The following is a 62,954-nucleotide window of genomic DNA, read 5'->3' as shown; positions in this document are numbered from 1 at the left end:
TTGGGGTATACATTTGATTTCCCCCTGATCTGACTTCCTATGTAGTATTATTTATCAAGTAAAAAGGGCAATGTAAATACTCTAGCTACTTAACTTTTGTTTTTTGTTTTGTTTTTTTTTTCGAGACATGGTTTCTCTGTATAGCCCTGGCTGTCCTGGAACTCACTTTGTAGACCAGGCTGGCCTCGAACTCAGAAATCCGCCTGCCTCTGCCTCTGCCTCCAGAGAGCTGGGATTAAAGGCATGCACCAGCATGCCTGGCTGACCTAACGTTTTTATTTTCATGGTATACACTGGTTTTCTGTTGTCTACCCCACACTGTGCACATTTTGAGCTATTGAGGCAGTTTCTGTCAAAGCACTTAGATGCCAAGACAAGAGTAGCAGACGTTGCACTAAGAGACCTGTGATATATATGATCACATAGGAACAGACATCTTTATTTGGCTTCCCGAAGGCCAAGGCCCCTCCTACATGCTTGTTAGTAGTTGACTGTAGTTCTGGAAATTGAATCCAAGGCCTCATGCACACCAGGTAAGTTATCTACTACTGAAATACCTCCTCAGGCTTTTCATTGTAATTCAGTCTTTGAGTATTCAATATTCTTGCCTCCGATTGTCAAAAATGCTAGGATAATGGTCTTAAGCAGCCAGATCCAGCTGTCCTACAGTATGGAAGGAAATGGTTCTTGTTATTCTACTTTTTTGTTTGTTTGTTTGTTTGTTTTGTTTTGTTTTTTGAGATAGGGTTTCTCTGTGTAGCCCTGGCAGTCCTGGAACTCACTCAGTAGACCACACTGGCCTTAGAAATGCCCCTGCCTCTGCCTCCCAAGTACTGCCCAGCTTGTTTATTCTACTATTAAGCATATGGCTTCTTTTGAAGGTAATATCACCCAGAAGCAAGGTTGAACACCTATGTTAGTCTGCTATTTTTATCTAAATAGTAGTGGAGTCCTGAAAGACAAGCCCACTGGTGTTGGGGTTTGGTCAGTTGCTATGTATTGTAATGCTAAATTCTGTAGGGGGGGGGTCCTGCTATGAAAGAATTCTCAAGGTTACCAGCTTTTGTTGTGCAAACCTTGTTCCTTAGTTTTTAAAACTACTAGTAAAACAAAGTGCTTACAGCCAATTACAGGAGGGATTAGAGTTGGGAGTGGAGAGGCAAGGAGGAAGAGGAGGAGGAGGAAGAAGAGGAGGAGGAGGAAACACTTTGAGAGAAGTACTGTGAGCACATGGCCAGAAGAAACTGCAAATATTGGGGGGGGGGCACCTCTGGGGAGGTAGCCAGGCCAGCAGGTTAGAAAAGTAGATTGAGGATTAGCCCCCAGTAATTGTCAAAGCCAAATAAAATAACTGATGTCTGAATCTCATTTATTTGTAAGCTAGATGGGGATAAGTTTAAATTAGTTGTACTACACATAAGCTTTTATTTTTTATTTATTTTATTTTTTTGGTTTTTTTTCGAGACAGGGTTTCTCTGTATAGCCCTGGCTGTCCTGGAACTCACTTTGTAGACCAGGCTGGCCTCGAACTCAGAAATCCGCCTGCCTCTACCTCCCGAGTGCTGGGATTAAAGGCATGTGCCACCACTGCCCACACCACATAGGCTTTTAAAAATGTATCTTAGCTCCAGGATCAAACTTCAACTGTCTCTGTTGAAGAGGACGAGGACCTACCAAACAGTGCAGCTTCTTTTCTTTGGGGAATCAAATCCTCTGTCTTAGGTAAGAAATCAGACGGAGGTCGTCCTAAAGCTAGGAGTGGTAATCAGGACCACTGCCAGGCAATAGCAACACCTATTTAAGATCAGCCAGGGAAAAGTCTCACTCCTCTAATGGACCCTTTAATGACACGAATTTCAAGTTCAATAAGTCAGACAAGCTGAGCCTTCATACCTCAGCACCCTTAGGGATGAGGAGCAGAAAGAAGAGGCAGTGGAAGGGAGAGCTTCCCTGGCTGCGAGGAAAGGATGCTCACCCTCGGGGTAGAGATGCCTGTTCAGGAGGGTTAGCCAAAACAGACTGCATCTAAGATGAAGACCAGAGCGACCCAGAGGACAGCCTCTATCTTCACCATCAAGACATCTGAATGATTACTGAATGACACCCCCCCTCCTGTGTCCTGACAGCTGACAATCATCAGAATAGCTGGAAGGAACTGGAAAACAAGGGCTGAGAGACGTGGTAACGGGTAAAAGCTTTATTTCTGTATACCTAATGACCTAAGTTTGACCCTTGGAGCGAGTCCAAAAAGAAAGATGTAGTGGCCCAGGCGGTGGTGGCCCTCTTCTTTAATTCTAGCACCCCGAGGGGCGGGGGGGAGTCAGAGGCAGGTGGATATCTGTGACTTTTTTGACCAGCCTGGTCTACAGAACTTAGACAGTCTGGGCCAAGACAGGAAAAATCTGTCTCAAAAAACCAAACCAAACCAAACCAAAAACCTTTAATCCCAGCACTCGGGAGGCAGAGGCAGGTGGATTTCTGAGTTCGAGGCCAGCCTGATCTACAGAGTGAGTTCCAGGACAGCCAGGGCTATACAGAGAAACCCTGTCTCGAAAAACAACAACCAACCAACCAACCAACCAACCAACCAACCAAACAAACAAACAAAAACCAATACCTCCTCACGCCCCAAAAATAGAGAAGCTGGGGTGTTGTGCAGATGTTACCTGGGCTGAGGAGAGGGCGGAGTCAGAGAGAGGGCGGAGTCAGAGAGGGCTGCTAGGAAGCTGCTGGCCACCCAGCCTGGAAGAGCCACAGAAACAAGAGGGACCCTGCTCAACAAGGTCTCGAAGTCTAGAACTCACAACAGGTGACAACTGTCTTCTCACCTCCATATGGGCAGCATGGCACACATTCCTTCAGTCGCACGAATGCACACAAGATGAATAAATAAATAAATAAATACCAGAAAAGACGTGAGAAGATGTCCGTTCAGCTGCTGACAGATGTCATTTTCTAGAAATATGCGCCCCCTCCCAACTAACCCAACCCCCCACCCCCAACTTTCCTCCCCTTTCTCTTTACTATTCATCTAGCACCTTTCTGGCCCTGGAGGATTGAGAAACTAGTTTGCTAGTTTATCTCCTACTTCTACTCTTGGCCCAGAATCCAGGCTCCCTCCCTGCTTAGCTGTCTTGTTCTTTATTGTCTCCACAGTTCTTAGTGGATGGGAGGTTGGGAAAGAGGGCCCAGTTGACAAGACCTGGAAACAGAGCCAATGTAACTGCTGCCATTGTCTGTAGTCGTCAGACTCCAGCTTCCTGGTCCAGCTCTGGGGACTCGTAAGTCTCCCTGGAGTTTCCAGGCATCCAAATGCAGAGTGGAGATGAGTCACTGGCTCCCTTCCTTCTGAAGCGTCCAGCTTCTTGGCTGAGCAACTACGTAAGCTTCTTTACCTCTCCAGAGTACAGACCAGGCCGTTCCAGTCCTCATTAAGTTGTTTGCATATGTCTGCAGTATTAGTTATACAAGACAAAAGAGGTGGTGGTAAGGCCTTTCATCCTAGCACTCGGGAGGCAGAGTCAGGTGGATTTCTGAGTTGGAAGCCAGCCTGGTCTACAGAGTGAGTTCCAGGACAGCCAGGGCTACACAGAGAAACCCTGTCTTGAAAAAACAAAACCAAAACCAAAACACATTATTTTTATCTTATGTGCATTGATGGTTTGCCCAAATGTTTGTGTGAAGGTGATATTGGAGTTACAGACAGTTGTGAGCTACCATGTGCGTGTTGGGTCCTCTGGAAGAATAATCATTGCTCTTAACCACTGAGCCATCTCTCCAGCCCCAACAATACTTTTTAAAAGTCTAACATAGAAAATTTGTACAAGAAGTGGGGTCAGTGCTGTAACAAAGCCTCCCTGTGGGTTTTCTATGCTATTGGTGGGCTGGGCAGAGGGATGCTGTACTTTCTGTACAGGTTTGAATTTGATTCCAGATCCCATATAAAAATCTGGGCATGAGCCAGGCGTGATGATGCATGCCTTTAGTCCCAGCACTTGGGATATAGAGGCAGGTGGATCTGAGGCCAGCCCTGAAGGCAGAATCAGTTCTAGGACAGCCAGGGATACACAGAGAAACCCTGTCTTGAAAACTCATTAAAAAAAAAAAAAGGATGCGTGTGGTGGTACCCATCTGTCACCCCAACATTCCTATGATGAGGTGCAAGGTAGAGACAAGAGAATTGCCATAAAAAGTCGAGAGCCAGCTAGCCTGGAATATTCTGCACAGCACAGAAACAGGAGAGATCCTACCCTACTTCAACAAGGCAAGAGACAAAATCTGATTCCCAGGAGTTGTCACTGATGCCCATGTACATACTGTGGCTTGTGTATGTCTGCATTTACATACACAGACAAGTACATCCACAGAGAGAAATATTTTGGGGGAAAGCAGGAGAGGCAGGAGGAGGAGAAAGAGGAGGAGAAAGAGAAAGAGGAAAGAAGAGGAGGAGGAGAAGGAGGAGGAGGAGGAGGAGGAGGAGGAGGAGGAATCGCCATCCTTTGATCTTTGGAACTATAGATCCATGCCAGAAAGCCAAGCTTCTAGAATCTTTTGCAACTAATATGAGGGAAAAATTAAGAGATTCAGATTAGAGAAATTCTAGACCAGCCGTTCTCAACCTGTGGATCAAGACCCCTCTACCTCTGAGGAATGCACCAGTCCTGTACTAGAGTTTTTATCCACTGCCTCTCCTGATTCTCAGGCCTTCAGACCTGGACTAGACCCACACCATCACATCTCCTGAGTCACTACAGACCCAGAGAGTTCCGAACTTCCATGTTTATATGATCTAATTATTATCTACCCACCAATCCAACCCCATCTGTTTTCTCCTTTTCTTTCTTTCTTTCTTTCTTTCTTTCTTTCTTTCTTTCTTTCTTTCTTTCTTTCTTTCTTTCAACAGGGTTTCTCTGTGTAGCCCTGACTGTCCTGGAACTTGCTCTGTAGACCAGGCTGGCCTCGAACTCAGAAATCTGCCTGCCTTTGCCTTCCAAGTGCTGGGATTAAAGGCATGTGCCACCACTGCCCGGCCTTTTTTTTTTTTTTTTTTTTTAAAGATTTATTTATTTATAATATATGAGTACACCTTAACTGTCTTTAGACAAACCAGAAGAGGGAATCAGATCTCATTACAGATGGTTGTGAGCCACCATGTGGTTGCTGGGATTTGAACTCAAGACCTCTGGAAGAGCAGTCAGTACTCTTAACCGCTGAGCCACCTCTCCAGCCCCTCCCATCTGTTTTCTATTGCTAGCAATGGAACAGCATAGTTTGGGTAACTTTAAAAGAAAAGGGGGGGGCTGGTGAGATGGCTCAGTGGGTAAGAGCACCCGACTGCTCTTCCGAAGGTCCGAAGTTCAAATCCCAGCAACCACATGGTGGCTCACAACTACCCATAATGAGATCTGATGCCCTCTTCTGGAGTGTCTAAAGACAGCTACAGTGTACTTACATATAATAAATAAATAAATCTTAAAAAAAAAAAAAAAAAAAAAAGAAAAGGGGGTTGTCTGGGGTACTAGTTCCCCCTGCCCCACAGTTCTGAAAGCTGAAAATCGAATACTACATCTGTTCATGGCAACTTTGCCATAGTCCTTGAGTAACACAAGATATTAGGTGGGGGGGGGGGTAAGGGGGACTTTTGGGATAGCATTTGAAATGTTAATGGAGAAAATACCTAATTAAATAAAAAAAAGTAAAAAAAAAAAGGATATTAGGTGGTAAGAGACAAAGTGTGTGTGTGCACGCATGCTTGTGGATGTGCGCGTGGGAGCGCGTGGGTTCTTTCTCCCTCTGAAGAATTTTCTAGGATACACTAGGTTGTGCTCAGTAATGCAAAAATCCCAACACTTGGGAAATGGAAGCAGGAGACTTGCCATGAGTTTCAGGACACCCTGGGCTACACAGAGGGCAAACCTCTCTCCAAAATGCAAAAAAAAAGAAAAGAAAAAAGTTTAAGCAATTACAAATATATCATCTCAACACTCGTGATATTGAGGCAGGAGTGTTCAGTGCTAGTGTAGACAAGATCATGAATTCAAAGACAACCTGTGCAAGATGCTGTGTTTAAAAAGAAAAAGGGAGGGAAAAAAGCTGGGCAGTGTTAGCCCACTTCAATCCCAGCACTTGGGAGGCAGAGGCAGGTGGATCAACAGAGTTAGTTCCAGGACAGCCAAGGCTGTACAGAGAAACTTTGTCTGGAAAACCAAACCAAACCACAATTACATCCTAACCAATCTGGCGAAAAGGAAAAGTCTAATAGTATCTAGCATGAAAACCCCAGAGCCCCTGGAAGTCCACACATTCCTGGGGGTAGTGGATACTACGACCATTTTAGAAATCACTTGGTGACTGGGGAGTGGTGGCATAAACTGTAATCTCAGCACCTAGAATGCAGACACTGATGGAGCTTGTGAGTTCAAGGTCAGCCTGGTCTAAGAGAGTTCTAGGACAGCCAGGACTACATAGAGAAACTCTGTCTTGAAAAACCAAAACCGGGGCTAATGAGATGGCTCGGCAGGTAAGGGCACTGACTGCTCTTCCGAAGGTCCTGAGTTCAAATCCCAGCAACCACATAGTGGCTCAGTCTGAAGTCAGCTACAGTGAACTTATGTATAATAATAAATAAATCTTAAAAAAAAAAAGAAAGAAAATCCAAAACCAGGGTGGTGGGGTGGGGTGGAGAATACCTACTATTTAATAGTCAAGGATAATTCTATCCTTGTGTGTGTGTGCATAACATACGTGGTATGTAATATATATATGTGTGTGTGTGTCTCATGTTCACAAGTGCATATGTATGTGTGGAGACCAGAAATCGATATCAGAATGTTTCCCTCTATATCATTCATTTATTTATAGACAGGGTCTCTTGATGAACCCAGAGAGCACTGATTGGCTAGACCCTACTGATTACCCATCTTTGCCAACCTCTTCCCTTACACCCTCAGTACCAGGTGTAGGATCACACCTGGGACCTGGATCCAGGCCCACAGGTTGCACTGTAAACACTTCACTGGCTGAGTCACTTCCCACCCCCCACTACACTTACATCCTCTGGTGCAGGCAGAAATCCCACACACTTCAAAAGGCATTCGTATTCAAAGCTACTTTATTCCCAATGATAAAAACCAGGAGGGGTGGGCAACAAGGTGGCTCAGTCAGGTGAAGACTCTTGTCTCTCAATAATGGAAGTCTGACAACCTGAGTTTGCCCTCTGGAGGTAAAGTGAAAGCAGGGAGTTGACTCCACAAAGTTGTCCTCTGAAGTCCACGTGCACATGGCGGGAGTGCTGTGGTCCTTCCATTCTGTAAGCATACAATCCTAATAAATAAAAACTGTCATATACCCAGACCCTGGATCCAACCTAGACATCCATTAACAGTGGAATATATGCAATCTACCAAGCTGCAGATTGTTCCATCGCTATGGCGATGGAACTCAGAATGCTGAAGAGTCTGGAGGGGTGTATTGGCTGAGTGAGCTTCTGTTGGAGACTGGTTCTACTGCTTTAATTTGAAATTTGCACATACATCGAAGCTCCTTGCCCTCAACCGGTTTTTGATCGATCAATAAAGATGCCAGTGGCCAATAGATGGGATGGGATCATTAGATTTGCTAAGGCTGGGGTGCCGAAGACAAGAGGAGAGATGGAGAAGTGCCATGACTCAGGGGAGAAGGATGGGACGTAGGAGCTTCAGGAGGGAAAGCCAACCAGCCATGTGAGAATTCGGGTGAGTGGCCACTGGCTACCTTCCCAATTGGGCCTGAGGTAGCAGGGGGAAGGTTTAGGAGTGTCCAGCCTTTGAGGTAGGCAAGGCATTTTAAAATTAACTGGCGTATGTGTGTTTCCCATTCTCAAATCTAGATAGCTCCTGCAAGGGCACACGTGCAGTGCATCTGGCTGAGAACCAAAGCGATGTAGCCCAAATTACCAGTACAAGCTTCTGAGATCCTGGAAATATTCGATATTTTTGTCTTTTTGATGGTAAATTATACACACACACACACACACACACACACATATATATATAAAATAATTCCAGTTTCAAGGGACCCAACACCCTCTGATGACATACACTCACACTGATATAGACACATATACAATGGATTTTTTTTTTTGTATAACAGAAATCTTTTTTTTTTTTGAGACAGGGTTTCTCTGTGTAGCCCTGGCTGTCCTGGAACTCACTTTGTAGACCAGGCTGGCCTCCAACTCAGAAATCCACCTGCCCCTGCCTCCCAAGTGCTGGGATTAAAGGCGTGCACCACTACCGCCCGGCATATAACAGAATTCGACTACTACATTTTGCTTAAAGCATTCAAAGAACTCTGGGGATTTCCTAGGAGCCTGGGTCTGGATTGGGCAACTCAGAGAAGGGCTGCAACCAAGTGCAGGGCGCACAGCGAGGGTTGTCGCTGTGCTCTGTCGCTGGCGCTGGCGTAGGCTGGGGTTACAGAGTGTGAAGGCTCTGCTTCAAGGCAGCTGCCAGGAAGCTGGGAAGAGGGGGGACAAAGCTGGATGAAAGGGAAAGGGGCAAAGACTAAGGGCTAAGGGCAGGTTCTCTCACTCTGGGGCTGGTAGCCCACATCTTAAGACTCATGACCTCACCAGAAACCCAACAAAGGCAAAGAAGCCGAAGAGTTTCCAAGTGGGGAAGGTGCCAGCCATGATCTCTGCTGCCCAAGGAATCAATAATAATAATCCTTATGATTCATGTTCATCCTGCTTTCTTCCAAAGCACTTTACCGAAAAGCCCCTTGGCCCAGCCAAGAAGTTCAGGGCTCGGTGCTAGAATACCTGTACTTCAGATCTGACCGTGGAACATTTGCATCTTTCTTGGTTTTAATTGTGAGTTATGTGGAGAATAAAGCTTTATATACATCGTCTCACAATCCCTGATGAGGAAGTGGATTCTATAAGTATACACATATAGAAAATGGGATCTGGTTAGGGTAGAATTTGTCCAAACTCACACCATATTAAGGAGGTGGGGTGGCTTTAATCCCATCACTTGGGAGGCAGAGGCAGGAGGATTTCTGAGTTCGAGCCCAGCTTGGTCTACCGAGTGAGTTCCAGGACAGCCAGGGCTACACAGAGAAAACTTGTCTCTAAAAACAAAACAAAACAAAACAACAACAAAAAGGTGGGGTGTGGGAGCTAGAGAGGTGGTTCAGCAGTTAAGAGCTCTTGCTTTTCCAGGAGGACTGGGATTCAATTCCCAGCACTGCCATGGCAGCTCACAACTGTCTGTAGCTCCATCCTAACACAAATGTATATGCAGGCAGAACACCAATGTACATAAAATTAAAAATCTACTTTACCCTTTTCAAAACACATCAATAGCCCTTTAAAAGCTCTGCTTTTTTAGTGTGGTGGGAGAGGGCTTGATCCAACACCAAATGTTTTGTATTCCAGAGGCAGATCTAGGTATGTGGCGGTGGGGGGAATGGAGAGAAAACGGACAGAGGGAAGAGAGGAAGGGAGTAAAAGCAAGCGAAGGGGATAGACTCTTTAATAAAAAATAAAATATTAAAATCTCAGCAATTGGGAGGCAGAGGCAGGCAGATCTCGGGTTAAGTGCGAGGCTGGCCTGGTAAACAGAGCTAGCTCTAGGAGAGCCAAGGCTACACAGAAAAACCCTGTCTCAAAAATCCAAACGAAACAAACAAAATAATTTAAGAACAGACTCTTCAGTAGGTCATCCAAGGAAGAGGCCTTGAAGGCTACCCTTCTTTATCACGGCCAATCTGCCTCTCCTACACGCGGTGCTTCTAAGCTGAGCACAGCAGATCTGTTCCTGCAACGTGGCAGAGTGGGATGTGGAAATCCTGGGAAAGAAATCTCATTTTCCCCAGGAGACAAGAGGAATTACACCAGCAACGAAACTGTGGATGGAGAAGGCAGTGTGCCAAGAAATGGTCCAAAGAGACTGTGCGACCCAGCTGGCTGAGATGTGAGCAACAGCAGTGTTATTGTGGCAGCCCGAGGAGCCAGGAGCCATGGCGTGTCCCGGGGAGTGATGACACAAACCAAGCGTGGGCCGACCTGGTGGAAACCAGCGTCCTTCACATTGCCTTCTGCCTCCCTACAACTAATCCTGATATCCCTTCAGCCCACTAGCAGGGGAGGTAAAGACCACTAGAACCGATGGCAGTGGGAGGTTAAAAAGCGGCACACGCCCAGGCCTTTTCTCCCCAGACTTGCTGGATGGTGGAATACGGGAGGTTAGATCTGTGGTTGCCGGGCTGCTCAAATCCTGCCTTAAACCGGGGTGCGGAGCTCTCTTGTGGGCTCCCCGTCGTCGCCGGGGTGGGGGGACAGCGCCCGCGGCCTGCTTTCTCAGGGCTGGCCAAGCCTTTTTGACAAGCTGATTGCGAGAAGGGGATTGGCTGATCCAGGCGTGACGCCGGTAACAACAAAGGTGGAGTTGGAAGAAATTAGATTAAAGGAAAGGAGGAGAAAAAAAAAAAATTAAAGGGGGAGCTTGCAGGCAACTGGAAGCAGAGACCGAGGGGGAGACGCACGAAGCTCCGTTCCCGGTTCCGACTTCCCCCTTCCAGCTCTTTCGCACAAACGCGCTGGGATTTTGCTCTAAACCCCTACCCCGGTCGCGGCCTAGTTACTGAAGCCCAGGGTAAAGGGATGGCCGTTCCGCTGCTTCTTGAAAAACCTCCCCAACTCCCACTGACACCCTACTACGACACAGGGGTGAACTTTTTGTTCTTAACTCCTCGGATCATACGGCCGGTGAAGATGGGGGACATCGAGAACAACCCAAGACTGGCTCTGAAATCCGGAAGGCCCTCGCCGGGCACCGAGACCCAAACGAGGCGGGGTACTTCCCGGGTATTTTCATACGTTGCAAACCTAGGAGGCTTTTTTTTTTCCCTTTTTCTTTTTTGTAACATTCCCCTTCGCCCCCATCCCGCTTTAGCTTCAGGGTTGCAAAAGCAAAGCAATAAAAAAAAAAAAAAAAAGAGAGAGAGAGAAAACCTGCGCACACAGACACACACCAGTGGCGACAGGGGAGAGTTGGAAAAACGCAGGAGAGGAGGAGGCAGGAGACAGCAAGGATGGAGCAATGGGAGAGGGAGCAGGCAGGATCCCTCACAGATCCCCCTCCGGCCTCAAGCTGCCTTGCCCGCCCCGACAGGAGAGCGAGGAGTCGGGCAAGCAGATGGAGTGGAGCTCGCTCTAGGCAGCTGGCTTGGCCGGAGACTGGAGGAGCCGCCAAGCGACCGGCTGATTGGAAGAGAAACGCAGAGCGATGGAGGCGGGGGTAGGAGGACGATTTCTCTGCGGGGACTGGCGGCGGCGTACACGCCCGGGTCGGGCGCTGCAGAGCTTGGCTAGCTTTCAACCCGCGCTCGGCGGCTCCAGCCCCGCGCACCCCCGCCCCCAGCCCTGCCGGAGGCCCCGCAGGTGAGTGGGAGCTGGGAGCCAAAAAAGAGCTAAATGTCGAAAAACATCTGCCTTGGAAAAAAAAAAAAAAGCAAAAAACATTTTTTTTTTTTTTTTTTACTATTCCTTTTTTTAAAATTTCGTGCAGCCCCCGAGCGGTGGGAGGGAAGGGGTGAGGCTGAGCCGCCCGGAGGAGGCGGAGGGGCCAGGCGAGGCCGGGGCGGCCCGGGAGGCGGCGGCGCCAAGGCGGCTCTGACGGGCGAGCGCTCGGAGCGGCGCTGCGCTGCGCTGCGCCGAGGCGGGCGGGCGGGCGGGCGGAGCGGGGCGGGCGGAGCGCGGCGCGTGGGGCTCGCCATTAGCCGTCGCTCCGCTTCGCCATCTCGGGCTTTGTCTGGAGACTCGCTGCCCGGGCGCCGGCAGCTGCGGAGCTGCGGCTCGGCTCTTCCGCTTGCCGTGCTGCCTGGCGCCCCCGGCCCTCACTAGCACCCACTTGCTCGGTAAGTAAGCCTCGGTGCCGCGGATTTCGGGGGAAAGGGGTTGCTCTCTGGCGGCGCCAATCTCCGTCCTCCACGCGCCCGGGAAGGCCTGGATAGCCATGCCGGGCTGGATTGAACCGGCTCCCAGAGTGACTCTTCCGCTGGGGTCGGCAGCTCCTGGCCGATTCCCGGGTGTGAGGAGGGACGGGAGAGGTTTTTGTTGTTTAGGGGACTAAGAATATATATTTTAAGTTTCACGGGTGTTCTGCGGAGCATAAGGGAACCGAGAGGTAGGCGCCGAAACCTCGCACCGCGATCCGGGAGCGTGAGTCCCAAGCCGGTAGCCACGCTCCGGGGACCAGGGTGGTCGCTAGCCCGCTCCCGGAGGCGGGAGAGAGGAGCAGATGAGGACTAGGCCGGGAAACCGAGCTTAAGCTGGGAGAGCCTGGAAGAGAGCTCCAGAGCAGGGTTGCCGGCACCCGCGAGGCTCGCCGGCCACCCTCTCCACCGCCGCACCTCGGCCCTCCCTTCCTCCCGCGCCGGCCAAGCCTGCTAGTTCCCCCGCGGGGCTGGCGAGGTCGCTTTAGCCGCCCGCTTGCTCGCCCGCCTCGGCTCGCAGCCCCGCCGCCATCCGGGCGGCTGCGTGTCTTCCCTGTCCCGGCCCCCCCCTTCCCCGGCGGCAGCAACAGCAGCAGCCGCCGCCGCCACTACCACCACCCCCCTCCCCTCCTTCCTTGCCTCCGCCTCGGCCGCCCGGGTCCCCCCAGCGCCCGCCCCTCCTCCCAGCTGCCCCCCGCGGAGCCCGCCCGGGCAGGCTGTGGGAGGGAGCGGAGCCGGCGAGGCGGGCGGGCTGGCGCTCGCTCCCCGGGGGTCGGTGTGCGCTCTACGGGGAAGGACGCGCTCGCTGCCCCGCTTCTCCCGCCCCCCCTCCCGCTCCTCCTCCTCCCTTCTCCCTCCTCCCCGCTCCGGCGGCGGAGGCTGCTGCGGCGGCGGGGGGTGTGCGAGCTGAGGCCGGGGCCGGCGGGCGGGCGGGCGGGCTGCCTGCAGGCGGAGGGCGCTGTGCTTTGTGCTTTTCGCCGCGAGGAGCAGCAGGCAGCAGCCACAGCCGCCGCCGCCACAGCAGCAGCAGCAGCCGCCGCCCCAGCGCCGCCGCCGCGCCCGGAGGAGGAGCCGCTGCCGCCGCGGGAGGGAGTTGCGGCTGTGCCCGGCCGAGCGGGGGAGGGCGCCGCGCTCAGAGCCGAGAAGGGAGCCGCCGGAGCGGGGAGCTCAGAGGCCGCGCTGCGCCGGGTAACCGAGGCGGCGGAGGACGTGCGCCGGGGCCGGGGCTAGGGAGCGAGCCGCGGCTGCGGTAGACGCCGAGTGGCGATACCGGGAGAACTGTAGACAAGATGATCAGGGAACGGGGAAGGGCGCCGTGAGCCGGGGGTAGGAAGGGCAGGAAGCGAGGCCCAAGTGAGGCCCCGGGTGGAGGAGCCCGCGTTTCTCCGGCCGACAGGCGCAGTTCTCGCCGGCCGCCGGAGGGGGCGGCGGGGCCGGTGAGCGAAGCGCCCCCGCCTCGCGGCCGCCGTCCTCCCGCCCTCTGCTTGGCTCGGCTCCCCGGAGGCCGGGGCGGGGGCGCCGGCAGGGCTGGGCCGCAGGCTCGGGGAGGAGGCGGCCGTTCCCGCCGCGGTCGCGCCTCTGCGCCGGGTTTCTTCCGTGCGTGTTGGGGTGGCTGGGTGGTGGCGGCGGCGTCTCCGGCCCCGGGTGGTTCGGGGACGGGGGACAAGCTAGGCCGCTTCTCCGACTGCTCGCCTGCCCGGACAGGCGGGGACCGCGTTGGGAGGTCGGGAGGGGGGTAGCAGCGGGAATCCAGATCTAGTCCCCGGGGGCGGTCCGGCCGCTGCGCTCCCGGGCTGGCGGCGGCTGCGCGGCGTCCGGGTCCCCGCCGGGTTGCGGAGGCGGGGGGAACCGGCCGGGGAAAAGCGGGAGGAGGAGACTGAGGCGCGTGCCCGCTTCCATGCCCGCGCGCGCCCTTTACCCGCCCTTCCTCCCCCGCCCTCCAGCCTGGGGCCTCCCCGGGGCGGGCGCTCACCGAGGAGGAGGAGGAGGAGAATTTTTTTTTTTTTTTTTTGCCCGGGTGGGGGAAGGAGGCCGGAGGGCGGGAGCTAGCTGCACGCGGGAGCTGGGAGCAGTCTCTCGCGTGGGCAGGGGAGGGCGCATGCGGCACCGCCTGGCTCTGGGGGCTGGGGTAGAGAAGAGTGGGGCTCACTCCTGCACCCACTGATGAAGTCTATGAGCCTCCTGTTCGGGTCTCGCTGAGAGTGTGGACCTATGCCCCCTCCCATGTGTGAGGGGGTGGGATAGAAAGCCCCCCTCCTCTCAGCCTCCTTAAGTGGGTTTGGTGTCTCTTCAAAAGGGTGAGGTGGCTTTGACCCCGGGTGGCCCGGCCAGCGCGACCGAGGAGGTGGCTGGACAGCTGGAGAATGAACGGAGAAGCGGACTGTCCCACAGACCTGGAAATGGCCGCCCCCAAAGGCCAAGGTATGGGTCCCCAGCTTCTCTTTTCAAACTTGTCTTTTTTCACACACGAGCTCTCCAGCCTTGTAAAAGGTTCCTCTCAGGCTTCGTTCTGTGCACTGGCAGACAGTCTTAAGTCTTAGAAAGTGAAGCATCTGTCACATGGGGGTTTGGCCAAATCCAAATTACTTGGCCTTGAGCTTAGAACTTGAGTCTTTACGATCTCTTGCTATGAATGAGGGTCACAGGGAAGACTCTTGGAAGCCAGCCTTCTTGGTTTCTTAGCTTGAAGTATCACACCTTAGTGGAGATTTTCACTAGAGGCAGGTGGAAAACAGGGAAGGGGATTGTGGTTTATGGCTCCAAGCCTTAGGAATTATAGATGCCCCGACCCTAGCCACCTCTGTCAGCAGTGTTATGTTTATGACATGGAGGGTAGTAGGAAACTGGGCATCTGCCAATGTTTGTGAGACATCAGGGGAGAGAGGATTATGGGCCATGTGACCCTTTTCTGCGGAAACCGGCCCAGGTTACCAGATGCAAATGAAAGTCAGGAGCTCTTTTGCATCCTGGCCAAGGGTTCCCCCAGCCCAGCCTCCATAGCAGAGAGGCTCAGAGCTGTCTCTGGGCTGCACTTTAGCAGCTGAAAATAATTGGGCTAAGATGTCAACTTGGAGTTCTGGGGTTCTCCAGAGACCAAGGCCCTGAGAACTCTGTCCACCTGCTTGCCTTTTCTCAGAACTACTGTGTATGGTGCTAATGTTTGAATTCCACTTTTCTCAGTTGCCAGAAATGCTGCTTTGGTCTCCCTTAAAGTGACTAGAGTGGTGGAGTACCTGCCTTTAGTTGTTGATCTCCAGCTGTGCTGGACAGACATCTTCACTGGGAGCCTTAGGACTCACACCTCAACCTCAGGCCTTGCATGTTTGACACTCACATAGAGCCTGACCACATTTAGATACGTTCTTTCCCTGATCCCTCCCTTTCTGATGAGCCCTTTGTCCATAGGCCCTAAATCACTAGACTTCCCACTCCATCTCATACTGTAAATAGGGGCCCATGGCAGCCTAGCATGTTAAAAGTGATTGCTTTGAGGTAAGCAAGACAGGATTCCCAGTGTAACTTAAGTATGGTGGTTATTTTATCTGGTCCAGAGTCCCTTCCCTGATTTAATAGGACCACGGTTATTTTTCTTTTTTAGGACTGAGCCATGTACTGGTTCAGATGAGAAGCAACCAGGGGCTTTGGGGAGGAGGGGGTGAACTCAGAGGCTGGGGAACAGATCAAGAGAAGGGCATGAGCCAGGTGTGGTGACTTCTCTTACATGTCACAGACCGCTGGTCCCAGGAAGATATGCTGACTCTGCTGGAATGCATGAAGAACAACCTCCCATCCAACGACAGCTCCAAGTTCAAAACCACAGAGTCGCACATGGATTGGGAAAAAGTTGCGTTTAAGGATTTTTCAGGAGATATGTGCAAGCTCAAATGGGTGGAGATTTCTAACGAGGTAAGTGCTTCCCACTTTTTGACTCCTGTAAATAAATACATATTGTATATGCTATTTTTTTTTCCTTCAGAAACAGGGTTTCTCTGTGTAGCCCTGGCTGTCCTGGAACTCACTCTGTAGACCAGGCTGGCCTTGACCTCAAATCCGCCTGCCCCTGCCTCCTGAGTGCTGGGATTAAAGGCGTGCGCCACCACGCCCGGCTGTGTATATGCTTTTCATCTCAGAGAAAACGGGGAAAGCAAACCAGTCACTTTGGACAGAAGGCCTTCACGTGTTCTTCTGTCAGCTCTAATGTATGCCTTAGGGGAGGAAGTGGCCTGGGCGATAGCAACCGCCTAGTGCTCACAGTTCTACCACAATCTTCTAGGTGACTTTGGATACTCTAGGGGCTGAATGAGATGCAGGCATGGAAGCTACGTTGAAATCAGTCTGTGACTGCTCTTAGGTTGTCCCCAACTACTTGGGCCTCTGTAGCAGATATGAGCGAGTGCCTCTGGGTCAGAAGTTGCCTATAATCTATGTTGTCGCTTTATTTTCTTCATTGAACTCAGTGTGGTGGAGGGCAGTGCTAACACTGTAAAGGGATGCTGGACTATGCAGTGATGTTTCCCAAATTCCTTTCTTCCTGTTTGCTCCCCCAGGTAAGGAAGTTCCGTACATTGACAGAATTGATCCTTGATGCTCAGGAACATGTTAAAAACCCTTACAAAGGCAAAAAGCTCAAGGTGAGTTACCAGGAGGAGAAGCTCGCGTCAGGGAAGAGGGGTTTAAAGGATAGGTGGCATCTAACCCCGCTTTCCTGTGTTCCAGAAACACCCGGATTTTCCAAAGAAACCTCTCACCCCTTACTTCCGCTTCTTCATGGAGAAGCGGGCCAAGTACGCGAAGCTCCACCCGGAGATGAGCAACCTGGACCTGACTAAGATCCTGTCTAAGAAATACAAGGAACTTCCAGAGAAGAAGAAGGTGGGGGGAGGGGGGGCTCAGGTGTGGGGAGGGTAGTTATACTTGCAGGAGGGGGCAGCTGGTGTGGGAAGGTCAGCGGGGTGGGGATAGGCCTTAGAGAGACAAAAGGGACTCCATATTGGGCGTGTGGAGGGGTCAACACAACAGTGTAGTTGTTTTGGAGGTCACCGGGGTACCTATCCCCCTCCTGGCCCACACATGGTCAGACAGGACCCATTGCAGGGGAGGACCCTGAAGGCGTTCAGACTGCTCCTGTACCCCACAGCCAAACAGCCACACTCCCTGTGAATCTGTGCAGCCATTCTCCTACCCACCATGATACTTGAGTAGACAAGAGACCCAGGAAAGGGGAGAGACTGGTTGTCCTGAGCAAGGACTGGGGCATAGGAGTGCTGAGTAGCTTGAGGCTTCCAGCTAAATGATGCTGGAACACACTTGAGTTTGGAACCTCTTCTGCCCTCCAGTGCTCTTCCCCCTGCCGCGTCACATAAGTGACCTTGTTTTCCCGTGTACAAGGGTACACGGTCTCTCCTTGCCTCAGGCTGCTTCCTCCTACAGAAACAGACCCCTGTCCAGATTCTCAGGGGTGTAGGCCTTTAGGTAAACGTTGTCCGAACCTCCTGGGCAGAGATGGATAAAGCCCAAGACAAGCTCAGGGGGGTTCCCTGGAAGACAGGGAAGCAAAATACTGAAGGGAGTTCAACACGTTAAAGATGGGAGAGAGCCAAACGTGAGGAGGAGATGCTGGGTGATGAGGCCAAGGGTGTCAGTGCCGGGCAGTAGGGTCTGAAGGATGCACACTGGTGGGCAAAGAACACAGAGTCAAACGAATTAATCTGGCTGAGCTCATATGCTCTTACTGTTAAATCCAAAATGGGATAGGCTTGGTTGGGTAAAACCAGCTGTCTGTGGCCCATACCCAAGCCCAAGTAGCATTAACTGGCAGGGCTGCCATTGACCCCATGGGTGAGGACTTGGGACTGTGACTACACACACCACCAGACCCCTGAGGGGTGGGAGAGAGAGGCTAAGAAGCAGAAGCAGGGAGGGACAGAGAAACTTGAGTGGAGAAAGCTTAGGCACGGGCACACTAATGTGGGCCTGTCATATTGTTGCCGGTCGGCTGTGTCTGGTCCTTCAGGTAAGTCACTTCAGTACTCCTGATTGAGGCGTGGAGGGTGAACCCTGAGATGCCTTTTAAGTTCCCGTCTGAGGAGGACTGAGGGTGCCCTAGGGAGGCCGTGCTGTTTCTGGTTTCTGTTGGGAAGCATGGTGGAAATGAGCTGCCTCCTTGCTTGCTCCTGGTGCCTCTTACAAGGAGGAGTCTAGTTCAGTTGTGAGCCTCTGGTCCTTTCCAGTGCTATCTTGACCCAGAATTGAGAAAGGAAGGAAGGAGAAATGGATGTTATGCAAGAGGGAAGAGGCATAAGAGGAGGGAGGGGTTTCTAAAAGCCTGGGGCTCCAGGAGCACAGAGGAAGGGACAAGGCAGGAGGGGACAGTGACCAAGAAGACAGGAATGCCGGAGACCCAGAGCTGGTGCTGGATGGGAAAGAAACTGCAGATTTAGGCCATTTATTGGGAGGTGGTTTACGTTGTGAGAACTCATCTCCTGCCCCTTCAACAATATCCTCTGCTGCTTCAGAAGCAGAATTAAGCCTTCCTGGTGCTGTTAGCCACCCCAGAGGGGACAGACCAACATCAGCTGCCACAGAGATGGTGGGAAGAGGGAGCACAGCAGCCAGAGAGCGCCACGAGACTCAAGGGAGTTATGTGGTATTAGAGAAAGTGCTGGGTAGTCCGAACCTGTCACAGTTCACCTACTGGGTGATGTGATGTCTCCTGGCTTCTGGGGCATTCTGTCTTAATATGGAGATGGGTGACTGGGAGTCTCCCTGAAAATCCCACTATCTGGCTGTTAGTCACCAAGCTTAATGTAAGTCCAGCTCACTAGAGGCACAGGAACCAAGCATCTAAAATCATAGCAGGAAGCAAGGCAGTCACAGAGGAGGGTGGCTTTTTCTAGATCTGGGTGAAGTAGGCCTTGGGTCCTGGGTGACTCCATCCCCTCCTCCCCTCAGATGAAATATATTCAGGACTTCCAGAGGGAGAAACAGGAGTTCGAGCGAAACCTGGCCCGATTCAGGTAAGGCAGAGGAGGGCTATGGGGCACTGGGTGCGGTAGGATAAACGTACTGTCTGAGACTAGAACTGACCGTCCATGAAACGTGGAAGTCTTGTGTAGACTGTAGTGTCAGGTTCAGGGGCAGGGACAGGTTGCCAGCCACAAACTTCCACCGAGCTCCTGCAGGAAGGCCTAAAAGGCTTGGCTTGGGCAGCTAGCTGGGGTCTGCCCTAGCGGTGTCCCCTGCTGACCCTTGCTCCGGTCCCCTGGTTAGGGAGGATCACCCTGACCTTATCCAGAATGCCAAGAAGTCGGACATCCCCGAGAAACCCAAAACTCCCCAGCAACTGTGGTACACCCACGAGAAGAAGGTGTATCTCAAAGTGCGGCCGGATGTGAGTGTCTGGCCAAAGGGTAGGGGCGGAGGGCACACGGCGGTGGCAAGGGGGGAGCCGCGCCTGGTGGCTGGGTATGGTGCAGGGGAGCAGGAGAGGAGGCCCCTCCCCAGGGGGGGGGATTGCATGGACAGGGCCTGGGCCAGCTGGCGTGCGAATGAGTGTGTGTGTGAGCCTGTCCCTCGCACCAAGGCGGATCCCTGCCTCTCCACCTTACCCTCCTGGCCTGCGGTGGACACTTGCGTGACCTCCTGTGGCCCGAGGGGGGCGGGGCCCTCTGTGCCCCTCCCCCCCTCCCCTGCCCCTGGCTGCCTGCGTGTGTCTGACGGCTTTTGGTTTGCAGGCCACTACGAAGGAGGTGAAGGACTCCCTGGGGAAGCAGTGGTCTCAGCTCTCGGACAAAAAGAGGCTGAAATGGATTCATAAGGCCCTGGAGCAGCGGAAGGAGTACGAGGTTAGGCTTCCGCTGCGCTCCTCCCCATCCGGCTCTTCACGAGCCTTTGCCCTCTGACTCGTGCCACAGCGTTCTGCACGTGGCAGTCGTTCCCTGACCTTCTACTGAGGGAGGGGCCTTTTGGGCCCCTTTCCTCTGTCCCTACCGTCTTACAAGCCCCGTTCCCACCCGAGAGATCTCAGGCTAGGGCAGAGCAGGACACCATATTGCAGATGACACAGCAGACACACAGACACACGGCCATCCCCAGCTTTGCTCCCTGCCTCCCCTCCCCAGCGGCTCTCCCCCTTATGTTGTCCCCGCTAACCCCACACCCCATTACCCTCCGCTCCCCTACCTCCCTCTGCAGGAGATTATGCGGGACTATATCCAGAAGCACCCTGAGCTGAACATCAGTGAGGAAGGCATCACCAAGTCCACCCTCACCAAGGCCGAGCGCCAGCTCAAGGACAAGTTCGATGGGCGACCTACCAAGCCGCCTCCGTGAGCACCGCCCTGGATGGGTGGGCGAGTGGGCCATCAGGGAGTTGTTCGTGAAGAACTTGAACCCAGTCCCGTTTGCTCATGGGTGTGCCTTCCTCCGGATTCAATAGGAACAGCTACTCCCTGTACTGTGCGGAGCTCATGGCCAACATGAAGGATGTGCCCAGCACAGAGCGCATGGTGCTATGCAGCCAGCAATGGAAGCTGCTCTCTCAGAAGGAGAAGGATGCCTATCACAAGAAATGTGACCAGGTGCGCAGGGCAGGTGCCAGGCCACCCCGAGCTCGGGGTCTTGACTTGGGGTTTAGCGCATGAGCTTTGCCTGGGCTCAGTAACTCACTGATTACAGGTGCCTCAGCCACCTGCCTTCAGCCTGGGCCGGGTTTAGCCTCCCCTGTCTGTCAGGCCTCTTGGCTGCCATCTTCAGGGGGTGAGAAGGTTACATACACCCAGTCCCTAGGGGCCTGCTGAGGCTGGCTGGCCCAGGAGAATGGAGGCTGACCCCAACTCACTGAATCCCCTTACTTTCCTAGAAAAAGAAAGATTATGAGGTAGAGCTGCTGCGGTTCCTTGAGGTAAGTAGGCACCACCTTGAGGTGGGCAGAGGGCGCATTCTGGAGTCCGAGGAGCCGGCCTACCTGCCTGCTGCAGCCCCATACCCTTCTTCCTACCTAGAGCTTGCCGGAGGAAGAGCAGCAGCGGGTTCTGGGGGAGGAGAAGATGCTGAACATCAATAAGAAGCAAACCACCAGTCCGGCCTCCAAGAAGCCTTCACAGGAAGGTGGCAAGGTGAGTGTCCCATGCCCGTGGGGGTGGGGGCCAGGATGGAGCCGCTCACAGGAGGAGGCTAGTGGCAATTGTACCTCCGATACTCCCCGTACTTCCCTTAGGGTGGCTCCGAGAAGCCCAAGCGGCCTGTGTCTGCTATGTTCATCTTCTCTGAGGAGAAGCGAAGGCAGCTACAGGAGGAACGACCTGAGCTCTCCGAAAGCGAACTGACCCGCCTTCTGGCCCGCATGTGGAACGACTTGTCCGAGAAGAAGAAGGTCGGGCCTTGGAGAGACCCCCTACTACTCTTCCCTAAGGGTCTCCTGGGCCACTTCCATGCGCGCGGTTACAGCCGCTCCCCGGCACCAGAAGTGAATCACACGTGTACCGTGTACCCGGGCTCAATTGCTGGGGCGGGAGCCGGAAGAAGGGAAGCTTTCAGCTTCCTTGTTGGCTCCCTTGGAGAGCGGCCCCATGGGTGGGGCGGAGCTTGGTGGACGTCACTGCTGCCCACGGCTTCTGCCGGACCCGCCCTCCTCAACAGGGAGCCGGCAACGAATGCTGGGTGGGCTTAGCGCGCCCCCTAGGGGTGGCCCGAATGTTAACATCCTTGCTTTTTCTATAGGCTAAATACAAGGCCCGGGAGGCTGCGCTGAAGGCGCAGTCTGAGAGGAAGCCGGGCGGGGAGCGTGAAGATAGGGGCAAGCTGCCGGAGTCGCCCAAGAGGGCTGAGGAGATCTGGCAGCAGAGTGTCATCGGAGACTATCTGGCCCGCTTCAAGGTAGCGGAGAGTGGGGAAGGATCGGTTTATGGTCTCTAGCAACAGACCCCCTCCCATAACTGATATCCTGGGTTTGTACCTTAGAATGACCGGGTGAAAGCCTTGAAAGCCATGGAGATGACTTGGAACAACATGGAGAAGAAGGAGAAGCTGATGTGGATTAAGAAGGCAGCAGAAGACCAAAAACGATATGAGGTGGGAAGGGGTTGGGCCACCTGCCTCCATGATGGGCCAGGAGGGCCAGCTTTGTTTAAGACCCTGAGCCAGTCTCTTAACTTCCGGCCTGGCATAGGCTAGGTGGGCGTCAAGGTACTAGCCTCTTGGGTGATTTTGGCGGGGGGGGGGGGGGGGGGCGGGACGGGACTACTTCCATTTCAGGGAACATTTTTGAAACGACCCTCTTGGTGCAGTGACTTGTCCAGCAGTTGTTTTGAGAAGAGTCCTGCTATGGATCCCAGCTAGCTACCACTACCAGCTCTAGCTCCTCCTGCCTTAATCTCTGCCGAGTTGAGATCTCCCCCGCCAGTGGGGTGGGGAGTGCGGGTGTGGGTGTGACCTCTCCGTCTCTCTCCACAGAGAGAGTTAAGTGAGATGCGGGCCCCTCCAGCTGCTACAAACTCTTCCAAGAAGATGAAGTTCCAGGGAGAACCCAAGAAACCTCCTATGTAAGCCTGAGGCTGGGACCTATGGTGTAGACAGGGCTTAGAAGGCGGCTCCCTTAGGACCCTGACTGTCCCTGTCACCCCACGCTGCAGGAACGGTTACCAGAAGTTCTCCCAGGAGCTGCTGTCCAATGGGGAGCTAAATCACCTGCCGCTGAAGGAGCGCATGGTGGAGATTGGCAGCCGCTGGCAGCGCATCTCCCAGAGCCAGAAGGAGCACTATAAGAAGCTGGCGGAGGAGCAACAGAGGCAGTACAAGGTGCACTTGGACCTCTGGGTCAAGGTGAGAGAGAGGACAAAGGCACCTTGGAAGGGAGTGCCTGCAGGGACTGGGAAGTCCTGCGGGGCAGTGGGTACTGACATTTTTTAAAGCTAAGCAAGCCAAGGTATCAAGTCATTTGCCAAGGTTACATAGTAGACAGTTTGTGTAGACTGGGTGCTCTTCGTTCAAGCAAGGACCAGGAGACTTGTAGGGCCTGGCTAGGCTGGCAGTCTCCACTGCTGTGCTTGAATGGTCACATTTGTCCAGGGAGAATTACCTGTCACTCAGATAGGCTAACCAAAGACCCAGAGGGATGGCAGGAATTCAGTGTTCAAGAATTTTGTCAGTCTTCGTCGTCATTTCAAAGACTGGGGTCCAGGTGGGGTTGACCTCGTGAGTCATTGGGGGGGGGCATGCTTTGCAGTTAAAGAAGCCCTAGGTACAGGGCTACCATTTGGAAACGGCAGTTGGGGGTAGGGCATTGCTATGAAAACTGACTTGGTTCAGTGTTCAGAATCAGGAGTTATGTTCTGAGCCCCTAAAAGCTTTCTGCAGGGACCCAAAGTTTAGGAGACTGAGTGTAAAGATAAGGTATGTGGGAGCTCTGCCCAGTGGACGTCGGCGTATGCAGCCAGCTGTAGGATGGGGTTGATCTTATTCCCAGTTCTTTCTCCCCAGAGCCTGTCTCCCCAGGACCGCGCAGCATACAAAGAATACATCTCCAATGTAAGCAGGAGCACAAGGCAGTGGAGGGGGAGGCTGGAGGGACTCTGCAGGGGCTGGGACTCACTTCAGCCCCCTTCCCATCCTTTCTGTCAGAAACGTAAGAACATGACCAAGCTCCGAGGCCCAAACCCCAAGTCTAGCCGGACCACCCTGCAGTCCAAGTCGGTAAGGCACCCCTGCAAGGTGGGTGGGTGGCTGGCAAGGTGGGTGTATCTGGCTGCTGATGCGTCTCCACACCTCCCAGGAGTCCGAGGAGGATGACGATGAGGAGGAGGAGGACGACGAGGAGGAGGAGGAAGAGGAAGATGATGAGAACGGTGACTCTTCTGAGGATGGCGGGGACTCTTCTGAGTCCAGCAGTGAAGATGAAAGCGAGGATGGGGATGAGGTGGGCAGGAGGCGTGGTGGGAGGGAGGGTTGTTGTAGATCACCAGGAGGGCCACACACACGGTGACGGTGGGGTCTTTATTCTCCCAGAATGATGATGACGACGACGATGAAGATGACGAAGATGACGACGATGAGGATGAAGACAACGAGTCTGAGGGCAGTAGCTCCAGCTCTTCATCCTCAGGGGACTCTTCGGATTCTGACTCCAACTGAGGCTCAGCCTCCACCCCAGGCAGGCAGGCAGGCAGGCAGCCAAGGAGAGAGCCCCTGCAGAGCTCATCTCCCCAACTGACAACCTTTGACAACCTTTGTCTCTCCCTGTGTTCTGTCCCGTACCCTCCAGACTTCCCCACTTTCTTTCTTTCTTTCTTTTTTGTTTTTTAAATCAGTGGGGGGTAGGAGGCTGCATGAGCCCAAGCTAGGACTCTGCAGCCTTGGAGCCTCAGCTCCAGGGTTCTCCAGGGACAGCAACCATCAGACTGAGCCAGCGCTGGACGGGCCCACCCTGCCCCTCTTCTGCATTTGCAGTTCCGGCATGGACAATGGACTGGGGAGTTTGGGGGTGGGAGAGAGTCTTAAAGAGTTTGGTGAGACCTCCACACCTGCAGCCTGCAGCAAGGTGGATGTTCGGGGGGCCTTTCCTTCCCAGATGGGCTTGCTACCTGGACCCCCCACATTGAACTGGAGGGAGACAAGGGTGCTGCCTTCAAGAAAGCAGGCAGTGGCCCTGTCCCTCTTCCCTGCCCCTGCAGGAAGGAGCTGCCTGGACCCGTTCGTGGGGGAGGGGCAGAGTGTTTTTTTATATATGTGTGTATATATTTTTTTTTTAAGCTCTGAGCTGTCAACGAGACGTTTCCTACCGATCTCGGCTGCCGTCTCTGTTGTCATTTCTGGGACTGGGAGGGCCTGGGATGGGGTGGATTGAGACTTAAAAAAAAAAAAAAGGTCTAGGTATGCATAGAATGTGTGTGAGGCTGTGTGTGTGTGTGTGTGTGTGTGTGTGTGTGTGTGTGTGAGGCTGTGTGTGTGATGTGCACACACGTGAGCGAGCGATACAGCATGACTGCGCCTGTGGATAGGAGAGAGAGAGAAGAGTGTGTGTGTGTGTGTGTGTGTGTGTGTGTGTGTGTGTGTGTGTGTGTCTAGAGCCTGTCTCTTTGAATCTGGAAAAAGGGTCGGTAGAGGCCTGGGAGATGGTGTCCCTAGCAGGAACAAACCAAGGCTGCCCCTCCCTGCCATCTTCCATTGTGGGGTTCAGGGACACCACCTGATGCTTCCTATACTAGTTTGCCCCTGCCAAGGCCATGTCCCTGAGCTGCTGCAGGTCTGTGCTGTCCAGCAGGAAAGTGGGAGGGGCAAACCATGGCATGAGCCTTAAAGCTTTTCTCTGGTGCCCTGGGCTTCAGGAAGTTCTTCCTGCCTTGCCCCGTGTCCTCTGGCCATCCCCATTTCCTTTGAGTTCTCAGGTCTGCTCCCTCTTTCCTGCCGCCACCCCTGTATGCAGAAGATGCTCTCTGCAACTGCTCCTCTAACTGCTTGCCAGCAGTTTGGGACCTTCTGAAGAGGGTCAGTCCCTTGACGGTGAAATCCTAGTCACCTTTACCTGTGGTGATTATCAGTTTTACTATGTTGGCCAGAATTTTTGTTCGTGCTATTGGGTTTTGCTTCTTAAATGAAAGCCAGAGGTGGGAAGTAGGCTCTCCACAGAAAGTAGGCTGCAGCCCAGCTGCCAGTCCCTCTTGAAAGCAAAGACATTTGCCTGGACTGTGTGATGGAGATTCCTAAAGAGAAGATTCCCTCCCACCCCACCCCCTGCCCTCAGCGCGCGCGCACGCACACACACACACACACACACACACACACACTGTCCTTATTCTAAAATTTAGTACCAGGGTTTTAAGTTCCTGAGAGGGCTTGCAGAGAACTCCATCTCCTTGTTTGAACACCCTGGACTGTTACACTTGAGTGAAATGCGTTTTCACTTAGAAACAACTTTGAACAGGACATGTGTTCCTCCCACTGCAAGTATTGGAAAATTCTTAGAGGTAGGGCTGTGGGGGTGGGACATGTTGGTGCTGTCAGAGGTTGCCCAGGATATATTTCAGCACTGGGACCCTTCTCCTTTTTTCTAATATTTAAGGAGTCTTTTGTAGGTTTCAACAACCACCACACTTGAATTTGTACCACGGGAGCGGCTTAGACGTGACTGTCCCAGATCAAGGCCCACTGTGGAGGTTTTGTTTTCCCCTTTTTTTTTTTTTTTTTGTATAATAAAGTGAAAAACCAAGGTTTGACTTTCGTCTGGTCACTGGAATTAAATAAGTGGGTGGCAGGGGTGACCCAATAACAGGTTTGACATAGAGCCCTTGAAGCCAGCTTGTCCTTTCTCGAGCCAAGTGCAGGTGACTCGCCTTCCCATTGTTCTCAGTTCAGCCCTTTAACTTGGGCTTGGGGAGTTGCAGAGTAGATAACTTTTTCACCCAGAGGGCAGTGCTTTAGGTAATGAGCCACTGGGGTGAAGGGTTCAGCCAGGCTTTGCAAGCCCTTTCAGGTGGCTCAGGGAGAGGCAGGCTTAGCTGTGGCTCCCCTAACTCTACCCAGACTTCTGGTGAGAAGCTGCTGAATCCAGAGGACATGTTCTCTGGATTAAGACCTGCCTTGCCTGTGCAGGCTTTGACTAGGTTCCTGGACAGGTAACTGGGTGAAAGGTCTATGTAAAACGCTCCCCATTGATGCTGCTCCACACTTCAGAAGTCCCCATTCATTCCCCAGAGTCTCTTCTCCAGTCATTAGCATACTTGTCTTTACTCCAGGGGACATCTGCTTCTGTCCCTGATCTCTGACTCTGCTTCCTGGGTATTCCTGTATCGCTCCTGAACCTCTGGTTTTTACCCATAGGGAAGCCATTCAAAAGGCAGTATTCAATCAGGCATGGTAGTGCATACCTGCAAATCTCAGCTTCCGGGAGGCTGAAACTAAAACTAGAGAACACATAAGTTCAAAACTAGCCTGTGCCATGGAATGAGATTGCCTCCCCTAATAAAAGGTGGCATCTGCAGGCACTGCTTGGCTGTGGCTTAAATGTCGCCCCCAAACTCAAGTTGAAACCTATAATGATAACAGTAGGAGTAAAAGGGTGGGACGTTTTAAAAATTGTGTGTGTGTGTGTGTTAGTCCAGAGAATAGCTTGTTGGGTTCAGTTCTTTTTGTACTATATGAGGTCTCTTAGCTCAGAGCATTATGCTTGGTAGCAGTTACCTTTACCTGCTGAGCTGTCTCATCAGCTCTGTGGGATCTCCATAAATAATATGATTACAAGAGTCTGTCCCTCAGAAATGGATTAAAGCATTATGGCGCCGGGCAGTGGTGGCGCATACCTTTAATCCCAGCACTTGGGAGGCAGAGGCAGGTGGATTTCTGAGTTGAAGGCCAGCCTGGTCTACAGGGTGAGTTCCAGGATAGCCAGGGCTACACAAAGAAACCCTGTCTTGGGGGGGGGGGGGGGAGATCCAATTAGGCACTCAACTACCTAGCCTGCTACCTTAGGGTAGCAGTCTCCATGTCTCTGCCTGCTTCTCTTCCATTATTTAATCTATCACCTGGAGTTATTTCCCTATCTAAACCCCTCTCAAACCTATCTCAACCCATATCCCTTCTCCACAGGGACATTTCCATTCCTTCTAAAGCCACTGCCATTGCTCACTTTCTGGAAAGACCTGGAATTGATCTTCTTGCTTAATCTTGTTTCTTACATTAAATATATTCTGCACACAGCAGGCAAAATTGTCTTAAAGCCAAATTTGAAGCTGTGTGTGGTGAGTTATCACTGTAGTCCCAGAACTCAACACTCAGGAAGGGTCAGGAAGACTCTGGGATTTGAGGCCAATCTATCTCAAAAACCTAAACACACGAATCTAAGGTGCCACTTACCTGTGGTATTACTGGGAAGGGTTGCTGGAGTACAAGAGTTCAAGGCCAGCCTGAGTAATATTGACAGACCTATATTGCAAGGTCTGTCTAGTTGCAAGGAAGAGAGAGAGAGAGAGAGATCCCAGTATCTCAGTCCTTGGTCAGCTGAGGTAGGAGAATTACCACAAGGTTGAGGCCATCCTGAACTATATAGTAAGTTTGAGACCAATTAGGGCTACATAGACCCTGTGTCATAAACAAACAAACAAACAAACAAACTAAAACAACAACAAGCAAAAACCACCCCTCCACCCACCCCCAAAAAACTAGGTGTGGTAAGCCAGGTGTGGTGGTGATGCACGCCTTTAATCCCAGCATACAGGAAGCAGTGGCAGGTGGATTTCTGAGTTCAAGGCCAGCCTGGTCTACAGAGTGAGTTCCAAGGACAGCCAGGGCTACACAGAGAAACCCTGTCTCGAAAAACAAAAATCCCCTAGGTGTGGTGCCCTGTATTTGTAATCCCAACACCCAGGGTGTGATTCCTTCCCCTGACCCCTAACACCCAGAAGGTTGCTGCTGAAGCATTACATACTCTAGGGTACACAGAGAGAACTTGTCTCCAAAACAACCAACCAAGAATTGTGATTACTTCTCTATTTAAAACTTATTGTAGCTGTTGGGGATACAGCTCAGTGGCAGAGTGCTTGTCTAATGTGCACTAGTCTATGGGCGCCATCCCCAGCACCACAAACAAATAGCATGTTTTTGAAGACTGGCCTAGTAGCCTCTCCTTGTAATCCCAATATCTCGAGAGGTGGCAATATGGAGATCAGGAATTCAAGGTTATTCTTGGCTACACGGTCAGTTTGAAGCTAGCCTGGACTATATAAAATCCTGTCTCAAAAAAAAATTACATACATATACATCTTTCTCGCTTTTTTTTTTTTTTTTTTTTTTTTTTTTTTTTTTTTTTTGGTTTTTCAAGACAGGGTTTCTCTGTATAGCCCTGGCTGTCCTGGAACTCACTTTGTAGACCAGGCTGGCCTCGAACTCAGAAATCCGCCTGCCTCTGCCTCCCAAGTGCTGGGATTAAAGGCGTGTGCCACCATGCCCAGCCTTTCTCGCTTTTTACCACATTCCTCCTAATCATTCACAGTGGTTCGGCGCTGTCTTCTGTAAATCAAGTATGTGGATCAGAGGTCTTTGGACTTCGTTTTTATTGGGACAGGGTTTCTCTGTGTAGCCCTGGCTGTCCTGGAACTTGCTCTGCAGACCAGGCTGGCCTTAAGCTCAGAGATCTGCCTGGCTCTGCTGGGATTAAAGGCGTGCGCCACCACCGCTGTCTTCTTTGCACTTCTTGCTCTCTGCCTAGAATTCTGTTCTCCCACCAATCCACAAGGCTGATTTTCTCACTTCTCAGGCCTCAGCTCAAATGTCACCTCACAGAAAACCACTGACTCTAGAGGCCTTCATCGCCTTTCTTGCGGATTTACCAGATTTGTGGTCTCTTTCCTCAAGTTGAAGACAGTTAAATTGCTTGTTCATCACAGTCATCCGGCACCTAAATTGCTCTTGAATAATCTGACATGTATGAAAAAAAGCCACAAGTAAGGGCCTGATAAACTATAGACCACAGGCCACAAAGGCAAGGGTGGGCCTAACACTTCTGTTGGCCTGTCCGCCCCAGCTCCAGCCATACCAGTCTTCTATGGCTCAAACACACAACACTCCTGTATTCTACCTGCCTAGAATACGTTGTATGTATGCGGAGCATTGACTTCATAACCAAGTGTAGTTCCTTGGATGTCCCCTACTTTTGAGAGTCTCTCATGTGCAAGTTGCCTGTTTGTCTGACTGGCCACTGACCCACTGACCTATCTATTTTCACCTTCCCAGCTCTGGGATTCCATGGGCCACTAGAGTTCTAAAAAACTGAACTAAGGGCCTCATGCTCATCAGACAAGCATTTTCCCCAGCTTAGCCATTTCCCCAGCCTCTCTGCCTAATCTTCACCTCTTTGCTTAGTGATTCAGGACTCTGTTTATTTTTTTAGTTTATTTATCTTTTTCTATTGATTTTTTTATTTGGTTCATTCTTTCTTTCTTTCTTTTTTTTCCAAGACAGGGTTTCTCTGTGTAGCCCTGGCTGTCCTGGAACTCACTCTGTAGCTGCTGGCCTTGAACTCAGAAATCCACCTGCCTCTGCCTCCCAAGTGCTGGGATTAAAGGTGTGCAGCACAGTCACCTGGCTCAGGACATCATTTAAGAGTCTTTCTAGGGTCTGGAGTGCTGGCTCAGCTGTTAAGAGCACTGACTGGGGGCTGGAGAGATGGCTCAGTGGTTAAGAGCACTGACTGCTCTTCTAAAGGTCCTGAGTTCAATTCCCAGCAACCACATGGTGGCTCACAACCATATGTAATGGGATCCGATGCCCTCTTCTGGTGTGTCTGAAGACAGCTACAGTGTCCTTCCATATAATACATCTTTAAAAAATAAGTCTTTCTAAGACTGAGAGTGGTGTTATTATCCTACAGCAGTGGAGGAGGTAGAGGCATTTACATCTCTGTGTGCTCAAGGCCAGCCGATCTCAAAATACAAAACAAACTGGGCTTGGTGGCGCACGCCTTTAATCCCAGCATTTGTGAGGCAGGGGCAGGCGGATTTCTGAGTTTGAGGCCAGCCTGGTCTACAAAGTGAGTTCCAGGACAGCCAGGGCTACACAGAGAAACCCTGTCTCAAAAAACAAAAAACAAACAAACAAACAAACAAAAAATAAAAGTCTGTTTGGAAGCTAGAGAGATGGCTCTTCCATAGGACCCAGGATCAAGTTCTAGCACACACATGTGTCCTCCTGACTGTAACTCCAGGTCTAGAGGATCTAGTGCCCTCTTGTGGTTTTTGTAGGCACTGCATGCAGGTGGTGCACAGACATTTAAGCAAGCAAAAAAAAAAAAAAAGTCTTTCTCCGGGCAGGGTGGGGGAGGTGCTTCTTTCTGCCCTTTGTTTCCTCAGCAGATTGATTGTCTTCCTCACACTCCTCTATGTCAGGCTTTGCTGGACTGCAAGCTCTACCAGGACAAGGCCTCTGTGTCTCCTTTGCTCCTTACTGTAACTCCAAGACCTCACACACAGCCAGGATCTGCTCAGGCCTTAGTATTTTGTTGACTGGCACAGAACCAGTTCATATGCCCAGAGATCACCACCACACAGCAGCTATGGCTAAGTGCTCAGTGAATGGGATGATCCATCACTTGGAAGTTCTGTGTGAAGATAGCTACTGATGGAGTATGCGGTCACAATCAGAGAATCAGGGAGGACCCAGAGGGTTTGTGCGAATGTGCAAATGCCTGCAGGCAAAGGTTTTAAGGCTTTTTGTTTGTTTGTTTTTTCGAGACAGGGTTTCTCTGTGTAGTCCTGGCTGTCCTGGAACTCACTCTGTAGACCAGGCTGTCCTGGAACTCAGAAATCCACCTGCCTCTGCCTCCCAAGTGCTGGGATTAAAGGTGTGTGCCACTGCTGCTCCTGAGCTAAACTCGACCATCTTTTGAGTCTTCACTATTTGGTCCCATAGTGATTCTAGTTTCTCTGAAACCACATCTATGACCTTGTCATGTCCTCCAGAAAGTTCTTCATCTTCAAGATGTCTTCAGGGGATGTTTTCTTCTTCACTCCACACAGGGAGGTCAGCCAGCTGGACTCCAGAACACAAAGTGATGTTGTATAGACACAAGTCTGGCCAGAGGATGCCTACAGCTCTCCTCAGTGTCTGTATGGTCCAACCCCACAAACTCCACCATATACTTGAACCTGTATGATCTTCTAGCCTGCTCATATCCTGCTGCTGACTGCCCCACATCTCTCTATGTTCTAGCCAGCCCTTAGCCTAACCAATATTGTGTCTATCTGCCTCTGTCTCTCTCTCTCTATCCTGCCACTATGTACTGAGACAGAAAGTGACTCTGACCAGGCTGGCCTCGAACTCAGAAATCCGCCTGCCTCTGCCTCCTGAGTGCTGGGATTAAAGGTATATGCCACCACGCCCGTAGGGATTTTCAATTATTTTCCTTCATGTCTTCCTACCCCGGGAGACAGTGACTCCCCGAGGAAGCACATCTTTGTCTCTCAGCATCTGGATTGTGCCGTTAACTTTCTTTCCTTCTTTCATTCATTTCATTTTTTTTTTTTTTTTTTTTTGGTTTTTCGACACAGGGTTTCTCTGTGTTGCCCTGGCTGTCCTGGAACTCACTCTGTAGACCAGGCTAGCCTCAAACTCAGAAATTCACTTGCTTCTGCTTCCCAAATGCTGGAATTAAAGGCATGCGCCACCACTGCCCAGCAACATTTTTTTCTTAATGTTAAGTTTTTAATGGCAGTGAAGACATTATAAAGAATCATTTAAAAAGAGAAGGAAAACTGAAATAACAGCCAGCGCTGGAAAGATGGCTCAGCCTTAAGAGGCTCACAACTAAAAGGACAAGCGTTTTGTTCCCAACACCCACAGCAGTCTCTCAAGTTAAAAAAAAAAAAAAAAAAAAGACAAAGTAACAATTGGTATGTCATCCAGTACTGTAATCCCCGCACTGGGGAGGCTGAGGCAGGATGGGCTACAAAATAAGACCATGTGTCAATGGAGTGAAAACAAAAGACAATACAAGATTACCAGACACCTAAGAGTCTCTCCTATGCCATGTTAGCTTCGGTTGTTTCTGAGACAGGGTTTCACTATGTAGCCCCGGAAGTATTTATGTAGATTAGGCTGGCCTCAACTCACAGAGATCCTCCTGCCTCTCTCTACCTCTCTCTGTTGTGGTAAAAGGAGTGGCTAGGCATAAACTTAATTGTTAAGTCTTTCCTATGAAATAGGTACTATCATTATGTCCTCTGGTAATGGACAAAAGAGGCGTAAGAAGGTCTTTTGCCTGGTCCACCAAGTTAAATTCAGAACTAACGTGTGGTCTTATCCGCTTCGAAATATCTACCAAGAACCTCCATACATGTTTGCTGAAGAGCGAAGAACCAAAGATGGTCTCAAAGTACGTGATTCCAGAGTTTAATTTTATCTGAAGCTAGAGGCCTGGCACGCAAAAGTCTCGAGGCTGTAGACACGGCCACGTACATGTGAGCGCAGATCTAAACACCTTGGGTGGCTGAGAAAAGGACCTTTCCTCCCGAAGCTAAAGAGGCGAGAGATGGAGGGTAAGGCCACTCCCAGCGGAGCAGCTTTTAGTGTAGGCAGAGTCTGGCCAGTGCTAAGCAGTCTGTCTGAGAGGTGGAGGGTCCAGCGTGGGCTCCGGAAGCAGGAAAGGCGAGCAGGTGTGGGATCTAAATTAGGATAAGGGCGGGAGCGCGCTCGACTCAGAAGGGCGCAGCTTGCACTCCGCAGTGAACCTTCTCCCTTGGGTTCTTTTCGGTTCGGAGGCCTGGGGTGGCTGGTGACCCACTCCGAAACCCAGAGAACGAATGCAGACCAGCCCCTTTTAAGGTTGTTCCTTCCTGAGCGCCTAACTGCACCCCATTTCAAGCCCAGACTCTTCACACAACTGACTGTATGCCTCGCGGTCAAAGTGGGGGAGCGACCGGGGAGCAGAGCAGGGAACCCCGCGGGAAGGGCGGGGATGCCTGGGCCGGAAGGCGTCCCAGGCTCGGCTGGGAGCCGGCGCTCTCTTTCGACGCCACCCCGTTGCCTCCGCCCCCGAGCCGGCCGGGACGGCACCAAGTCTCCGCCCCTGGCGCACCGCGCACCTCACCTTGAACGCTGCCCCACCCACCTCGAGCCTATTGGGCCTCCCGGGCCGAGGACACTCCGCGATTGGCCGGACTCGTCTACGGAGGCCCCACCCATCTCCCCGCCCCAGGTCCCGTCCGCCGGTACTTTGGACGGCGGCGTGGCGCCCCTCCTCCCCTCCCGGTCCCCGCCCCCTGGAGCAAATGCTGCCGAGCTGCGGCCGCGGGGCAGATGCACGCGCTCGGGCCCTTCTAGCAGGCGCGAGCAGTCGCTGGGCGCGCGAAAGCGAAAGGAGGAAGAGGAAGGGAGGGCGAGGGCGGGGTGTTGAGGAGGGGCGGGAGGAGGAAGAGGAGGAGGTTGGAGCGCGCTCGCGCCTGGCCTCGCGCCCGCGCCGAGGGAGGGGGGAGAGGGGCGCGCGCGCGCACGCTCGCGTCCTCGCTCGCTCCATCCATCCATCCTCCGGTCGCGGCACGCGCGCGCGCTCCGGGCTCGCGCCGCACCCCCCGCCCGGGAGAGGCGGGCTGGAGTGGGGGGCGGGGGGAGGGGCGCGCGGACGGCGCGCGGACTGCGCGCGGGCGGGGTGAGGTGAGGAGGAGGAGGCGGCGACGGGACGAGAAGGGAGGGGAAGGGGCCATGGCCGCCCGGTGAGGCGGCGAGGCGGGGGGGCAGCCCGACCCCCCGGCCCCGGGCCCCGGGCCCCGGGGAGAGGCGAGGACGGACCGACGGACATGGGGCTCCGGAGCAGCCGCCGTCGCCGCCGCCGCCGGAGGACGCGGCCCTGAGAGGCCGCCGGGCCCCGGCGCGGCCCCCCGGGCGGGGTGAGTACAGAACAGGGACGGGGGAGGGGCCTGCGGGGGGCGGGGGGCGGGGCCCGAGGCGGGGCTTGGGCCCCCTCCCCCCAGGTCTGGGTCAGCGCCCCTTCCCCTCCCCCAGGGCCGACGCGGAAACGCCCGGCTTTCCCCGGCTTCCCGGCCGGGCCGGGGCCCCCCGGTCTCCCCCTGGCTGGGTCCTCCTTGGGCGGGGCAGGGCCGGCCGGGGAGGGGGCGCGGGGCCTTTGTTAGGGAGCCAGGCCCCAGCCCCCGGGACAATAGAGACACCCTCCCGGAATCCTCTCCCCGGCCCGTCCGGGATCTGGGCAGGCGGCGACCTAGTGGGGTCGGGACGCGTCCCACTCTGCTTACTCTCTGGGGGTCGGTCTGTCCCGGCCCGCCGCCGGCCTATGGGCGGCTCGGCTCTCCTCCCCCCAGTCGGTATGATGCAGCAGCAGTGCCGCAAGGACGGGAGAAGAGCCGCGACACGGCCTGCTCCCCTTCCCAGTGCCCCTGGCTCATTTGTCAGTCCCCACCCCACTCGAGGCCGGCAGCTTCTTAAACTCGTACCCACTCTTCAGTGGGGCCCCGAACTGTGGGCACTGTTTCTGAATCCTACGGTGGGGTTTTTGGACTTTGGGGCTCTTGGAGAGACTTCCGGGCTGGTCCTGAGGGAGGGAGGGTGCGATCTAAAAGAACAGGTAAGGGGAGTGCCCACTCGCGTGCGTACCACGGGGCTCTCCTCTGCTCACGTTCTTGGTGGCTGGAAATGCCCTTTGCCTGTAGGCTTCTCTGGGCTCTGTTCCTCTCGTAGAGTGGCAGGCTTATTTTAAGAGAAGACAGAGTGGGGTGAAGGTTGTAGGGTGTTAGGGCCATTCCTACTTCTGGTAGCAGTACCCCCCCAAGTGGACATCCTGGCTGAAAGCAGAGGTGACTATGACAGCCCTTAGGGAAACGGGGGTTGTCTTGAGGAGTCTGTGCAGTTCTTTGCCACACCCTGTGGGTTTGCTTTGAGGCCTTAGAGTTCCTTCTCCTCCCCCTGCTGCATTGCACCATGGGTATCAAAGAGGGGTTTGAGTTTTGGGTACCTGGGATGAGCTGCTGCCTCCTATAGACCTAGAGTCTGATTGGCAAGGCAGTACAGTTCAGGGCCTGAGCTTAGGCCTGGGAAGGACTAGGCCACCTCTGGTTCTCAGGCCCTGAAGGACCATCTAGACCTAGTGAACGGGGCCTTGGGGAGGGAGACACACTGATGCCAGGATTAAGCCCTGGGCTTGGAGGTGGGGAGGGGAGGTGGCAGTCTCTGGAGGTGTCTTGGACTCACACCAACACCCCCACCTCCATGTGTGCAGCCGTGTTGCCGCCCGCTGTGCTATGAGCAGTCAGAGCGCCGTCTCCACAAGAGTTTACAAATGAAAATGGAGGAAATGTCTTTGTCTGGCCTGGATAACAGCAAACTAGAGGTGAGGGCTCCCCCACGTGTGCCTCCGGTTCTTTCTCTCAATGTCTCTGCGTCCGTCGCTAAATCTGGCATCTGTGCCAAAGGAGGAATTTGGGTAGTCAGCCTTGTTCCTTAGAGGGAATAATAACCAGCTGAAAGGTCCAAGGATCTGGGAGGAAGAAGGAACTCAAAAATCAAGGTCAGGAAAGTGGCAAAGAAAGCAGCATGCTTGGTCAGGGCCAGGAGATTTGGTTGGTGAGAGTTGTTCAGTCAAGGTGGGGTGCTCCCCTTGTGACCATGGATGCTGGTGTTCTCTTCCGGGGCCCAGGCCATCGCTCAGGAGATATATGCTGACCTGGTCGAGGATTCTTGTTTGGGATTCTGCTTTGAAGTACACCGGGCTGTTAAGTGTGGCTACTTCTTCCTGGATGATACGGATCCTGACAGCATGAAGGATTTTGGTGAGCCTCAGGGTGGAAGGGGAGTGGTCTAGCTCTGCCCAGGAAGGGCTTAGAGCAGTCCTTTAGAAACTGTCCTATTTGTAGAGCCTGGAGCTCCTGTGAGCTTAGGCAAGAATGGATTTAAAGAGAGCCTGGGACCATAGGTGAGGACAAGAAGTTAGGGTACCCTGCCCGCTCTGATCGCCACACCTCTCCTGTCCCCAGAGATCGTGGACCAGCCTGGGTTGGACATCTTTGGACAGGTTTTCAACCAGTGGAAGAGCAAGGAGTGTGTTTGCCCCAATTGCAGCCGCAGTATTGCTGCTTCCCGCTTTGCCCCCCACCTGGAGAAGTGCCTGGGAATGGGTCGCAACAGCAGCCGAATCGCCAACCGTCGGTGAGAACCTCATGCTTCCAGCACCAGTGATGCGCAACTTGTGCAATTGGTACCGAGGTGTAGTCTTATGGGGTCACTGGTAGGGTACAGAAGGGGGGGCCACTCTTGGTCCTCACGTGCTTCCCTATAAATTCATGTGCAGATGGGTGATATCCTTTAGCCTTGACATTTTTTCTTCTCAACTTTGGGCAGGATTGCCAATAGCAACAATATGAACAAGTCTGAGAGTGACCAAGAAGACAACGATGACATCAATGACAATGACTGGTCCTATGGCTCAGAGAAGAAAGGTGTTTTGGGGGTCTGGGGAAACCTGGGAGAAGCTGGGGTGAAGGAAATAGTAGTAGAGTATACATTTGCCATAAACTGTCTTGATGGGGGAAGAATGTAGTTTTCAAAAACATATAAATATTCTGAGAACAAGAGCGTAAAAGTAACTGTGTTTTTTGTCCTGTTGTCCCCCAGCCAAGAAGAGAAAATCAGACAAGGTGAGAGCTGGGGCGAGCATGGGGGAAATTTGGGTGAAGGACAGATACCCTTCCTTTGGGGCAGGGATTGATTGCTCAGGTCTTTTGACTCAAGTGTGAGGTCACTGGGGGGGCATCCCTGGGTTTGGGAGTAAGGGTGTGTGGTGGGCAGGGGAGCTGCAGAGGTTTTGTGGGCGGGCGGGCGGGCGGGAACATAGCCGTCTTACCGGGAGGAACAGTAAACGCTTGAGGTTGTTTCTTTGTCAAATCTTTTTTCCTTCCCTGGGTTCTCGGCTCCCCCTTATCATTGCCCTTTCCCCAAAGCTATGGTATCTCCCATTCCAGAACCCTAATTCCCCTCGAAGATCCAAGTCTCTAAAACACAAAAATGGTAAGTGGGGCTAGACCAACAGGGGTGCTGCTAGCTATGTTATTTATTACAGGGCTTGTAGTGGGGGTGAGGGAGGGCCTGTGATCCTTCTGTCACCCCCACTTCCTCTCTGGTTATTTTCAGGGTTCTCTGTCTGTACCTCTGCATCAAACACCCTTCCCCTTCTTTTTTCTTCTTCAGGGGAACTTAGCAACTCCGATCCTTTTAAGGTGAGTAGATGCTGCGCTTCTGCGCTTCTCCCTGTTGTTGTGAGGCGGTTGGGATTTGGACGAGTGAGGCCAGGATGCTGACAACTACAGCGCTTGTAGCTCTTTAGGTCCTGGGTGTTGATGCTCTCTGTGGGCCCCGTCTCTGTGTCTGCGCAGGCTGGAGGGGCTTTTGGAGGACTACTTGGAGGCAGGGGTGAGCGGGCCTGCTGCTCCATCCGCTCCTTTTCTGGCTGCCCTCTCTTTACTTCTCTGACCCGTTTTTCACTCCTGACCTACCTCTACTTCTCTCACAGTATAGCAACTCAACTGGGATCAGCTATGAGACCCTGGGTCCAGAGGAGCTGCGGAGCCTGCTCACCACGGTGCGCAACTGGAGAGGGGAGGGGGTTTGCTTTGGGCTGGGCAACGGGTAGGACTCTGAAGGAGACAGATGACATAGCAGCAGGAGCCATAGTTTTCTGTGAAAGTGGGCTTCCTCTGAGGTTGGTTTCTACGTGGTCAGTCTAGCGTTGGTGCAGAGGGAGTATCTAGTGTTTGGACCAGGTCTCCTGCCCCTCTTTTCAGCTGTGTTCTTTTTCCAGCAATGTGGAGTGATTTCTGAACATACCAAGAAGATGTGCACAAGGTGAGCGTGGAAACCTGAAAGGGGGCTGGGCATGGGTCGGGGTACCGCACCCCTGGATCTGAGCAGTGGGCTCCCGTCCTTACCCTCCCGTCATCTATCTAATAGGCCTGTCTGGGGACCCACCATCTGGGGATTCACCACTGGCTCTTTCCCTGTCCCTCTAGCTTCTGCTTCACCTGAGCTCCTGAAGTCCTTCCCTGCCTTGTCAGGGTCTGATCATTCTGTCCCCACCAGGTCACTACGCTGCCCGCAGCACACGGATGAACAGAGGCGAACCGTACGGATTTATTTCCTTGGGCCCTCGGCGTAAGTGACCTTTCCAAAAGGGGGGTGGGTCAGCTTGCTGATCTCTTTCCCTAACGTGTCTCTTTGACTCCTCTTTCTAGCGTTCTTCCAGAGGTAGAGAGCTCCTTGGATAACGATGGCTTTGACATGACTGATAGCCAGGCCCTCATCAGCCGGCTTCAGTGGGACGGCTCTTCTGATCTCTCACCTTCTGATTCAGGCTCCTCCAAGACTAGTGAAAATCAGGGATGGGGTTTAGGTATGCCATGCACTTGATCTCAGGCTCTTGGCAGTGGGGCACCCTTCTCCTTCCTCAGCTGCACCTTCATCCTCTGTGCCTCTTTCCTCTGCAGGTACCAACAGCTCTGAATCACGGAAAACCAAGAAAAAGAAATCCCATCTGAGCTTGGTAGGGACTGCCTCTGGCCTGGGCTCCAACAAGAAGAAAAAGCCAAAGCCACCGGCTCCCCCAACGCCCAGCATCTATGATGACATCAACTGACTTGGGTGCAAGGGATAGCCTTTGGCTGAGAGAGCCCTCTCTCCCGACCCCCACCCAGGCAGCATAGCCTGGCATATGGACAGCTGCTGGGGGTCTGGGCTTGGGAAGCTTGGTGGGCCAGGCAGGCAGAGGATCCAATTATGTGCCCCTGGGGGGTGTCAGGATCCTCTGCAACGGAGCATGACCCCTCGGCGTGCGGGACTCAGACCTGGACATATTATGCCTTGGACATAAGTTTGGTGGGGAGACGGTTTTCCTATTTATTCTGTGAGTTACTGGATGTCCAGCTAGGCTGGGGGCCTGACCTGGGCACTGTGCCAGGGCACTGCCTGCTCCCCACCCCAGGAACTGGACTAAGCCCTGCCGAGGGGCATCGTGGCTACCCAGGCGGCTTTGGGTTGGAAGCTGAGCCCAGAGGGGGCCTCCCCTGGCTGCCCTCAGCAATGTGAAAGGTTCGGTGCTTGGAGCTGAGGGGCAGGGCTGCTATGTCCTGTTTGTGTGCAGAGTCCTATCAGATGTCCCCATTCCCCGGGGTCAGCAGGCACAGTGCTGTCTGCTACGGTGGGCATCCAGAACTGCCTCACAGGAGGCAGCCCTTTCCCCTCAGTCCCCATGGGCCTCCTTGGCAGCAGGAGCTGTCCTTTTGTTGTTGGGTGCCGGGAAAGGACCTCCAGCCTCTACAGCTTCAAGGAATGGGAAGGGGAGGGTAGGAAGAGGGAGCCTGTATCAGAGTGGCCCCCTGCCCTCCCTGCCCCAGGGCTGTGAGATGGCCCAGGTGAGAGGGACGGTGCTGCTTTATTTGAAATGTTTCTTACCTCATTCCCTGCCCCAGGAAGGGGCCCAGCCTCACCCTCCTGGGGTGGCCCCGTGTTCTCCCTCCCATCCTGCCCCCTGCCCTGCCCTGCTGGGGCAGCCTGAGCTCCCAGCTGCTGCTTGCCCCCCACCCCCTTTCCCTTGACCAGCTTCAGTTCCTCTCAGTGCTCTCGCCTCTAAAGCCTGCCCTCTCTCCCCTCCCTTGCCGCTTTTAAGTTATTTATTCTGTACTTGTGGTTTGGGGCTCTGAGGAAAAACCCTAATCTTGTGCCTCTCTCCCTTTGCTAGGAGTAGGATGGGATGAGAAGGTAGTCTCTGCCCTGGGTTGTCAGTGGAGTTAGGAGGGGTGCTCTTGCCCCTCTGTGGGACTGTCATGCCAGAGCACTCACCTACCTGACCTGTATCCCACCTCCCAGCAGGTAGCATCACACCTTGGAGCTGGAAGATCTGGCTATGGGCTGATTGACAGGGATGGGGTTGATCCTGAGCCTAGTTTTCTGGCTCTTGCTATACATGTCCCCTCTTCCCAGGAGGAGGCACTCCCACATTGGGTAGCTAGTACCCAAGACTGGTTGGACTGATTTGGGTTAGGGACCCAGCGGGCTAAGGGAACAACCGTGCTAGGGCTGCAGCGCCCTGTCTGGAACCCAGTCTCCCTGGGGTGGCGCTCATTGTGGCTGAGGCCTGCTTACAAGTTGATTTTTAACCCAAGTATTGTGATTATTTTTTAAAAAGTCAAGCTAATTTTGGCAGGAGTTAGAATAAATCCTTGGAGCCTGGGCCCCTCTGTCCTTGGCCCTCCATAGCCTTCTCGCTAGAGGGGGAAAGAAGGTTCTCGGGCCGGCCCCACTACCAAGCATAGCTTGGGAACCTGCTGAAGGTCAGGGGAAGCCGGCCCAGGTTCTTATCCCTTTGGAGTAGCTGCAGCTCAGGCCAACTCACTCTGCTCTCCTTCCCACCTCTCCCTTTTCCCTCTGGTTGGAGGGAGTAGTTTGGGAACTGGTTTGTCCACAAAAACTTCCCCATTGTTCCTTGGCTCACCCTCAGGGCAGAACCCCCTGCCCAGGCTGGGTGAGAGATGGGCTTGGTCCAGCAGGGACCCTGAGGGAACAAACCCCTTCTTTGGGGAGTATGCCCTCCCTACTGTGTAGTTGAACAGGGGCTAGGAACTCCCCACTCCCTCCCTCTAACAGCAGGCTGTGTGGGTTTCAATTCCCATCCTCCCCACCCTGGCTAGGTGTCGTCCACCCTGTATCCTATCATGTGTCTGTGTGTGGGGGGGTTCTGTACTAATTTCCATGGCCGGTGGCTTTTCCTTCCATGCATCACTCCCCCCCGCATGCCCAGGGGCCACCCGCCTGGCATTACCGCATGCTGGGGTCATTGGGGGAGGGGGGTGGGGCTCACGCTGTCCTGTGGTCTTGAGATTTTTATTTTTGCATATGTAATCCATCCTGTACAGGTAGCTAACTTTGTAAACGCTGTGTATTCCCCTCTGCCCTCATGGCTGCTGGTGTAAATAAACTGCATTTCCCGTTGGTAGCCCGGCCTGCCCACTCTCATTGCCATGTTGCTGAGGGCAGAGCAGTCACAAAGAGGCTCCATAGCCACAAAATGGATTTTTATTCATTCATACTGACCATCTAAGGGCTTAGGGGAGGGCAGTCTATACCCAGAGCTCATCCTTGGAACTGGGCAGGGCACTGGATTAGGGCCAGTACTCTTGCAGTCTAGAGGCCTAGGATAACAGCAGCTGTGGCCTGGCCTCAATGCTGGGGGCTTGGCCTTCTGCCCCACTCCCCTTCCTGACTGAGCTCTATACAGGACTATTTACAAACAAACAAAAAAAGAGCAAGCAAAGTGCTTTAAAAGAAAGCAAAATATCCTATTCCTGCTACAAGGGGCACAAGGAGGAGGTGGTGGCAGCTGGGTGCTGTAGGGAAGGCTGGCTGGCAGTCTTCATCCCTGTGAATTTAGTTTCAAAAGGTCCACACTCATCTAAGGAGTGGAAGGTACTTGAGGCTTCCTACAGAAGTATGCTAAGGCCATGCTGAGCTGTCCTGGCAGCAACCCTGGGGGTTAGGGAACAGACATGCAAGAGACTGGGCCACAGCCAGGAGGGAAGACCCAGAGCCCAGGCTTCTCACTGATCTTGGCCTGTGAACTTTGGGATTCCAAAAGAGGGAAGATGATATCCTCATTTCTACCTGAGTTGTGCTTGCAGAGATATCTGTACCCTCTGGACATGAAGGGAGGCCACACACCTGCTTCCTGGGTCCTATGGACAGGGTACCCACCATACCCTTCCTATCCCTCCCTCCCAGGTCCTTGGGCCCAGCTCTGGCCAGGAAAGGAGGGAGGCCACGAAGGAGGAAGACCATGCCTTTCTTTGTCTCCTGATGTCCTTATCTTCCATACATCCCAAATACCAGGATGCTGAAGAAGACTGTGACTCCAACCAAGGAGATAGTGGCAGGTCCAGTGAAGAACTGGCGGTAATTGATACGGAAGTACCAGACCACACCCAAGAGCACCACAAACACAGGCACCATGAGGCTGCCCACGTTGACACCAAGGCTAGATTGCTCAGTGGTTGGGGTCAAGGAGGCTGAGGGGCCAGAAACTGCTGCCCCTGGGGGTGAGCGGTGGCAGTGGATCACGCAGTTGTTGGTAATGTTCAGGGAACTCAGTGTGCGTGCTGGGTCCTGCAGCAGCCGACCCTGGTAGATCAACTTCATTTGGCTCTCTTGTCCAGGGAAGTATTTGCTACAAGGATGAAAGGAAAGACTGGATAAAGAATAAGGCTAGAGAGATCAAGGCCTGGACATGAAAGACACTGAAGGTCTGTCTATGGAAGTCTCCATTTCCCCTTAAAATCCCTCCTGTGCTCACATATATGCACAGCTTCTTCAGGAAACCATCATCTGAGGAACAAGTCACGAGCAACTGGCCTCTCTCCGGCCTACTCACCTTTTTAGGGTACCCACAGTGTCCTCTGGCCTGGCCACAGCTAGCTCCTCGGTGTCATTGAGGAACTTGAGGCGAACATTGATGAGGCTGGGGCTGGGAGAGAGGCAGGAGCCATCATCTAACCCCAGCGGGGCTTCTGGGCGACTGCTCCCCAGGCCTGCTTGCCTTTTAGGCAGGCCTTGGATGTCCAGGAGATGCTCCAGGCTGGGCTCCATCTCTCCCCTAGCTCCAGGTTCTCCAGTGGCGTCTCCCCCACTGTCACTGGTCTCTTCAGCCTTGTCATCATTGCCCCCTGATGGATGGGGGTGTTCGGTTGGCTCTGGAGTGCCTTGGTTTACCAGCTGGTCCACATGGCCCAGGTGGAGAACAGACGTGTCACCTGCTGACACAATGGTGCCCAGCAGCTGGTTGTTACCACTGTCTGCTACATAGGTGGAGAGCCAGGCTAGGACCAGGGCTAGAGTCAGCGCCACCACGCCTGCTACCACCATCACCTCGTTACCCACACCCTCAATGAGGGTGACATCAGAGAGCTCCATGGCCTGGCTGCTGACTGGGTCCACGCTGCAGGAACAAAGGGGGATAGCATTAGGAGGGCCTGAGGGCTTATAGTCAGGTTTCTACTTTGTTTAGGTTCTGAGGCAGGCTGGGGTTAAAAAAAAAAGAAAAAAAAAAAAAAGGAAAAAAGGATGGGGGCTTGGTGTTGTGTAGGAAGGGCAGCCAGCCAATTTCCTAACAGTAGTAGACCCTCAATCTCAAGCTAAGGACTGACTTACCCTTGGCCCCTCTGCCTTTACCGTGAAACTCTAGCTTTCAGATTCTGTGCTCATAAGAAGCATGGGTCACCAGAAAAGCCTCATAACCTTGTTACCAGCTGCTGATTGCTCACTTGTTTGTTTTTGTATTTGGAGAATAATGGAGAAGGAACATTTGCTGCTTCTCTTCAAGACAGGGTTTCTCTGTGTAGCCCTAGCTGTCTTGGAACTACCGCTCTATAGACCAGGCTGGCTTCAAAATCACTTGCCCCTATCGGAGTATTGGGCCTAAAGGCCACCACTGCCCGGCTTACATTTTGCTTCTTTAAGCTTGGAGTTTCTCTAGGATTCCTAACACATGACCAAGCACATCTGCATGCACCCAGCAGCCTCAGTGGTAGCTTCAGATTAGAAAGACTCTTTAATGGGCATTGTGCGGCCACCCTTGCCAGATTTCCTTTGGATTACATCTCATTCATGGCCACACACCCATTCATGCCCACACACCCATTCATGCCCAGATGTCAAGAGCCAAATACATAAATATACTCTGATCTATCAAGGATAGGATCAGATCACTTCAAATGGACAAATGTACTGGGACTATCAGCAGACATGTTTGTCTATTAAACTGTTCTGGCAAATTCTGGGGAGCCACATAGGACAGTCACCAGAAACACTACACGCTTTAGTCTCCATAGGCTTGGCTTTATAACTGCAAAACCGCTGTTCTACATGCCCTGGTTATCCCAGAACTTGGGAAATAAAGGAACTAAGGATACAAGGTTCAAGACAAGTCTCCACTACTTAGCAAGTTCAAGGCTGCCTAAGGCTACACGAGACAGCTTCAAGAAAACCATTGCCCAAGTAGAAATTATTTGGAAATACTTCCCAACGGTTCCCACTATCCTTCTTTCAATCTGTCTTGTGCTATGAAGGTTTTCCCTCTCTGCGGCTTCTGAGAAAGCATTGGAGGCTCTCTGCATATTCCTCGGAGTACCGTCTCTTTTCCTTGGAGAATCTACGTTCACAGCTGTCTCTGGGCAAATCCATCTGGTGATTATCATCATCAGACTACTCTCACAGCACCCACAAAACATCATTACACTCATAACCTGTCCATTTCTTCATTGACTCCTGGAAGATAAGAACCGAGGGTAGTTCTCTTTGTTTGAAGCTCTTAATGCAATGTCACAGTAGCTGCTCAAGGAATATTTGTAGAACACACCAACACTCTCAGAAGCGTTTCCACAGCCTTATTTACACAGATTGGCCCTGGAGTCAGGGAAGCGATTCTGGGTCACTGTCTAGCCCCTCTTCTAGCTATGCAATGTCCAGCAACGTTCTCAAAGCCTCAGCTTTCTCAACAGTAAAGTGGGGTTTAAAATGGTTACCTACCTCATAAGGTTGTTTTGAAGAAGACGTGAAATCATCGAAGCAAAAATAATTAACACTGTTCAATAAACAAATGATAGCAATTACGTCTCACTCCCATAACTAACCCCTGTTGGTCAGGTTAGTGTCAGGAACCGTGATGTACACAAAAGGAAACTGTGGCAAAGACAGATGGAAGCGGAGGACACAAGGAACTGCCGCGGGCAGGGGCCAGATAGGGGACCTGCATCTGTCTGACCAAGGCCTCGGCTTTCTCCTCAGCCTGTGGACGATCCTGACCGCACTGTGGGGAGTCGTCCCCGACCGTGCTTTTTTCTGGGGTGAAGGTTCTGCGTCTGAAAGGTCCTATTCCCTTGGCAGTGGAGTCCATCAGCACCCCCCACCCCACCCCCGAGCCGAGGAGCTTCCGGGTTTCGGTCGCAGTGCCCAAGCCCGACTCTCCGGGACAGTGATGGTTTAGGGTCAGGTGAAGAAGCGAGGGTCGGGAGGTAGGGGGGTCACAAACCATCCACACCCCTCAAACTTCGGGGCGGGGCAGAGGAGAGGGGGCGGAGCTTGAGGACGCGAGGAGTCATGGGAGATTAAAGGGGGTTTGGATGGTTACTGTGCCTCGATGGGGAAGGAAAGCCTCACCTGACAAAGCCAGGATAAATGTTTTGACTTCGCCAGGACAGTCTTTGTAGTTCTCTTTCCGTAGGGGTCAGGGGAGGGGCTGGCAACTCAGGATTCTGTCCAGGGTCCGATCTCTTCCGGCTTTTCTCGGAAGCTGTTAACATCCAGGACAGGAAGTCCCGCCTCCCCGCCTTGTACTGATGACGCAAAGCTACGTAAGGCGGACTGACGTAAACGTAATCTTTAAATAAAAGGGCCAGGTTGCGCCGCGGCAGAAGGGGAGGAGTCATTGTTGGCGGGATTTCGGACCTCCGGCAGTAAGACCACGCCCATTAGGCGTGGCCTCGGACCTCCTGGAGGTCGGAGGCGGGGCCAAAAGAGAAGAGGCGGGGGAAGGTGTTTGTGGGGGGCGTGGTTTCATGCTTAGACGATTGCCCTGGCAAGCTCTCCTGGTCCACCCGCCGCTAGGTTTCCTTCTTTCCCGCCTGGTTTTTCCTTCCGGTTTGGTTCTCTAGCTCCAGAGCTAATGAGATTCATTACTGCTTCGCCAATGCACACCAGGCTCCAAGGTTGGGAGCGGTAAAGTCTGCTATTTTTGACTTCTAAGACAGTTGTTCCTCGAGGAGATGGGCAAGAATACAAATTAAAGTCTTAAGTACTTGAAGATTTCTACCTCGTATAGCTTTAATAAATGAAGCGGGAAGGCATTTTAAAGAGATACAAATACAGTGCCCTCAGCCGGGCAGTGGTGGCACACGCATTTAATCCCAGCACTTGGGAGGCAGAGGCAGGCTGATTTCTGAGTTCGAGGCCAGCCGGGTCTACAAGTAGTGAGTTCCAGGACAGCCAGGGCTATACAGAGAAACCCTGTCTCGAAAAACAAACAAACAAACAAAAAACAAATAGAGTGCCTTCTTAAGAAAGGATTTTTTTTCTTTTACTTGTTTCTATGTGTATGCCGCGTGTGTGGGTACTTGCAGAGCCCAGAAGAGGGCATTGGATCTCCATGAGCTAGGGTTACAAGAGGTTGTAAATCGCCAGTCTTGAGTGCTGGGGAGAGAACTCAGGTCTTCTGGCAAGAAGAACAAGTGCTCTTAACCATTGAACCATCTCTCCAAGTCTATCACCCTGGATTAGTTTTTCCTTTTTTTTTTTTTTTTTTTGGTTTTGTTTGATTGTTGATTCACTATGTAGAAGAGCAAGCAGCCTTTCTCAACCTTTGAGTCTAACGACTCATTCAGAGGTCGCATATCGGATTTTATATTAGTATTCATAAGAGTAGCAAAATTACAGTTGTGAAGTAGCACCAAAAATAACTTTACAGAGAACCAGTGTAGTGGATGATCTTTCCCATCTGGGCACCACCATGAGATTAACCCAGTGTTTTGATGGTCTTGGTCACTTTAAGAAATGTATTACATTTTATTTATTGATTGAGTATATGTAGATGTGTGCACTACAGCCCAAACGTGGCGGTCAGAGGACAGCTTGTGGGACTTGATTCTCCTTCTACCCTGGGGGTCCCAGGGGTTGAACTGATGTCACCAGCCTTTGTGGCAACTGCCCCTCCCCATACCATCTCACTGGCCCCTCCTTAATCATTTTTCTTTCTTTCTTTCTTTTTCTTTTCTTTTCTTTTCTTTTTTTTTTTTTGGTTTTTTTCGAGACAGGGTTTCTCTGTGTAGCCCTGGTTATCCTGGAACTCACTCTGTATACCAGGCTGGCCTCCAACTCAGAAATCTGCCTGCCTCTGCCTCCCGAGTGCTGGGATTAAAGGCGTGTGCCACCACGCCCGGACATTTTTCATGACACTGTAGATGTTCTCCTTATCTTTCCTAAACTATATATCTTTAAAAGATTTATTTATTTATTTTATATGAGTACACCGTAGCTGTCTTCAGACACCCCAGAAGAGGGCACCAGATTCATATTGCAGATGGTTGTGGGCCACCACGTGGTTGCTGGGATTTGAACTCAGGACTTCTGGAAGAGCAGTCAGTGCTCATAACCACTGAGCCATCTCTCTAGCCCCCTTTCCTAAACTATTGAACTTTGAAACTTAGGTGTTCGTTTGTTTGTTTGTGAGGCAGTTCTCCAAGTAGCCCAGGCTGACTTTGAACTCCTGACCCTCCTGTCTGCCTCTGCTCTGCCTTTTCTGTTTTTGTTTTTTGTTTTTTGAATCAGAAACTCATGAAGTTGGCCAGGTTAGCTTTGAACTCTCAGACTTAGGAAGACAGACCTTAATCTGAGTCTGTATTGGGACTGACTCAGCCTCTGGAGTTAAATGACTCTGTCAAGCTACCTGGCAGCCTCTGCGTGCGTGCATGCCTTTCTCTCTCTCTCTCTCTCTGTGTGTGTGTGTGTGTGTGTGTGTATACCTGTGTATGTAGGTACATATGTATGCAGGCCTAGGGAGTCTTCCTCAATCACTCTCTCCATCATACTTTCTGAGACAATGGCTTTTACTGACCCTGGAGTTGTGTTACACCAGCTGGCCAGGGATCCACCTGCCTTCACCACTTAGCAGTGGCATTCCTCAGACATACAGCTGTACCTGGCCTTTTTTTTTTTTTTTTTTTTTTAATTTTGTTTCATTTATTTACTTTGAGACAATGTTTCTCTATGTAGTCCTGGCTGTCCTAAAACTTGCTATGTAGATCAGGCTGGCCTAGAACTCAGAGAGATAACGATACACCTGCCCCTTCCTCCCAAGTGCTAGGATCAAGGATGTGTACCACCATGGCCTGATTATTATTGTTATTATTATTATTTAATGTGGGTGCTGAGGATCAAATGAAGGCCTTCGTACCTCCCCAGCCCTTAGAATGACATCTGATTTTTTTTTTTTTTTTTTTTTTTTTTTTTTTTTTTTTTGGTTTTCGAGACAGGGTTTCTCTGTATAGCCCTGGCTATCCTGTAACTCACTCTGTAGACCAGGCTGGCCTCCAACTCAGAAATCCACCTGCCTCTGCCTCCCAAGTGCTGGGATTAAAGGTGTGTGCCACTACCGCCTGGCTCATGTTTTGCTTTTTTTTTTTTTTTAAGATTTATTTATTTATTTATTACATGTAAGTACACTGTAGCTGTCTTCAGACCCTCCAGAAGAGGGAGTCAGATCTCATTACAGATGGTTGTGAGCCACCATGTGGTTGCTGGGATTTGAACTTCGGACGAGCAGTCGGGTGCTCTTACCCACTGAGCCATCTCACCAGCCCATGTTTTGCTTTTTTGAGACAGGGTTTCTCTGTGTAGCCCTGTCCTGTAACTCTCTTTGTAGACCAGGATGTCTCCAACTAACAGAGACCTGCCTCCCGAGTACTGGAATTAAAGGCATGCACTGACATGCCCAGCTTAAGAATGACATCTTTAACTGAAAATAACTTCCTACTTGTTTATGGTGTAGTATTTATCAAAGAAACCTGGGATTTGGGAGGTTGGCTCAGTAGTTGCTGCTCTTCCAGGTTTTGATGACCACCTGTAATTCTGGTTCCTGGGTTCCTATGCCATCTTCTGCCATGTCTCTGCAGGCATCCCCACACACAAATAGGATGTAAAACAAAGCAAAGCCACCCAGAGCCTCTATTTCTTTTAATATGCCTTTGCAACTGGAAAATCTTTTCCTATTACAAAGTTAACACTTATAATCCAGTATATCTTTTCTTTAAGAGAACAAAACTCTTAGAGGCTCCCAGAGACAGAACCATGACCCAAAGAATGAGTATTGGCTGGACCTAGGGCCCCCTACACCTATGTAGCAGATGTGTAGCTTGGTCTTCATGTAGGTCCCCCAACAAGTGGAGCAGGGGCTGTCCCTGAATCTGTTGGCTGCCTGTGGATCCTGTTCCCCTAACTGGACTGCTTTGTCTGGTCTCAGTAGGAAAGGATGCACCTCATCAGTCCTACAGTGACCGGGGGGGGGGGGGGGGGGGGGGGGGGGGGGGAGAACCTCCCACTTCTCAGAGGAGAGGGAGAGGGGCAGAAGCCATGTGAGGGGGGGACTCTAGGGGGCTGATATTGGGATGTAAAGTGAATAAATAATGAAAATAAAAAGCAACATCAGGCCAGGTGGTGGTGGAGCACGCCTTTAATCCCAGCACTCAGGAGGCAGAAGCAGGCAGATTTCTGAGTTCGAGGCCAGCCTGGTCTACAGAGTGAGTTCCAGGACAGCCAGGGCTACACAGAGAAACCCTGTCTCTAAGGAGAAAAAAAAAAAAGCAACATCAGTAAAGGGCTCTGTATCCCTATAGAAGGAACAACAATAGGAATTAACCAGTACACCCCACCTCCACCCCCCACCCCCGAGCTCGTGTCTCTAGCTGCATATGTAGCAGAGGATGGCCTAGTAGGCCATCAATAGGAGGAGAGGCCCTTGGTCTTGCAAAAATTATATGCCCCAGTACAGGGGAATGCCAGGCCCAGGAAGTGGGAGTGGGTGGGTTGGGGAGTAGGGTGGGGGGAGGGTATAGGGGGACGTTCAGGATAGCATTTGAAATGTAAATGAAGGGACTGGAGAGATGGCTCAGCGGTTAAGAGCACTGACTGCTCTTCTGAAGTTCCTGAGTTCAAATCCCAGCAACCACATGGTGGCTTACAACCACCTATAATGAGATCTGCTGCCCTCTTCTGGGGTGTCTGAAGACAGCTACAGTGTACTTACATATAATAAATAAATCTTTAAAAAAAAAAAACAAAAAAAGCCGGGCATGGTGGCACACGTTTAATCCCAGCATTCGGGAGGCAGAGGCAGGCAGATTTCTGAGTTCGAGGCCAGCCTGATCTACAAAGTGAGTTCCAGGACAGCCAGGGCTACACAGAGAAACCCTGTCTCAAAAAAAACCAAAAAAACAAACAAAAAATAAAATGTAAATGAAGAAAATATCTAATAAAAAGAAAAGAAAAAGCAACATCTTCAAAGCAAAGCTCCAACTCAGGACTGCGGGGTGGGGCCTTCTTTCCCTTCTTAGAGCAGTGACCTTCTAACACTGTGACCTTTTAACATAGCTCCTCATGTTGTGGTGACCTCCAACCATAAGAATATTTTCATTGCTACTTTGTAATTGTATTTTTGCTACTGTTATGAACTGTAATATAAATGTCTGCATTTTCTGATAATCTTGGGTGACCCCTATGAAAGGGTTCTTTGGGTCCCCAAAGGGTCACAACCCAACCCACTGGTTGAGAGCCACTGTCTTGAACCTTTTGGCTCTGTGGAACTAAAGCGAACCTTCTATCCCGAAACAGGTGGTTCCTGCTGAAGCAGGGCGGAGGCTGTCTTGTGCCAATGAAAGGGAATCTGCACAGAGAGAACTCCCTGGAGGAGCAAACTGGACAGAGGCCCCAGGAAGCAGTCCCAGGCCTTCTGATGTGGCTCTGCTGTCTGCTTGGTAATGCCAACTGGTGACTGAGAGCCTAGATCCCCAGCAAAAGGTCAAACAAGTCCCTCTATTTTCCCTAAAGCTACTTTAGGCTTGAGATCTGGAGGTGGCACTGGGGGGTCTGGAGGAAGGCTGGTGGTCTATAATGCTTTTCATGACACCAGTAACACCTGTTCAAGGCAGAAAACTCAGAAACCCCAAAGGACACAAAGGAGAATGAAAGTGGAGCAGTGGGCTCTCCAGTCACATTTAAACCCTACAATGTCCACACGTTTGTTCTGTGCACAAATTATTTATTTGTATTCATAGAACTGGCTTGCCTTGAAATGTTTCCTCCTAAGGATGAGTGGTCTTACTTTTGTCTCTGGGTCCAAAAGTAAGAGAGGACAGCTTTCTAGCTTTCTGGGCCCCCGAAGCCACTCTAGAGTGACTGCCAATTAAGATTCCATGTGACATTTGGGCAGAAGGGAAAACACATTATAAAAGCCTCTTCAAAGACTACAGCCTCAAGCTCAGGATCACCAACAGAGTGTCGTCCAGGCCAAAAAGTGGGGAAGACTGTGCCAAGCAGTTTCCAAGAAGGGTTCAGTTCTGGAAGTGGTAACCAGTTTACTGAGCCCACGTTGCTGGGCCTGTATACGGAGGAGGTCGGAGGACAGACCCAACAGAATCTTGCCTACATCTTGTTGAGGTTTTTCTTCTCGTTTCGTTTTTTGAGACAGGGTCTTATGTAGCCCAGGCTGGTTTTGAACTCCGGCTTCCACCTCCCAAATGATGTCACTCACTGTGGAAGGTTGGCTTCGCTGTTTTCCGGTTCCGTTCCGGATCCAGCCTAGGCCTCACACACACCGGGCAGGGGCTCAACATTGAGCTCCATCCCAGGCCCCTGCTGAGTTTTCACTTTAGCCAGAAGGTTGGGAAGAGCTAAAAGGAGCTGTCACAATTGTGGCTTTAACAGAGAAGAGGATGGGGGAGAGGGACTCTGACAGGGGAGGGGCAGCGATCAGGATATTTAAAATGAATAAATTAGTGGAGAGAGAAAAAAAAAAAAGATCATGCCAGCCTCCAGGACATGGGTTTCATTAAGAGCTAGAAGTGTGGCTTTGTAACTGGACACTTGTTCAGCGTGGTATGTCAAGCCTGGGGTTCCATACCTAGTGCTGAGAAGAAAACCAAGCAAAACTACCATTCTTTGAAGTTCTACCCAGTGTCTGGATAGAACACACAGGCCAGGAGGCAGGGTCCCCTCATCCCTCCCCCAAAATCTTGCTAGCTTTGAACCTACAATTCTACTGCCTCAGCCTCCTGAGTTAGAGGTCTGAGCCATCAAGTCCAACTAAGGGCCTGTCCCTATGAAACCGGCAGAGCAGGCATATAGGCGGTGAGGAGAAACTGCATGGGATCAGTTGCTTGTCGCTTGGGTGGCTACAGAGGCCATCTATTGATGGCAGGTGGGTGAAAGGTTTCTTTGGGGACAGGCTGAGAAGGCCTGAAGATCAGCAGGTGGCTTAAGATGTCAGTGGAGGGACAAGCTACTCCTGGAGGACATGCAAAGTGCAGAGAAAGCTGGGCAGCGGGGCAGCGGGGGGGGGGGGGGGGGGGGGCAGCGGGGGCAGCGGGGGCAGCGGTTGGTTTTCCGGGGCTGGGTGTAGGAGCAGCTGAAAGTTCAGCGCTCACTGGATTCGTCCCTCCACACCCAGCAGCAGGTAGTCTCTGAGCAGTGGAGGCAGGGGAAGCTGGGCCGCAGCCTGACGACAGTGGCTACCCAGCTGAGCTCGAACAGCCAAGCGTGCCAGGTGCTGCAGCTGTCTTGGCTGGTTTTCCATGCTTAGAGCTGAGCTGTAGAAGGCTTCATGTTCCTAGGCCAGAAGTAAGGAAGAATTGGGTAATCTAATACCCCTGATTTTCCCTTCCATAAGATAATTCTGTGGTAGAAGGGCATTTTCTCATTTTTTTGGGGGGGGGGATGGGGTGGGTTCGAGATAGGGTTTCTCTATGTAACAACCCTGGCTGTCCTGGAACTCTCTTTGTAGATCAGGCTGGCCTTGAACTCACAGAGGTCTGCCTGCTTCTGCCTCCCAAGTGCTGAGATTAAAGGCATGCACCACCACTTCTGGCTTGGAAATTTTCAGCACATAGCACCCTGCCATAGACTGGATTTTAGTCATGGGCCACTCCTACCCCCCCCCCCAGACATGCTGGTGGAATTCCCACCAAGTCATAGCTGACTGATTTATGAATGTCTGTCAGCAAGAGGCTCCGCAGTATAGAAGATCAAAGTTCTGTCTGCACTGCTCCAGACAGGCCAGGAACCCAGGGCTTTCACCCTCTTTTGTCTGAGGTCCATCTTCCTCCTCTGAACCTGGTCTTGGAGCTTGAAGGGAGAGGCCTCTGGCCTCTCTAGCCTCCCTAGTAAAGAACTTGGCCCTTGGCGTGGACATACCTGCCACAGCTCCGGGAGCACGGCCTCCACCCAGGGGTCACAGGATGGAACACATGGGTAGGCATTAAGGAGGACTTCCAGGGCCCGAGGAAAGTTGGCACAGTGTTTCAGCATCTGGAAATCAAAATAGGAGTTTAGGAGTTCCGTGTTGCCCCAACTGAGGCAAGCCCGAGGCTGGCTAATATAAATTGCCGCAGACAACCTGGTCTTTCTCGAGCCTCAGCTTGCCCTGTGTACAAGTTCCAAGTTCCTGGTCCCAGTCCCCAGTTCTCTGCCCTCTGCCAAAATGGATATGGATCTCTAGTCAGGGAGGAAGCTTTTGAACTTCTAGACCTTTTCAGTCAGGACATTTCTAGTCTAGGATTCCCGTTCCGGTTGGCTCCTCCTTCCTCAGCCCCCCACCCCCACCCCCCAACACACCTCAGGGTGAACCGGCTGAGCCCCGTAGTCCAGCAGTGCTGCAAAGAGGACCTCTGGCTCCCAGTTGGGGGCGTCCTGTACCGCTTGCAGCGCGCAGTCCATTGGTGTGTGGCCTGCCCCATTGGTGACTCCAGGGCTTGCCCCGTGGCGCAGCAGCAGCTCGGCCAGACCTCCGCAGCCATTAGCACAGGCGTTGTGCAGTGGCGTGTGACGCTTGCGACCGGCAGCCTGGGGATCAGCCCCAGCTTCCAGGAGCTGTCGCGCTGCGGCCTCGTGCTGCCGGCTGCTGCCTGGTCCCTCTGCTCCAGCGCACGCAGCGTTTAGCGCCGTCTCTCCCTGGCTGGTGCGCAGAGCCACGTCCGCACCGTTCTGCAGGTAGAGGGCCACATGTTGTTCCAGGCCACGAGCTGCAGCCACATGCAGGGGCGTGACTTCGCTCTCTTGCGATGCCACATTCACAGACGCTCCAGCCTCCAGCAGCAACTTGGCGCACCTAGGGACAGAGTGCAAGGCTTGGGGGACATCCTGAGGACCCCAAGACCTGCTATCATATCCTTCCGACATCTCTGCTTGGAGGTCTGCCCTAGTGTTCCTCATCTGATCACAGAAACTCCATTATAAACAGCAGAGTTATCGGGCCAGCTGAAACTGCCAGAAGTATCTTGAATTTTCAGATATAAAAAGCTGTGCCCCAAATAGTTTAGTGCAGGAGCCAAGAGCAGAATCCACGGAGTCCACCCTCACCTTAACTAATTTACCTCCCCACCCCCCACACCCCCTAGACAGGGTTTCTCCATGTAGCTCTAGCTATCCTGTAACTCACTCTATAGACTAGGCTGGCTTCGAACTCAGAGATTTGCCTACCTCTGCCTATCCCCCTTATGCCCCCTTATGCTAGGATTACTTATTTGGTGCTAGATGTGAAACCCAGGTATGCTAGGCAAGCTATAGCTGAGCTGTATCCCTCTTCTGCCAGCCTCAAACACTATGTAGCGGAAAACAATTTTGAACTCCTGATCTTTCTGTCTCTTCTTTCTACTTGCTGGGATTATACATATGCCCCACCATGCCCTTGTGGTGCCAGTGATCAAAGCTCCATGCATGCTTTGTAAGCATGCTACAAACTGAGCTACAACCCCAGCTCCTGGTCTCCTAACATTTTGATAGGGCAAGATTTGGGAAACTCACTTCTGTGTACACTATGACACGTTAGCATGTGTCATATTAGGCGTATTAGAAAAAAAAATAGATGGCTCCCTGTCCTGAACAGGCTATGTTCCCTTGGTCAAGGAGAGCCTTTAGGAGCGTCTCTACTCTACTTTTTCTTAGAGAAAATAAGCAGAGCCAAAGAAAACATTTTTAGGGAGAAACTGTTTCCCAGTGTCCGAACTCTTGGAAAAAACTATAGGCCAGCACACTATTGTAGCAAATGTGCTACAATGTGTCCCACAAATGTACCTACTGTGGTGAGGGAACAGGGGCTGAACTAGATGGCCAATGAAACCAACCCAATGGTAATTTATAATGGGAAGGGGCAGTAGCAGCTGCTGGGTAGTCAGGGACAGATTGTGTTAGTGAAACTTGGATAACTGGAGATCCTTTCCCCAAACACAATACACATGGTGGGTACTGCTGATAGTCTCAGCAGGCAGGAACTGAGGAAACTGAGGAAGCACCGCCTCTGACAGACCACTGACTTCATTCTGTGTTGTTGTTATTGTTGTTTGAGATAAGGTTTTTCTGTGTAATAGTCCTGGCTATCCTGGATCTCTCTTTGTAGACCAGGCTGGTCTCGAGCTCACAGAGAGATCTGTCTCTGCAATAAATAAAGTGTTGACATATCTTGACTTTTTTATTATTATTTTTCTTTTTTCTTTTCGTTTTTGTTTTTGTTTTTTCGAGACAGGGTTTCTCTGTGTAGCCCTGGCTGTCCTGGAACTCACTCTGTAGACCAGGCTGGCCTCGAACTCAGAAATCTGCCTGCCTCTGCCTCCCAAGTGCTGGGATTAGAGGCATGCATCACCACTGCCCCCACTTTTATTATTATTTTTATTGGATATTTTCTTTATTTACATTTCAAATGTTATCCCCTTTCCCGGTTTCCCTCTGGAAACCCCCTATCCCATTCCCACTTCCCCTGCTTCTATGAGGCTATTCCCCCACCCACCCACCTACTCCTGCCCACCCCCCCAACCCCCCTCCTGCATTTCCCTACACTAGGGCATCAGATAGCCTTCATAGGACCAAGGGCCCCTCCTTCCATTGATGCCTGACAAGGTCATCCTCTGCTACATATGCAGCTGGAGCCATGGGTCCCTCCATGTGTACTCTTTGCTATCTTGACTTCTTTTTTTTTTTTAAAGATTTATTTATTTATTATATGTAAGTACACTGTAGCTGTCTTCAGACACACCAGAAGAGGGAGTCAGATCTCATTACGGATGGTTGTGAGCCACCATGCGGTTGCTGAGATTTGAACTCAGGACCTTTGGAAGAGCAGTCGGGTGCTCTTAACCACTGAGCCATCTCTGTAGCCCAAAATCTTGACTTCTAATACTAAACTTAAGAAACACTTAAAACATTTCTCAGTAGGGATCCAGTAAATGGTCTTTCTCATCATATTTTAAAGGATGAGCTCTGTGGAAAGATGCTTGTGTGCAGCAACCTGGTGTTCAATTGAATACAAGAACCAGAGTAGGGGCCAGAAATTTCGTTTATTGAGTCAGAGTCTCACTATGTAGGCCAGGCTGGCCAGGCACTAACTATGTAGACCAGACTGGCAATCCACTTGTCTCAGTCTCCTGAGTAGGGCTGGCAAATTTAGATCACTTTGGTGTCTACCACTGATCTATATAGCTAGTGGGGACAAGTCTCAAGTTGTGGGCCGTGAGTCTCTTGAGTCCTTAGCTGCATGCTGAGTTTGTTAAAGTGGTTTGTAGAAGAGTAAACACTACCATGCAGGAGTCTAAGAAACTACTGACTGGAAAAGCAGAAGGACCCTAAGTGTGGCACCTCATGCTTGGAATCCCAGTGCTTACAGGACCAAGCCAGGAAGATCACTCAGGGTTTGAGGCCAGCCTGGGATACAGAGTGAGACCCTACTGCTAACAAGCAAACAGCAAAAAAGGGTTAGGGCTGTAACTCAGTTAAGAAAGCGCCAGCCTAGCATGGACAAAGCCCTGGCTTTGTTTTCTGAGCATGGTGATACGTGTCTGTAGTCCCAGCATATAGGAAGTAGAGGCAGGAGAGACAGGAGGGTCCTGAGTTCAAGGTTATCCCCGTCCAAGCTACACCAGACTCTGTCTAAAACAAAACTAAATAAGAGAGAGAGAAAAAAGTGGCAAGCCAGGCAAGATGGCACACATCTGTAATCTAAGCATTAGGGAGGTAGAGGCAGAAGGACAACTAAGGTATATATATATATATATATATATGCCCGACCACTAAGATTTTAAGGTCAGTCTGGCATAAATAGCAAGACCCAGGCCATCCAGGTAAATATATATATATAGAGACTCTGTGTCAAAACCAAACTACAAAGCAAATTTTAAAAATTAAATAACTTAATCCCAGCACTTGGGAAGCAGAGGCAGGCAGATTTCTGAGTTCGAGGCCAGCCCGGTCTACAGAGTGAGTTCCAGGACAGCCAGGGCTACACAGAGAAACCCTGTCTCGAAAAACCAAAAAAATAAAATAAAATTAAATAAAAATAAAATTAAATTAAATAACTGGGCAGAAAGAGCTGAGCATAGCTATAGACTCCTGTAATAGCAATACTCCAGAGGCAGAGGCAGAGGCAGGGGGATCAAGAGTGTGAGGCCAGCCTTGACAACATAGATTCTGTCTCAAAGTAGAAGGAAAACCAGACACAGTGCTGTGATTCCAACTCCAGGAGACCCGACGCCCTACTCTGGCCTCTGCAGGCCCCTGCACACTCGTGCACATACACATTTATGCATAGAAAACAGCTAGGCCTCCTTCTACTGTGTGAAAATGTAACACACACAGTGCTTTAAAGACAGCAAAGCCCAGTCAAGTCTCCTTTGCTCCTAGGCAGGTGAACTGCGCACACAGATATACATTTCCCACAGAGCCATTCCAGGCCATGGGCACTTACTGCAAAGACTCCGGAGATGTGCAGAGGTGCAAGGGGGTCATGCCCTCCTCAGACGATACATTAGCCTTGGCACCAAATGTGAGCAGGAGCCGAACACAGTCGGGATGGGCTTGGGCACACGCCTCGTGCAAGGCAGCACGCCCTCCAATTCGGGCGTCAAGCTCAGCCCCCTGCAGGATAAGGTGTCGGGCGCAGTCGGTGTAGCCTCTGGCCACAGCGATGGTAAGAGGTGCCGTCTGCTTGGTCTTTGGAGTCAGCACCCAGAATCCTGAGGAGAAAAAGCAGTACTGAGGGGCTTTGTATGGGAGAGCAGAGGAGAGCAGTTGTCTGTGACTGACAGTGGCTGCTGGCTTTCCCCGGGTCTAGCTTACTGAGCACAAATAGCCAAGCTGTACCTGTGGTTAGGGGGTCCACTCAAAGCCCTGAGTTGGGAGTATACGTTGGAAGAGCCTTTTAAAACACTTTGTCAGCCAGGCGATGGCGATACATGCCTTTAATCCCAACACTCAGGAGGCAGAGACAGGCAGATCTCTTGAGTTCAAGGCCAGCCTGGTCTACACAGTCACTTCCAGGATAGACGCTAAACAGAGGAAACTTTGTCTCAAAAAACCAAACCAAACCAACAACAATAACAACAAACCCAAAAAAATCTAAGTCCGATTTCCATTTTGGGGGATGATGGTATTCTTCAGGAAAAAGCCAGAGCGGCCTGGGTAAAGGCACTGTGTCAGGGCTGCAGGTAAGCAGGACCTGGAGCCTGCAGTAGTGTCTAGCTGAACTGGGTCCTGAAGTCCAGACTGAAGGGTTGAGGTTAAGGCAATCTCATGTCAATGTTTCAAAACAATTTCATTAAGTATCTAGTTAACTTTGACAAATGTGCTGAGATGGGATACATTCTAGAAAATGTATCCACCCAAAACATAAGGGTCATCTTTACATTGCTACTCAAAACAGCAAAGAGGCCTGGGTGTGTGTGGCTCCGTGGTTCAGTACTTGCCTATGTGTGGGCTCTGAGTCCATAAGCAAGCAAGCAAGCAAGCAAAGTAAAAAACAAAACAAAACAAAAACAACAAAATCCCTAGCAACAACAACAACAAAAACAAAACCAGCAACAATAACAAAAGGAACAGGGGGAGTGTGGGAGGGAGTCTAGAGAGATGGCTCATTGGTTAAGAGCAGTGGCTGCCCTTCCAGATGACTGGAGTTCAATCCCTAGCATCCACATAGGTAGGTGCTCACAAAAGTCTGTAACTCCAATTGCAGGAGATCCAATGGTCCCTCCTTGCTTCTATTGGGTATCAGGCACACAAGGAGTGCACACACCTACATGCAGACAAAACACCCATATACATAAAGTAAGAAAGTAACAAGAAAAAAGGGAGATGGGATGGGGTGGTGGGCGGCACACATCCATGATCCCAGCACTCAGGAAGGAAGCAGAGACAAGCAGATGGCTGAGTTCAAAGGCAACCTGTTCTGCACATCAGGTTCCAGGACAGCCAGGACCACGTAATGAGATGCTCTCTCCTAAAATAAACAAATACATTGAAAAGGAGGGCTAGGTATCTGTTGGGGAAGAGGGTCCTCTTTGAATGAGCATGAAGCTTTGTGAGGGACACTGGAGTGGTACAGGAGGACGAGGCCAGCAGCCTAACCAGCCAGCTGAACTTAAGTCAGCCTGGCAATCAGTGGGGTGACAGAGGTCACAACCAGAATGTTCCCACATCTCACTCTAGGGGATAGTTTATGCTCTGCTCTGGTAAGTGGTTTTGACGCCCTAGCCGGGTTCTCTACCTAGCTAACACTGAAGAATTTTACAGCTGAAATGTAAGATACCATTTGCTTGTTAAAAGAAAGGCCAGAGACTCAACAATATATATTTTTTTCAAGACAGGGTTTCTCTGTATAGCCCTGGCTGTCCTGGAACTCACTTTGTAGACCAGGCTGGCCTCGAACTCGGAAATCCACCTGCTTCTGCCTCCCAAGTGCTGGGACCACCGCCTGGCAATATTTTTTTTTTGTTGTTGTTGTTTTTGTTTTTTTGTTTTTGTTTTTTGAGACAGGGTTTCTCTGTGTAGCCCTGACTGTCCTGGAATTCACACTGTAGACCAGGCTGGCCTTGAACTCAGAAATCCGCCTGCCTCTGCCTCCCGAGTGCTGGGATCAAAGGCATGTGCCACCACGCCCAGCTAATTTTTTTTTTAAAAAGAGAAAAAAAATTATAAATCTACCATTCTCTCTGGAGAGTAGTTCTATAAGTCCAGATGTCTCTCTGTACAGTTTTCAAGTATTCTATAGACCTAAGGTCGCTGACATGGAAAGATGGCCCATGAAACAATGTCAGCTTCTAATGCTGCATGTGGCCAGGTGTGGAAGTGTGTGGTTGCGATCTATCACTTAGGAGCAGGAGGTAGAAAGATCACAAGTTCAAGGCCAGCCTGGCCCAGAGAGCGAGAGAGCGAGAGCAAGAGAGAGAGAGAGAGAAAGAGTGTGTGTTCCTGTTTCAAAAACAAACCTGTCAATAATGAACTGAACAGGACCTGAAGGGACAAGCACATGACCCCAGTCACTCGGAAAGCTGAGGCAGAAGGCTCACAGGTACAAGATCTCCCTGGGCTATGGAATGAATTGAACGCCAGCCTGGGTAAATAACAAGACCCTGTCTCAAAATTTAAAAAGCTTGCCATCTGTGGCCGGAGCACAGTGGCGAAGACAATGGTTATTAGCATTCAAATTAGAGTTCAATCCTCTAGCCCCCAAATAAGATGGGGCTGGTGGGGTGGCTCAGCAGGAGGGGCTTGGCTTTTCTCCCTACAACACCACTCCCTAACCCCCAAAGTCAGTAATGGTAAGGAAAAATTGCATATGAGTTTCATAAAAACTGTCTACTATAGCAGGAAACTGTAAGAGAAACATGGATATATATGTATGTGTGTATATTTTCATATATATAACGCTATAGTAATATAGTGCATATAATTAACCAAAGCCAAAATTTACAATCTGTATATGTGTTATATGAGAATATAACTTTAAGGCTGGCGAGATAGCTCAGCCGGTTAAGAGCACTGACTACTTCTGAAGGTACTGAGTTCAAATCCCAGCAACCACATGGTGGCTCACAACCATTGGTAATGAGATCTGATGCCCTCTTCTGGTGCAACTGAAGTCAGCTACAGTGTACTTACATATAATAAATAAATAAATCTTTAAAAAGAGAGAGAGAGAGAGAGAATATAACTTTAGCTAGGTGGTGGTAAGATGCACCTTTGATCCCAGCAGATTAGGAAGCAGAGGCAGGCAGATCTCTGAGTTGGAAGCCAGCCTGGTCTACAAAGTGAGTTCCAGGACAGCCAGGGCTATAGTGAAAAAAAAAAAAAAAAACCAAAAAAATTTGGAGGGTGGGCATAGTGGCTCACACCCTTAATCCCAACATGAAGGAGGCAGAGGCGGGTGGATCTCTATGAGTTTGAGGAAAACCGTGGTTGGCCTCAACTGTTTAGGAAAGAGTTAATATGGGTGACTATGGGTCCGTTCTAGGCTCTTTACGGAGAAGTGGCGTATGGATTCTTCTTCCCTTCCCAACCCCCACTCCTGTCCCTCTTCTGTCCTCCTAGGTGGTGTTCCCTACCCTGTTCCGCTGACCAGGCCAGCTGGTTGCTCACAGTCTCCACAATCATATTGGCAGCGTCTTCATCTTGGAACAGGATTTGGAGCTGCTGTAGGTCCCCAGAGAACAGGGCATTGTGGACAGCTGGGTCTCGGCAGGAGCGGCGAGGCCTAAGGAGCTGGGCCTGGGGACAAGGGAGGTCCCTGTGCCTGCGGCACTGCTGGGCAGCAGCTCTCCTCCTGTCCTCCCAGTCCAGCCACTCTCTCTGCAGGCGGAGAGCACGCAGTGTGGAGGATGTGAAAGGAAAGCTCTCCCCTGCCATGAGGGGTCCAGTGGTCTGGGCAGTGCCACCTAGGCAGAGAATCGTTCCTTGTCCCAGCTAGCACCTTGCTCTGGGGAGCCACCCTGCCCCCTTCTTGGTAAGCTGGAGAAACAGCTGAGGCTATAAATAGGCCCCTCACTGCATTGGTAAACAGTTTGCCTAGAGTCATGATCTTAATGCAGATGGTATTGGGCCAGCCTCTGACCCTGCTGGTACCCTTTTGTTGGTCAACAGGGCCTCAGCCAAAGGTCACTCCTGGACCCCACTTCTCTGGAGTGAGCCTTCTAGTCAAAGCAGTCAACCATGAGATGGGTGGGCAGGACAGGGTAGAGGAAGGACCAGGGTCCTGCAGCCTCTGAAGTATTGGCTGGTAAAAAGGGTAGAAGCCCAGGATGGCCCATAGACCTCAGTCTGGGGAAGTGGAGAGAGCTTCCAAGAAGCCAAACCACTCTTCCTGAATTTGAAATAACAGCAACCACTGCACACACACACCATGCTTTCTAGAACTGAAATCACTCTCAGATCCATCTCTACTCAGATGACCAGTCAGTGTTGTAATACAAGACAGATTTGGTCAGGAAATGAGGCCAAGCTAAGAATTTCAGTTCAGCACCTGAGATGGATAGAGACTTACAGGACGTAAGGTTTTGTTGTTGGCAGTGCTGCTGTTTTTGTTTTTTGAGACAGGGTTCCTCTGTGTAGTCCTGGCTGTCCTGAAACTAGCTCTGTAGACCAGACTGGCCTTGAACTCAGCGATCCACTTCCCTTTGCCTCAGGAATGCTGGGATTAAAGGGATACACTACCACACCTGGGTGGAATTTAAGTCTTAAAAAGGTAAAACTGACTCAAAGTTACATAGCTTGTGGGGGTGTGCCAAGGCCTCCAGTGGGCCACACTTTAGATAAGTACCCTAGAGGGTAGTGCTATGTTGGGTAGACAGTTGAGCAAATCCTCTTCTTGTCCCCTCATGCCGAAACTGGGCACGGTCTCTACCTTCAGTGACTAGTTTTTTTTTTCCCTCCCTGGT

The 62,954-nt window shown here is 51.6% G+C and overlaps 5 protein-coding genes across 33 annotated transcripts; 2 read left to right on the top strand and 3 right to left on the bottom strand.

Annotated features, from left to right (window-relative positions):
• The first annotated feature begins 7,099 nt into the window (after positions 1 to 7,099).
• Positions 7,100 to 26,189, top strand: Ubtf (upstream binding transcription factor, RNA polymerase I). Of its 16 annotated transcripts, XM_030245777.1 has the most exons (22): positions 7,100 to 10,838; positions 11,157 to 11,425; positions 14,276 to 14,400; positions 15,710 to 15,885; positions 16,527 to 16,610; positions 16,696 to 16,851; positions 18,931 to 18,995; positions 19,249 to 19,369; positions 19,713 to 19,823; positions 20,173 to 20,306; positions 20,417 to 20,558; positions 20,840 to 20,881; positions 20,982 to 21,095; positions 21,197 to 21,352; positions 21,700 to 21,855; positions 21,940 to 22,050; positions 22,432 to 22,520; positions 22,611 to 22,800; positions 23,458 to 23,505; positions 23,599 to 23,670; positions 23,750 to 23,893; positions 23,983 to 24,758. In XM_030245777.1, the coding sequence occupies exons 3-22, from the start codon at positions 14,343 to 14,345 to the stop codon at positions 24,106 to 24,108; spliced, it is 2,295 nt and encodes a 764-aa protein (XP_030101637.1). In that variant the 5' UTR covers positions 7,100 to 10,838; positions 11,157 to 11,425; positions 14,276 to 14,342; the 3' UTR covers positions 24,109 to 24,758. The 16 variants fall into 16 exon arrangements, with proteins under 16 accessions (XP_030101637.1, XP_017169919.1, NP_001349476.1 ...); NM_001362547.1 differs by lacking the exon at positions 19,713 to 19,823 and having other exon boundaries at positions 9,887 to 10,131; positions 23,983 to 26,189; NM_001362544.1 differs by lacking the exon at positions 7,100 to 10,838 and having other exon boundaries at positions 23,983 to 26,189.
• A 6,642-nt stretch (positions 26,190 to 32,831) lies between these two features.
• Positions 32,832 to 34,360, bottom strand: Gm33851 (predicted gene, 33851). Its single transcript, XM_030246466.1, has 2 exons — positions 33,572 to 34,360; positions 32,832 to 33,125 (listed from the first exon to the last, which is right to left on the bottom strand). The coding sequence occupies exons 1-2, from the start codon at positions 33,982 to 33,984 to the stop codon at positions 33,053 to 33,055; spliced, it is 486 nt and encodes a 161-aa protein (XP_030102326.1). The 5' UTR covers positions 33,985 to 34,360; the 3' UTR covers positions 32,832 to 33,052.
• Positions 33,704 to 41,449, top strand: Atxn7l3 (ataxin 7-like 3). Of its 12 annotated transcripts, none has more exons than XM_017314484.2 (13): positions 33,704 to 34,346; positions 35,690 to 35,800; positions 36,107 to 36,239; positions 36,444 to 36,615; positions 36,808 to 36,905; positions 37,081 to 37,103; positions 37,428 to 37,473; positions 37,597 to 37,682; positions 37,976 to 38,044; positions 38,264 to 38,307; positions 38,542 to 38,613; positions 38,694 to 38,851; positions 38,946 to 41,449. In XM_017314484.2, the coding sequence occupies exons 2-13, from the start codon at positions 35,750 to 35,752 to the stop codon at positions 39,092 to 39,094; spliced, it is 1,101 nt and encodes a 366-aa protein (XP_017169973.1). In that variant the 5' UTR covers positions 33,704 to 34,346; positions 35,690 to 35,749; the 3' UTR covers positions 39,095 to 41,449. The 12 variants fall into 12 exon arrangements, with proteins under 12 accessions (XP_017169973.1, XP_006533109.1, NP_001092307.1 ...); XM_006533046.4 differs by having other exon boundaries at positions 33,811 to 34,346; positions 37,407 to 37,473; NM_001098837.1 differs by having other exon boundaries at positions 34,120 to 34,346; positions 37,654 to 37,682.
• Tmub2 (transmembrane and ubiquitin-like domain containing 2) lies at positions 41,322 to 45,798 on the bottom strand. 3 transcript variants are annotated; one of them, NM_028076.4, is made up of 4 exons: positions 45,661 to 45,798; positions 45,031 to 45,085; positions 42,878 to 43,441; positions 41,322 to 42,673 (listed from the first exon to the last, which is right to left on the bottom strand). In NM_028076.4, exons 2-4 carry the CDS (start codon positions 45,063 to 45,065, stop codon positions 42,313 to 42,315), a joined length of 960 nt encoding a protein of 319 aa, NP_082352.1. In that variant the 5' UTR covers positions 45,066 to 45,085; positions 45,661 to 45,798; the 3' UTR covers positions 41,322 to 42,312. The 3 variants fall into 3 exon arrangements, with proteins under 3 accessions (NP_082352.1, NP_001289434.1, NP_001289435.2); NM_001302505.2 differs by having other exon boundaries at positions 45,031 to 45,798; NM_001302506.2 differs by lacking the exon at positions 45,031 to 45,085.
• A 5,496-nt stretch (positions 45,799 to 51,294) lies between these two features.
• Asb16 (ankyrin repeat and SOCS box-containing 16) lies at positions 51,295 to 61,998 on the bottom strand. The gene is made up of 5 exons (NM_148953.3): positions 61,626 to 61,998; positions 57,995 to 58,262; positions 53,878 to 54,370; positions 53,458 to 53,571; positions 51,295 to 52,873 (listed from the first exon to the last, which is right to left on the bottom strand). The coding sequence occupies exons 1-5, from the start codon at positions 61,924 to 61,926 to the stop codon at positions 52,688 to 52,690; spliced, it is 1,362 nt and encodes a 453-aa protein (NP_683755.1). The 5' UTR covers positions 61,927 to 61,998; the 3' UTR covers positions 51,295 to 52,687.
• Positions 61,999 to 62,954: the final 956 nt, after the last annotated feature.

Source organism: Mus musculus, chromosome 11 (genome assembly GCF_000001635.26).
Source record: "Mus musculus strain C57BL/6J chromosome 11, GRCm38.p6 C57BL/6J".
Classification (NCBI taxonomy): Eukaryota; Metazoa; Chordata; class Mammalia; order Rodentia; family Muridae; genus Mus; species Mus musculus.
Note: the sequence above shows the minus strand (reverse complement) of the source record. Positions and strands in the feature narration are given on the sequence as shown.

What these genes read in the sequence shown, in the direction of transcription:
- Atxn7l3 (XM_030245879.1), top strand. Translation starts at nt 34,748, where the DNA reads ATGGGCGGCTCGGCTCTCCTCCCCCCAGTCGGTATGATGCAGCAGCAG. An exon ending in GTCTCTAAAACACAAAAATG is followed by an intron (nt 37,474 to 37,596) that starts GTAAGTGGGGCT and finishes GGTTATTTTCAG; the next exon opens with GGTTCTCTGTCTGTACCTCT. An exon ending in ACCAAGAAGATGTGCACAAG is followed by an intron (nt 38,308 to 38,541) that starts GTGAGCGTGGAA and finishes TGTCCCCACCAG; the next exon opens with GTCACTACGCTGCCCGCAGC.
- Gm33851 (XM_030246466.1), bottom strand. Translation starts at nt 33,984, where the DNA reads ATGGATGGATGGAGCGAGCGAGGACGCGAGCGTGCGCGCGCGCGCCCC. An exon ending in GGAGGCCCAATAGGCTCGAG is followed by an intron (nt 33,126 to 33,571) that starts GTGGGTGGGGCA and finishes ATCCTAATTTAG; the next exon opens with ATCCCACACCTGCTCGCCTT.
- Ubtf (NM_001362544.1), top strand. Translation starts at nt 14,343, where the DNA reads ATGAACGGAGAAGCGGACTGTCCCACAGACCTGGAAATGGCCGCCCCC. An exon ending in ATCTCAAAGTGCGGCCGGAT is followed by an intron (nt 19,370 to 19,712) that starts GTGAGTGTCTGG and finishes TTTGGTTTGCAG; the next exon opens with GCCACTACGAAGGAGGTGAA. An exon ending in AGCAGCGGAAGGAGTACGAG is followed by an intron (nt 19,824 to 20,172) that starts GTTAGGCTTCCG and finishes CTCCCTCTGCAG; the next exon opens with GAGATTATGCGGGACTATAT.
- Tmub2 (NM_001302505.2), bottom strand. Translation starts at nt 45,065, where the DNA reads ATGATTTCACGTCTTCTTCAAAACAACCTTATGAG. An exon ending in CTTCAAAACAACCTTATGAG is followed by an intron (nt 43,442 to 45,030) that starts GTAGGTAACCAT and finishes TTGTTCCTGCAG; the next exon opens with CGTGGACCCAGTCAGCAGCC. An exon ending in ACTGTGGGTACCCTAAAAAG is followed by an intron (nt 42,674 to 42,877) that starts GTGAGTAGGCCG and finishes TCATCCTTGTAG; the next exon opens with CAAATACTTCCCTGGACAAG.
- Asb16 (NM_148953.3), bottom strand. Translation starts at nt 61,926, where the DNA reads ATGGCAGGGGAGAGCTTTCCTTTCACATCCTCCACACTGCGTGCTCTC. An exon ending in GGCCTGGTCAGCGGAACAGG is followed by an intron (nt 58,263 to 61,625) that starts GTAGGGAACACC and finishes TTTTCTCCTCAG; the next exon opens with GATTCTGGGTGCTGACTCCA. An exon ending in TGCTCCCGGAGCTGTGGCAG is followed by an intron (nt 52,874 to 53,457) that starts GTATGTCCACGC and finishes CTTCTGGCCTAG; the next exon opens with GAACATGAAGCCTTCTACAG.